The following is a 72,089-nucleotide window of genomic DNA, read 5'->3' on the forward strand; positions in this document are numbered from 1 at the left end:
TTACAAGGTTAAAAAAACACACATACATCGAAAGCCACTCAGCCCTGCCCATGGGGGAAAACAAACCAATTACTATTTACTCCAGAAACCTGGAGTGATTTGTGGATTTAGGAGGCAGAGGGATTATTTATGGTTTGGGGCAGGAGAAACTTTTCAGTTCCTAATTTGCCCTGGTAAGTAATGACTAGCCTCTGGGGTCAAAGGTGAGCTCTCTGTCCTGATGCACAAACTCCCTTCCACCCAAGGTACACAACACACACACACACACACATGCTCTTGAGAAAAATCTGCTTGTTGGGGTGGGGAAGAAAGAAAGGGAAGAGACGAAGAAGAAAAGGAAGAAAGCAGCCGCCCATCAGAGAACAGCTAGCAGCCGCGTCCATCCCCCGCTGCCTGGGCTTTGAAGTCTCAGAACTGGAAGGTATCATAAATTCGCCGAGGTGAGTTATGACGATCATAAATGCCGCTCTCAGCCAGGGTGTTTTTTCGGCTCAGGCAGCACCCATTAGCACCCAGGAGCTGCCTCCTGGCCCAGCTTTCTGCCCTGTCCTCCTCCAAGACACTCCTGTATTTCAAAAGAGAAATATCTTCCTTGCCACAATTGGCCGCTAGCCCAAAAGCATTTTAGAAAGCCGCCTTCCTCACCTCTCCTTGCCCCACGGCACCCTCCCTCTCTGGACCTACCTGTTAAGACACATTGGTTGGTGCATAGGGAAAGCCCTGGCCATCAATGCCAACTCTTCCTCAGCCTCTCCCCTATTAGATGTTTATCACAGAACCAAAGGACCAGAATAGTCATTGCAAAGGTCAAGTAGGCCTTTCTCTTCTCCATCCACTGATGGAGAGCTAAGGTCATATTCACAAGACAGAAAAGAATCTTCCCACATTTTCAATTTAGGTTGGTCCCCAAAAAAAGCCATTAAGAACCTACTATGGGGGCATCCAGGTGGTGCAGTGGATAAAACACCAGCCCTGCATTCAGGAGGACCTGAGTTCAAATCTGACCTCAGATACTTGACACTTACTAGCTGTGTGACCCTGGGTAAGTCACTTAACCCCCATTGCCAAGAAGAAGAAGAAGAATCTACTATGTGCAAAATTAAAAATCTAGTTAGAATCTCTCTGAGGGCAGCCAGTCCCATCCCCTTATTTTACAAATGAGGAAACTGAGGCCTGGGTGAGTTTGAGTAATTTGTCTAAGGTCGCACAGGTAGGTAAGAGACAGAGGCTGGATTTGAAATTAAGACCTATGGCTCCAGAGCCAGGATTGGACACTCCATCCTTGTCTCCAATTCTTAAAATCCCAAGTTTCCTTCAAAATATAGCTCAAGGAGAGGGCAGCTAGGTGGCACAGTAGATAAAGCACTGGCCCTGGATTCTGGAGGACCTGAGTTCAAATGTGGCCTCAGACACTTGACACTTACTAGCTGTGTGACCCTGGGCAAGTCACTTAACCCCCGTTGCCCCACAAAAACAAAACAAAACAAAACCCAGAAAATACAGGGTGAGCCAAGTTCCGAAAGGGGTCTGATGATTTTTTTTTCTTCTTCTTTTTTTTTTTTTTTTAAGTGAGGCAATTGGGGTTAAGTGACTTGCCCAGAGTCACACAGCTAGTAAGTCTTAAGTGTCTGAGGCTGGATTTGAACTCAGGTATTCCTGAATCCAGGGCCAGTGCTCTATCCACTGTGCCACCTAGCTGCCCCTGGGGTCTGATGATTTAATAACTTTTTAAAAATTATTTTTCTTTATTTTTCGCCATTTATGAGATTTGATTTTTCACACATAATGCAAATCCGTTTCCTATATATACTATATGTAATGCTATGGTATTATAAATTAAAAACAAAAATAAAGGAGGTATTAAATATTAATGACTTTGGGCCCACCCTGTATATGAAAAAGTACTTTGTAAACCTTAAGGTACCAAGTCAATGTTGGTTGGTTATTATTATACAAAGAGGGAAGCAATTCCTGCCCTCCTGTATTTCACTGGAGGATCCAATGTGAATAATAATGATATACTTCTAATATGGAATGGTTACAAAAAAGATTTAAATCTATTATCTCACAACAGCAGTGGGCGGTTGATCATGATTGAGGGTATGCTAGAGCCTAGCTTCTTAAATTTGGGGTCTCCCTCCCATATGGGGGTCACGTAACTGAATGTGGGGGTCACAAAAAAATTGACAAGGTTAGGTATACCTATTTTGTAAACCTATATACCTGAGGTCATGTAAAAATTTCTCAGGGTTGCAAGTAGAAAAAGTTTAAGAAGCCCTGTGCTAGAGCCTATTTGAGTGACTTAGCAAAAGCTGATTGTCAAATTATTAGTGTGAACATTTATATTTGAGAATTGGCAAAAGTTACAAATCAGAGCTGGGTTTATTATTTTGTTGAATTCTAGACTTTAAAAAAGGGATGGAGAAAATGTTAATAGTGCAAATTGAGCTTCAAAGTATTTCATGTGTCTTTTTTTTTGGGGGGGGGGGTTGTTAAATATTTACCACCATGCCCCTGTCATGGGCATGGGACTATCACTATTCTAAGAATCTTGTCTGTGTTGTATCCTATAGTCTTAGTAAAAAGTATTATTCTCCCCACTTTGTGACTGAAGAAACTGAGATATAGAGAAATGATGTGACATGTTTAGGGTCATATAGTGACCCAATCCATAGCAAGCGGAGATATTAACCTAGAACTTCTGATCCCAAGTCCAGTGCTCTTGACATTATAACATCTAGTCTCCTAAAGAAATAAAAACAATAATAATTACTGATATTTTATACTGTGTTAAAGTTTGAAAACAGCTTGCCATGAACTCTTTCAAATGGACCTCCCAGATACCCCATGAAACAGGTTTTACAGGTTTGTCATCTCCATTTCACAGATGAGAAAACTGAGGCTTATAGGGATTAAGTGACTCTCCAGAAACCACACAACTAGTAAGTAGCAGAGGTGAGATTTGAACCCAGGCCTTTTTTTGGTTCCAGCATCAGCATACATACTGCTAAGTCATAACCACGCCTTTCTTGAAACTTACTAAAGAAAAAAAATGAGATTGTTGTGGGGGAGGAAATTGAGAAAGCAGAGTACCGGTATGTAAAAGGTAGGTATTACTGGCTACATCCTGAGGGGAGAGCCTTAGGTAAATTGGATACTGAGGAGGGGGGGGGGGAAGAAACATTCATTGAGCCCTCCCACTGCCTCACCATATGCCAGGCACTGTGCTAAGCACTTTATACATATTATCTTTATTTAATCTTCACAACAACCCTGGGAAGTGGGAGCTATTTTTATCCTTATTTTCTACTTGAGGAAACTGAGGAAGACAGCAGTGAAGTGACTTGCTCACAGTCACACAGCTAGTAAATTCTGAGTCTGGATTTGAACTCAGGTCCTCCTGACTGCAGCTCCAGTGCTCTGTCCATTTCACCAACTAACTTCATGCAGCACACTGTGGTGGGCATGTTAATGGACTCCAGAAAGACCCGAATTTGAATCCTGTCTTCCACACCTATCACTAGTTGTATGACTGTATGACCAACTGAAAGGCTGAGCCTTAGTTTCCTCATCAGAAAAATGGGAATAAAAATATCTATAATAACTCCGTCCCAGGACTGATGTGAGGCCCAAGGGCATAAAACGCTTTGCAGACTTTAACAAGTCAAAATAAATTTCAGCTACTCCGGTTATGGAAGGGAGAGCATTGGATTAGAAATGAGAATCCCTAGGATCTTAGGCCAGGGCCTGACACAGAGTAAACAAGCACTTAGTAATGAATTCATTGAGAACAAAGGACAAACAACAACTCTCTACAGAGAATTTGGACAAATCTCTTCTCCTCTCTGGACCTCAGTTTCCTCTTCTGTAAAATGAAATTGACCTCGAGGATCTCAAAAATTCCCTTCTGCTTCTGCATCCCCAACTGCCGTCATCTGTTGTCTTTTCTTTGAAGCAAAAGATAAAACAAGGTCAACGTTGTCATGTCCGTAGGCTGAGTGCAGTGACCCTGGGGAGAAACTAGTGTGGGTGGAGAAAGGAAGAGACTTGTCATATCCACTGCTACCCTCCTGACCCATCAAACCCTGACCCTGCAGCCAAGATGAGGGAGTGTCCACAAACTCTGGTTTTGAATTTGAGAGTCAAAGAAAAAACTAGAAAGAGATGCCAGAACGCTGCTCTCCACCAAAGCTTCCCTTTCCTCAACTTTCCTTTGGGAAGGAGCTCGAGTACATGGTAACCATCCCCCAGGGATCCTCGCCTTGATTTCAAAGCTCACTAGCATCTCCGTACTGTGTTCATGGAGGAGAAGATATTCTTTGGGAAAACCGGCAACCTGATCTTGCCAGATCCACCAGGTTCTCAACACCCCTCTCCTGGACTATGGCAGAAGCATCCTACCTGGTCTCTCTGACTTTTGTGGTCCCCACCTCAGTTGTTATGGTCCTATCCCGTATTACTTTGCATTTTCTTTGTGTATGTTTTGCAGGGACTTTTCTGTGCACAAGTTATGTCCAACTCCAACCCATACATGCATTGAATGAATGAATGAATATGTGAGTGAATGAATGAATGAATGTGAGAGAGTAGATGTATGTATGGATGGATAGAAGGATGAACAAGTGTGTGAGTGAATGAATGAATGAATGAATGAATGAATGAATGAATGAACAAATGAACAAACCAGCAGGGAAGGAAGAGGAATGTTGGAAGGAGGCTGTAGTTTACCCACACGCTGCCTACAAATTCATCCACCAGACATGACAGGGAGTTGGAGGAATGTTGCTATAATAGGACTCACTTGGCGCTGGATATTGGTGCTAGAGATACATCAGGAGCCAAGCAGGAAGGCCAAATGCTGATCCAACCTTTCCCACAATCCCCTCCCTCCCCAGTAGCATGATCAGTGGATTGCTGGGATAGCTCAGACAAGGAAGGCACCTCACAGACATGGAGCCAGGCCTGATCCCACTGGTCCCATTGGCTCTTGTCACCACATCACGCCATCTCCCAAATGGCCTTTCTGCCTGCCCGCTGCTGCAGGACAAGAACAGTTTTAGTCACTTGTGGAGATGATAGGAAATTTTGTTTTGTTTTTGGTTTTGGGGGGTTTTTTGTAGGCAATGGGGGTTAAGTGACTTGCCCAGGGTCACACAGCTAGTAAGTGTCAAGTGTCTGAGGCCGGATTTGAACTCAGGTACTCCTGAATTCAGGGCCGGTGCTTTATCCACTGCGCCACCTAGCTGCCCCAGGAAATTTTTTTTTAACGGCTCTTGGAATCTGCTGGAAATTTCATTCTTAGAACTGTGGAACCTTGAGGCCAGAGGTTTGATTTCTCTGGATGGGGATTGTAGCTGAGGGTAAAACCTTGGGAGAAAATGGCTGAGATTCATCTGCAGCTCGGCCATACAGCGATTAGGACATTGGACGTGGAGTCAAGAAGATATGAGTTAAAATTCAGCCTTAGACACTTACTAGCTGTGTCACTTAACCTCTGTCTTCTCAGTTTCCACATCTGTGAAATGAGCTTAATAAAAGCACCTGCCTACCAGGATGGTTGTGAGGATCAAGTGACATACTATTGGGCAGCTAGGTGATGCAGTGAATAGAGCACCAGGTCTGAAGTGAGGAAGACTCATCTTCCTGTATTCAAATCTGGCCCTAGACAGACACTGACTAGCTGTGTGACCCTGGACAAGTCACTTAACCCTATTTGCACCAATTCCTCATCTGTGAAATGAGTTGGAGAAAGGAATGGCGAACCACCCCAGTATCTCTGCCAAGAAAACCACAGAGTCAGATATGACTTAATGACTAAGCAACAACAAATATAGATGCTATTGTTATTATTTTCATTGTTATTAATCTCGATACTGTATCTCATCTCCCCATCACTGTTGCTACTTTGCCAATCATGTTAGTTCTGTTGTTCGTGGTCATTCATACCTGACTCTTCATGACTCCGTGGAGTATCCACTTGGCAAAGATACTGGAGTGGTTTGCCATTTCCTTCTCCAGTGCACTAAGGCAAACAGAGGGTAAGTGACTTGCCCAGAGTCACACAGCTAGTAAGTGTCTTGAGGCCAGATTCGATTCAGGTCTTCCTGACCCCAAGTCCAGTTCTCTATCCACTGAGCCACCCAGCTGCCTCCTGGATATTATTCCCAATCAAGTCCATGAACATTCCCTCCTTTTTCCCAGGTCTCCTATCAAAACCACCCCTTATTCCTCATCTATAAAGTGAGAAGGCTGAATTATGAACTCTGAGGTCCTTACCAGCTCTAGGAAACTCTGGTATTAAAAGGCCAAGAGTCCTTTTCAGGAACAGAAGGATCTGCTCTTCTCTCTTTGGGCCCAAACACCACCCCCAGCCCCACCCCGCCATTTCCTAGGGTCACATCTATAGGGGTCCTTGACATTAGGAATTCCCAGCACCAAAAAGAGAAAAAGCATTTAACTTGTGCAAAGTGAATCCAGCCAATGGAGATGGGGGACCCTGCATCTTCCTTGAGGTAATGGGCTCCCTAGGCCCCCAAAAGGGGAAATGGGGACCAGAACCCATTGAGCTGGCTAAGAGTGAGGCCAGATATTGGAGACAGGGTGGTCCTGCCCCACCCCCACCTCCTCCTTCCCCCCTGTCCTGGTCGATTTGAATTGATCCCAGCTCTGCTGAGTGAGAGCAGTCTTTCAAAGTTTATTCTGGTGTCAATTTTTATAGTTTCCCCCACCGATCAATACAGTGCAGAAACATTAAGGGAAAGTTTGTGAAAGCTAATCCTTCCAAATGAGTTTTATGAATGGTTTACAGCCCCGACTCTAACCATTTGGATGTAAGTGGGTCCTTTAATCAGATGAGTGACAGGAGCCAGTCAATAAGGCCTGCTGAGATGGAGAACTGCTGTTTTAGTAGCCCATGGGCAGTGGGAAGGGGAGAAGGGCAGAAAATGTAGGGTGATCCCTCTCTCTCATGGTGACTGGGGCTCCCGCTTAGAAAAGAGCTTTCTAATTGACAAAGATCACCTCTCTTCATCGAATCCTCTGTAGTATGAACTGATTGATGCGGGGTGAAGTGAGCAGAGTCAGAAGAATTTAAACCAGTATAAGGACAAGATAAAGAGAAAACAATTTTGAAACTAATGAATACAAAGAAGCAAGCCTCCAGGAGACCTGGAAATACTTTAAACATGTTACCCTTTTTCAGACAGAAGGCGGGGGACACCAGATGGGAAAAGGAGTATTTTTAGATGTGGCCGTAGTGTGGATTAACCTCCACTTCCCCATTTGTGGAGGGAGAAAGGAAGGTTAATGGGAAGTTTTGTTAGTAATAATGTAATGCTAATAGTCTTAAGGAGTTATTTTGATATTTCAGATTCACTCAAGGGAAGATCAAATACATGACAAGCAGAACTTTTAAAATTAAATTATAGAATTATGTACTTAGAGCAGCTGGTATGCGATAGAATTCATCATTTCATATACAGTCCTATTTTTTGCATGTTTTGATTTATGTATGGAAATTCTCTGTGCTTTTTAAATGCAGCATTCAATGAAAAAACCCAAACAAGTTATAATTTAGCTCTTTTGGAAGACCTTTAGTGATTGGGAACCTACTGCTTTCCAAAGCATCCCATTTTGTCATGTTACTATAATTTATAAATTTTCTTTCCAACAGATGATGTGCTTTCCAAAATTTTGAACCATTGTCGCTAGTTCTGTACTGCAGCTTCCCACCTAATTTTTTTTTACTTTAAATAAAAATGTTTATTAAAAAACAAACAAACAAAAAACAAATGTCACCTCTTTTCCTCCTCCCATCAGGCCTCAGAACTAGAAGGCAAAGTAGGCATCTGTTCTAACAGGCTTATTTTACTGGGGAGCAAACAGAGACTCAGAGATAGAAAGGACTTACCCAAGGTCATACATGTTAACTCTGACACCACCTCTAGGTCTCTCTCATGCTGAAATGTAACCGATGATGATGGTCTTCAAGGTCCCTTCCAGCTCTGTCTCTATGCACTGTACTTCTGTTAAAATCGGGAATAATCAATTAGTAATAATGAGAGCCTACATTTAGAATGTTCAAGTTGGGGCAGACCAGGATGCCAGAGGTGAGGGGGGCACTTAGAACATAGACTGTCAGAGGTAAGTAGGGGTCTAAGACTATAGACTTTCAGATCTGGGAGGGGACGGCTTTAAAACAGTAGATCAGAGCTGGGAGTACTTTAAAGGATACAATGTCAGTGTTGGAAAGGAGCCTAGAATATTGACTGTCAGAGCTAAGAGGAACCTTAGAATTGACAATATCAGAACTGGGAGGAAACTCAGAACAATGAATGTTAGATCTGGGGAGTGGTCTTAGCAATTAAAATGTCAGAACTTGAAGGGACTTAGGATCTAGAATACCAGCACACAGAGGACCTTTAGAGCATACAACTAGAAGGGAGGGGCCTTAGAACAGGGGATGGCAGAGCTGGGAGGGGCCTTTGAACAGGGGATGGCAGAGCTGGGAGGAGCCTTTAGAACAGGGGATGGCAGAGGTAGATGAAAGTTTACAGCTCTTTTGGTCCAGACCCTCATGGTAGAGAAGAGAAAGCTGACGCCTATTGACAAGACTAGCCTAAGAAGACCTGCATTTATGTATCATGTATTTCAACAAGGTCATTTGACAGATGAGCAATATTAAGACTTGGAGAAATTGAATGACTTATCCACAGTTATGCAGGCCAGAAAAGGCTCATTTGCAGCCAAGTTCTGTCCCCAGATCCAGTTCTCTTTCCCTGACACCAGGCCACCCTCCCCCTCCTCTTCCTCCTCCTCCTCCTCTTTCTCCTGTTCCTCCTCCTCTTCCATTTTCCTCCTCCTCAGTAAAACTCCTTCTTCCTTGGGGATTCTAGGGAGCCTCCCCCTTCTGTTCCTCTGTTTCTGTAGCCTCCACAGAATACCCCAGGAACCCCTTAGCAAGCCCAGGATAGCTTGTACACTGTGTTCACATCCCCTTAGAAAGCATTCAAGCCCTTCCCCCTTCCTAGAATCCCTTCTTGGTTTTTCCCTGCCTCAAGTTGCTGAGCCCCCTTGTGCCCATTAATCTCCTCTCGCCTTTGCTTACCTTCTTCCTGGGGTTTTCTTTCTCATCTTAGCTGCTTCATTTCCTGAGACACTCACCCACAGGTTGTCAGTATGGTTTAAAAGCCCTATCAAGGGATCCTTCCTCACTTCCCCAATCTCCCCCCCCCTCCCCACCCCTTTTCTCCCACTTTCTTTCTCCTCTTGTGTCTGTAGTAAATATTTTAGTATTTGTTGAAATTGATGGAGGCATCATCAATAGGAAATAAGTGTGTAAATCATTGGGACTTCACATTCACCCCAGAAATCAATTTTCACACATTAGGACTATTAGCTTATTGAGAGCCCTTGATAGATGATGAGAAGGGCTGGGGCAACCACACCTGTGTTCTTTACCTTTCTATTCTTCCTGTATTGATCGGAGATGGGCCTTCTGGGTAGGGGGAGGGAGGGAAGAGGGTATAAGGAAGAGGGAAGATGCTGGAGGGAAGTAGGCAAGACTTGGGAATCAATAATTCCTAACCCTCACACTAGCTTCATCCTCAATATGTTGGCTGGAACCAATAGCCTGACGTTGAAGTTACCACTGCATGGCTACCTGTTCCTTCTCCCTGGGAAATTGGTTGAGGAGACCAGGAAACAAAGAGACTACACATCACCCTTCCTTCCAATGAATAAAATCAATGCAGCCCTTTGGGATCAAGTAGAGAAAAGCAATAAATGTAAGGAGCCTTGTGGAACACCTTGGCATTTCCTTACCTCCTGGGTGGGTGATGAGCTCATCAGCAAAGTCAAGGGCTGGATTTGCCCTCCCCTCCCCCCATCAGTCAGTAGAAACCAAGGATTCTCATATATAGTAAGGAGTCCCCAAGCTAGGTCATCCCCCAACCCTCAACATCTTTATGAGGTATGGAGGGAAGAAGGGGATAGATTGTTGGACCTGGAGAGGCAGGAGGACCTGGGTTCAGATCCCACCCTATTTATCTACTTATTAGCTGTGAGATTTTGAGAAGTCCCTTAATCTTTCCTAGACCCAGTTTCCTGATTTGCAAAATAAAAATGATGATGATGAGATTTCTATCCCCTCCAAGTCAATGTAAGCCCCCTGAGGGCAGGGACTGATTCATTCTTTGGATTTGTATTCCTGACACCTCATGTAGTATATATTTGGTCTATAACAGGTGCTTGATGGCAGCTAGGTGGCTGCATAGTGCACAGAGGGCCAAGCCTTGAGTCAGGAAGACTCATCTTCATGAGTTCAAATCCAGCCTCAGACACTTCTTAGCTGTGTAACCCCGGGCAAGTCACTTCACCCTGTCTGCCTCACTTTCCTCATCTGTCAAATGAGCTGGAGAAGGAAATGGCAAGGGGCAGCTAGATGGGGCAGTGGATAGAGCACCGGCCCTGGAGTCAGGAGTACCTGAGTTCAAATCTGGCCTCAGACACTTAACACTTACTAGCTGTGTGACCCTGGGCAAGTCACTTAACCCCAATTGCCTCACTAAAAAAAAAAAAAAAGAAAAAGAAAAAAAAAGGAGGAAATGGCAAACCACTCCAGGATCTCTGCCAAGAAAACCCCAAATGGGGTCACAGAGAAATGGACACAAGTGCTTAATAAATGCTGATTGATTGACTTGTAAATCCCAGAGGACTACATGACCACCTGATATGATTGTTAGCATTCTGAGGACATAGGTGGCAAGGAATTTGGAAAGAACATGGTTTCTAGAGTTGGAGGAGAAGGGATCAAACCACACCTTCCAAGCCTATGCAACCTTATAGAAGTCAGATAATTTCCTTAGGCCTCAGTTTTCTCATTAGAAAATGAAAGAGTTGGACTATATCTGAAATTATCTTTTATTTACTTAAATGTGAACCTTTTGTTTCCCCCAAGTGAATGTAAGCTCATTGAGGGCAAGCCTCATTTCATTTTTATTCTTTTAATTCCTGCACAGCCTGGCACAAGTAGGCGTTAAATAAATGTTTATTGGTTGATTGAATGATTATGATGTTATAGGAAGGACACACAGTAGGCACTTAATAAATGCTTGTCGACTGAATGACTTACAGACAACTCTAACTGTTGGAACATTAAGATCATTCTGACTTATGAAAAGGTCCTTCCTATCAGTGCTTCAGCCACTAAAGCTACTGGGGTAGGGTCCAATTTACTTACTAAATTGTGCTCTGTGTAAACTCAATCGAATATAAACTCCATGAGGGCAGGAATTTTTTTTTTCCAAACCTCTATAACCCCATAGGCCAGCACAAAGCCAGGTGCATAGAAAAATGCTTATTGGATCAAATTTTGAGGAATTTTCTAACAGTAAAGGGGAAGGGAATAGCAACCTTTCAGTCTTTTCTGGCTGTGGGTTCATGCAATCTAGAGCTAGGAGGGACCTTGGAAAGCCTAGGGATGAGGAGCAATGGATGGAGCTTACAGAAAAGCAGACCTGGTCTCCAAGTGGATGAAGAGAGATTCCTAACTATTTGAGAAATGGGCTGAATTTAGAGGGAGTAGGGCCTCTCTCCCTGGAGCTCTTTGAGCAAAGGCTAGAAGATGACTTAGGGACGTTGAAGAAGGGATTCTGAGATGTGTCCCTGTTATACTGAGGGGGCTTCTGGGATCTGCCCAACACTGAGATTCCCTGATTCTGTGATTCTCACCTGGTACAAGTCTTTCATTTTACAAATGAAGAAAATGGAGCCCAGAGCAGCCAAGTGATTTCCTGAGGGTCACACAATTCTTTTTCCATGCCCTAAAATCATAGAACATTGACCAACCACTAATTAACTAAAAAGCATTTATTAAAGGCCTGCTACGTGCCAGTTATTGTGTTAGATACTGGGAGAACAAAGGAAAAATGAGACAATTTCTGCCATCAATGAGCTAACATTTGTTAGGGAGGAGACGCCACATATATGTATTAGTCTATAGAAAAGAAATACAATGGGGCAACTAGGTGGTGTAGTGGATAAAGCACCAGCCCTGGATTCAGGAGGACCTGAGTTCAAATCTAGTCTCAGTCACTTGACACTTACTAGCTGTGTGACCCTGGAGAAGTCTTTTTTTTTTTTTTTTTTTTGGTGAGGCAATTGGGGTTAAGTGACTTGCCTAGGGTCACACAGCTAGTAAATGTTAAGTGTCTGAGGCTGGGTTTGAACTCAGGTATTCCTGACTCCAGGGCCGGTGCTCTATCCACTGAGCCACTTAGCTGCCACCTTGGAGAAGTCTCTTAACCTTCATTGCCCCACCACAAAAAAAGGAAAAGAAAGAAAAGAAATACAAAATAAAACCAATGTCACTTAGGGAACAGAACACCAACAGCTAGTGGGATGTAGGCTTAGGATAGGAGGTGGTGCTTGGGATGAGTTTTGAAGGCAATAAGGGATTCTTTGGAGAGGAGAGGAGGAGATAATGTGTTCCAGGCCTGGGAGTGAGCCAGAGCCAAATCATCGTGATGGGAGATGGAATGGCATATCGTGAGACTCACTGAGTCAGAGTCATAAGGGGTGTTAGCAATCGTCCGGTCCAAACAGTTTATTTTACAGATGGCTTTTGAACCCAGTGTTGCTGACTTCAATTCCTATGATCTCGTGCTAATCATAGTGTCCTAAGTAGCATTTTATAGCCCAGAGATTGGAGGCTTAGATAGATTAAGTGAGTCACTCAAAGTCACACAAGTCTTTTTTTTTTCCACCTGTATGATCAGAGGTCATACAGTTAGAGCAGACAAAGGTTTTAGAAGTTATCTAGTTCAACCCTTTCATTTTTATAAATGGGAAAACTGAGGCTCAGGTGGTTTAAGTCCCAAATCACACAGACTGTAAGTGGCTTTAGTGAGATTAGAGCTAGAACCTCTGACTCTAAATCTGGTCCTCTTCATCTAAATAAGGACTGGTATAAACAGCACTTATGACCCTAGATGAAGAGCCAGAAGGGACCTTAGTGGCCAATCCTCTTGTTTAACCAAACAGGAAACTGAAGCTCTGAAAGTGACTTTCTGAGGATAGCAAGTGGAAGAGTCAGGGGACCAGGAAGGGGACTGTGATCATCCCAGGGTCACAGAGTTAGAGCAGGGCGTACAAAGGGCTCCAGGCCTAGCCCCCTCTTTGACAAAAAAGGAAACTAAGCCTCAGAAGGCCAGTGACCAAGGTCACTTAAGGGACCAAGACTGGAATAATGATATTAACAGAAGGGACCTTAGAGACAGCCTAATCCAACTCCTTCATTTGACAGAGGAAGAAACTGAGGCTTATGTGGCCCAGGTTCTGTCAGAGGAGGGATGGCAAAGCTGGGAGTTCCCGACTCCCTGACCTCAGTGTGTTCTCCATGCTGAGAGAAAGACACAGGGAGCAAGACAGAGACAGAGAAATTGACAGACAGGAGAGAGACAGAGAGAAAGAAACTTCAGAAGGCGGGTGAGACAGAGAGGGAGACAGAGACACAGATAGAGAAAAGAAGGAAGAGACAGAGAGGGAGGGAGAGGGAAACAGAGAGGCAGACAAAGAGGAAGAGGCAGAGAGACATAGAGAAGGGGAGGGAGGGACAGAGAGACCGACAGAGAAAGGAAGAGAGGGAGAAGCAGGGACGGAGACAGAGATATCTGGAGATACAGAAAAAGAGACAAAGAGGAAGAGAAACAGAGAGAAAGGGAGAGACAGAGACAGAAAGAGATCGAAAGAGACAGAGATAGTGACACAGAGAAAAAGACAGAGACAGAGAGAACCAGGAAAACGGAGACAGAGAGACAGAGATAGGAGCAGAGAATCAGAGACAGAGATGAAAAGAGACAGAAATGGTGATACAGAGAAAAAGACAGAGACAGAGAGAACCAGGAAAATAGAAACAGAGAGACAGAGATAGGAGCAGAGAGTCAGAGACAGAGATGAAAAGAGACAGAAATAGTGATACAGAGAAAAAGACAGAGACAGAGAGACCGAGAGACAGAGATAGGAGCAGAGAGTCAGAGACAGAGACGAATTTGTGCACACCCACCCTCATCCACAAACCCACGCACCCAGTGTACCTATGTCCCTAATTACAAAAACAGCCCAATTCCATTAGGCTCCCAGAAGCACCTGTCACTTCTATCAGTGGAGAGGAAACACTTCAAGGTTCTGCCAGTTACTTTGTGTCCTTTTCCTTATGTCCCTGGGCAACATATGTAGGGCTCTAATTGTCCTGCTTGTATTACCAGGGAAGGAAGCGTCCAGCTGGGGGGAGGAAAGAGCTTTTCTAACCAGGGCTGGGGATGCCCCCAAAGCTGGCATGGCTTGAGTGAAATGGTACCAAGGGAGTCCCCCGTGGTGCCCTCCCTTGTACCCATTGCTGGAAACTCTTCTGAACCTTGCATGCCAGTCTTATGGGACTGGACAGCCCGTGGAACAGACCTGTGGGGATTTCTAGTTCTTCCTAGTTGGCTTCCCAGGCCTCAATGCCCACTGTTCCCTCAGTTAAGCCTCTGGCTCTGGCTGTTTTTTGGCATTAGTTCCCACTAGATAAAGCGCTGAAAAGCAGAGACAGCTGCAAAAAAAAAAAAAAAAACAGTGGAAAGAAACAGGTGGAAGAGGAAAAAAAAGAGTTTATACTTGCCTTTTATAGACCTCCAAAGAATCCTCAGAGAAGGCAGGGGGTCCCCAAGAAGTCCTTGTGTCTATCCCCCTGCCTTTAGGCAAGAACAACCTTCAATCAAGCCAGACAAAGAAATGGCACTTCCAGACAGCAGAGAAAGGCACTTTCCCCTCTCTTAGCAATGCATTTTTCTAGTCTCAACACCTGCAGTCAGTCAGTCAACAAACACTTATTAAGTGCTGACTATTCCATAGGTACTATACTGGGGAATCAAAGAAAGGTAAAATCATAGCCACTGTATTCAGGAAACTTATATTCCAGTGGAGAAGATGGCATAAAAATAATGATGAACAGACAACATAGACATCAGTGTAAATGGGAAATAGCCCCAGAGGGTAGAGCCATAGTTCAAAGGGTCCAAATGCGAGCTTTGCCCCTTATGAGCCATGTGATTTTGTCACTTCACTTCTCTGAGTCTCAGTTTCCTCATGTGTCAAATAGGGAGTTGGACCACAAGACCCCTTCCTAAATATATAATCTTAAGGAAAGGGTTCTTAAGCTTAGGGAAAAAAATACATGGATAACTACATTTCATGGCAGCTGGGTGGTGCAATGGATAGTGCCCAACCCAAAGTCAGGAAGACTCATCTTCCTGAGTTCAAATCTAACCTCAGACACTTCCTAGCTGTGTGACTTTGGGCAAGTCATTCCACCCAGTTTGCCTCAGTTTCCTGATCTGTACAATTGGGGTAATCATAGCACCTACCTCACAGAGTAGTAGGGCAGCTAGGTGGTACAGTAGAAAGAACGTCAGGGCTAGAGTCAGGGAGACTCGTTTTCCTGAGTTCAAATCTGGCCTCACACATTTCCTAGCTGTGTGACCCTAGGAAGGTCACTTATCCTTGTTTGCTTCAGTTTCCTGATCTGCAAAATGAGCTGAAATGGCAAATCACTCCTGTACCTTTGCCAAGAAAACCCTGAATGGGGTCATGAAGAGCTGGACACAACTGAAAAATGAGTGAACAAAGAGCTGTGTTTCAATACCACTGGTTTCTATTGTAAACCTCCGTATTTCATTTTATGCATTTAAAAATATTGGCGGGGAAGGGCTCCATATACTTCACCAGACTGTAAAGGAATCAATGAGCCACACAAGAAAGGCTAAGGACTCTTGTCCTAAAGTGTTTGCGACCACAGTACCTAGATTCAAATTCCAGGTCTCTTCCTTACTCCCTAAGGACCAAAGCCAAATTGCTTCACTTCTCCCTTGGTTTTCCCATGTCTAAAATGAGGCAATTGAACAAGAGACCTCTAAGATTCCTTCCGACTCTAGATTAAGACTCTATGACCTTGGGCAAGTTACTTGTCCAGCTCATGGACCGAAGGGTCCTCATCTGTAAAGCAGCTGGGTATTATGGCCTTTAAGGTCTGTTCCTGCTTAGATCTATGATTCTCTGATCTTGGAGAAGTTACACTCCTGGGCCTCAGTTTCCCAACCTGTAAAAAAGGAGGTTGGACTAGATGACCTCTAACACCCCTTCCAAATTGAAACCTGTGATACTTACACTTAATCCAAACCCTCCATAGTGAATTTGGGACCAAAGGATGGAGGTCCAAATCCTACCTCAGACACATACCAGTTATGTGACCTTGGACAAGTCACTTCTCTCTGTGCCTCAGTTTCCTCACCTGTAAAGGGGAGTGGGTTAAGATGGAGAGTCTCTTCTACCTCTGTATCTAAAATTCTACAATAGGTGGACAGAAGAGATAATCTGGTCCTGCCCCTTCATTTTAGAAATACTGTATCCCCTAAGGGCATCCCAGTAAAGATGTGAACAAGTGGATAAATGGATGAATGAATGGATGCATGGATGGGTGCATGGATGGATGCATGGATAGACAGACAAATGGATAGACAGATGGACAGGCAGATGGATGGATGGATGGATGGATGGAAAGCTGGAAAGCTGCTGCCCAAGAAATAAAATTCCTTTTCATATTTCTCCAACTCCCCTTTCTTCATTTTACCTTCTCTAAGTTGTTGACTCCACTCAAAGAGGACCACCTTCCTTGGCAAGATCAAGAGTGCACCGAGCTTCCTTATTTGCCAGCTAGAGAAGCCTCCCTGCAATTCTGCCACCAGCCCTTGAAACTGGGCAGGCTCTTGAGAAGGAGCAAAGAGTTCTGCCCGCAGGCAGGGTCTGAAATGCAGACCTCAAAGGGACTGTGATGGGATTAATTCCTCTCTCCCTTTTCTGGCATGTCAAAGAGACAGAGAACAGTCCCTCGCCTGGTCTGCATGCTGTCTGCGACCGACAGCCAGGGCCTTACCCAGAACATATCATATGCGCCATTCTTCCTGACAATATCCCTGGCAGGAAAAACAAACGTGAGCAAACCACAGCCCTGAGATTGGAATAAAAACTGGTGGAAAGTTTGGCATGACCATTCTCTGGTATTTGAAGTGATACTGGAGTTGAATCAGAGAACTGGGAGGTATCCCAGTAAGATCCTTAGATCTTCCAGAGACTTAGGGCTCATCAGATCCAACTCCATCATTTGACAGATGAAGAAACTGAGGCCCAGGGAATTTAAGTGACTTGCCCAAGGGCACACACTAATGTGGGTCAAGTATAAGGTTCTCAGATTTAGATTTCAGAAGGGATCTTAGAGGTCACCTTGTCCAATCCCCTTTTCTTACGGTATCTGAGGTTGATCCAGGTGAGACCCAGGATATCTTGATTCTACATCTGCCATCCTCTCCACTGGACTCTCCTCTGAGACCAATGAGTCCAACCTATATGTGACCAATTGTCATCTCTACAATGTTCCCAACAAGCAGCTCATTCAACCTCTACTTCAAGACTTCCAGCCCTAGTGTGGCATTTGGTTTTTCCATACACAGGCATATATAAGGATTCAGGGATGGGGATGTGTTTTGTTAGGGCTTTGTTGTTGGAAAAATAGGTCCTTATTTTCAACACCAAATTTACATCTGGTTTCTTTCTTTCTTTCTTTTTTTTTTAGTGAGGCAGCCGGGGTTAAGTGACTTGCCCAGGGTCACACAGCTAGTAAGTGTTAAGGGTCTGAGGCTGGATTTGAACTCAGGTACTCCTGACTCCAGGGCCAGTGCTCTATCCACTGCGTCATCTAGCTGCCCCATACATCTGGTTTCTTAACATCTCCCTCCCCCCTGCATTTTTATTTATGTATATATTTTTAAGAAGTTAGGCAGAGAGCACCTGAAATGTATTGTCATACATTTTCTGCAATTGACCATAAATAAAATTTACATATAAAAAAGACTTTGAGGGATGGGGGAGCCATTCATTCTAGAGCACTTTGGTATAATTCTGGTTCTTTAGGAGTTTTTCGTCACATCCAACCTAAATCTCAGTGGTTGGAGTAATATGCTAAAAGTCACACAGAACTGAGTTTCAAATCCAGCCTCAAACACTTACTGAACCCTAAGCAAGTCACTTAACCTCTTTTTGCCTCAGTTTCCTCATCTGTAAAATGGGGATATTAATAGCATCTACCCTCCCAGAGCTGTGGTGAGGATCAAATGAGATGCTAATTGTAAATGACTTAGAACAGTGCCTGTCACATAGTAAGCACCATATAAAGCAACACAAATACAAGCAGAGACAGTCTCTGCCTTCAAAGAAGGAAACACATATTTATTAAGTACCTACTAAGTGCTGGGTGGCACAGTGGATAGAGTGCCAGACCCAGAGTATGAAAGACTCATTTCCATTACTTCGATTCTGGCCTCAGACACTTACTGGCTGTGTGAACCAGGGCACTTTACTCTGTTTGCCTCAGTTCCTCTTCTGTAAAATGAGCTGATCCAGGCCTGAGACATCAGTCAAAAAATATAATTAATAAATGTTTATTGACTTATTTACTTTCACCTCTCCAAACTTCCTTTGGATGGAAGATTCTGGGCATAGAAGCATCCAGAAAAGAAAGGAGGCACCAGTCAGGGGGAGATGATATGTCTAGAGCAGAGACAGTCCATTCAAAGAAGACTAGCCCATCTCTCCCCTTCCCCCCAACCAGGTGGGGATTTAGTCCCACTTTTATATATTGAATTTCATTTCTGCATTGTTTTTTTGCAGGGCAATGAATGTTAAGTGACTTGCCCAAGGTCACACAGCTAGTAAGTGTCAAGTGTCTGAGGCCAGATTTGAACTCAGGTCATCCTGAATCCAGGGCCAGTGCTTTATCCACTGCACCACCTAGCTGTCCCACTTTCATATATAAATGAACCAAAGATTTAAAATGTGTAAAGGACCTTAGGGGCTATCTAGTACAATGTCACTTCCTTTTTATAAACAAGGCTTAAGAAGTAAGGTGATACGCCCAGAGTTACTCAAGTAATGATTGGAAAAATCGGGATTTGAACCCATGGACTCTGTCTCCAGATTCAGATTGACCCTTGCCTTAATTAAAAATTCACTGGGTCAAGGTTTATTGCTCTCAGCTTGGAGGGACCAGTATAATTCATCCAATAAGCTCCCTTTAAGTCCCGAAGTCATTCCAATGGATTAGAACAGGACCACATGCAAAGGGTATAGAAATAAGTACCAGCCATTCACTTTCTGTGCTCTGATCTTGCCCTTAGAAACTCCCAACGAAGATCTCAGTTTTTAACCTTTCTCTCTTTGAGGGTCCATGAAATGATCCCCCACCCCACCATACCCTGCAATCTGCTCAGCAGCAATGCCAAGGGAGAGAGCATTTCTCAGGTACCTATCAGCCTCCTTCAGGCAGAAAGCAAGGAAGTTTCTAGTGAGGGACCCCTGGGGGAGGGGAGTGAGTTTGTGCCCTCTGACCTGGGCTGTGGAGATGACCACCTTCACCAAGGGTACCTCAGGCTCTCAGGTCTTCCTTCTCGTCCTGCAGGCTCCTTGTCCATTCCCTTTGAAAGCTCACCACTACTCCATGCAGCTCCACTCCTCCCATTGATGAACTTCCCCCCCTGATAAATAGCATCGTTAACAGCCAGACTTACTTGGGCTGGGGGGCGGGGAGCAGAGCTGGTTTGCTGGGTTCCTTCTCCAACAGGCCTGGTCTCTCACCCTTGGCTAATTACTCTGATCCTTTCCACTTTGTAAAAATCCTTATGATACAAAACCAGTTCCCTCTGGCTTTAACCTTGCGACCTAGTTGGCCCTCGTAAAGGGTGGGGAGGGAGGGATGGAGAGCCAAGGGGTCTCTGTCTCTCTCTCTCTCTCTCTCTCTCTCTCTCTCTCTCTCTCTCTCTCTCTCTCTCTCTGTCTCTCTGTCTCTCTGTCTCTCTGTCTCTGTCTCTCTCTCTCTCTCTCTCTCTCACACACACACACACACACACACGCACACGCACACATGCACACGCACACACACCCTTAGACAAATCTGTGCAAACTGCCTAAAGCCTGTTCCTTTAATAGCTTCCTCCCAGGACTCTCACAAAAAAAGCAAATAAAACCCCTTTTACAAGATCTCAGGGCTTGGGGCAGGATCAACTTCATCGACAAGAAGTCCTTTCTTCAGTTCGTTTCTTTTGTAATGTTCTTTCCCCTCCAGATCTCCCTTCTATAACTTTGCTCTGGCCTCCTTCCTTCCCTCCCACTCCCCCCCCCATCCCTGTTCTCTCCCTCATTCCACCCCCTCTGCCACTCTCCAGCATGTGAACTTAATGGGGAAAACAAGTGAATCCAACCTTGAGGGGTAGGGAACAAGGATGCCAATTTGGGGAAATATCCTCTTGCCTAGATCTACATTCCAAGCCCCCACCCTCTTTGCTTGCATTGGCATGCACACGTAGTGGAGTTTAGCTCTCATAAGAAGCTGAGAATTATTCCTGTGGAGATCAGCAGCCCATAAGAGTTCACTGCATACATTCAGTCGGTCAATCAACAAACAAGTATTTATTAAACACCTACTATATGCCGGGCACTGTGCTTTGAACTGGGAATACAAAGATAAAGAATCAGTGAAGGTACGGTTCCATGCATACAGGACTGGACTTGGAGCCGGGACCCTGAGCAAGCCGGTTTCCTCATCTATAAAATGTGGATAATAATACCACCTGAGATCTCCCAGGGTTGTTGTGAGGATAAAATGAGGTAATATTTGTAAAGTACTTTGCAAACTTTAATATATTATATAATTGATCATGATGGTGGTGATGATTTACTTGAAGACCCCAAATTAGAAGGAAGACCCTCTTCTGTATGAGAGGGAAATACTTGAAGACAGCTATCATCATGTGCCCCCTGAGCCTCCCCATGGGTCCTGAGCTGAAGGCCTTTTCTATCCTGGCTCTTTTCTTTTGGCTATTTCTCAGCCTGTCAGTGTCCTTTCTATATTCTGTGGTGCCCCAACCTGAACCCTGTCAATGTCCTTTCTATACTGTAGTGCCCCAAACCTAACCTTATCAATATTCTTTCTATACTGTGGCGCCCCAAACTGAACCAGGTGTGGCCTGACCAGGGCAGAGGATGGCAGGACTGTCACATCTTCTTTCTGATCACTAAATCAGAGATTAAAGACAGGCCAAGGAGAAGATGAAGTGAAAGTATGAGTTTAGTATAGTCTCCGTGTTGCCTAATTTGTAAAGGCAAGAAGAAAAAACACGACATCTATGTAAGCATTCTCTGTCCTCTTCATGTCGTTTTGGAAGCAGAGATGGAATGAACTGACCAAAGTTTTACAGGGAACCCTTTCCAGAGTCTTAGACTTGAGAGATTAGAGCTCAGAGATCACTAGCCCAACTCTTTCTTTTTATAGATGGTGAAACTGAGGTCATGAGTGTTGAAGTTACTTTCCCCACTCAATCAATCAATAAGCATTAGTAAGCACCTATTATGTGCCGGGCACTGAGCTAAGCCTGGGGATACCCAAAAAAAAAAAAAAGGCAAAAGACAGTGCCTGCAGGGCAGCTAGGTGGCACAGTGGATAAAGCACCAGCCTTGGATTCAGGAAGACCTGAGTTCGAATCTGGCCTCAGACATTTGACACTTACTAGCGGTGTGACCCTGGGCAAGTCACTTAACCCTCATTGCCCCAGAAAAGAAAAAGAAAAAAAAAAGAAAGAAAAAAAAAGACAGTGCCTGCGCTCAAGGAGCTCACAATCTAATGGTGATAGACAACTTATAAGAAGAAATTAAAAATAATTGGGGCAAAGGAAGGGGGTAGGGATGGGAGGGGTGGGAAACAGAGGCTACCAGAGTACAAGATGATGTTCTGCAGCCAACTATCCCCTCCTTAAACAGAGGATGGGGGAGGATCCCATTGTTCACCATCTCAGTTGGAGGGAGGCAGGGTAATGCCCACAGAACAGTGGATACTGAGGAAATGGGAGCTTCAGAGTTTCTTTGATCCCTTAAGAAGATGAGTTTCTAGAGGCAATAGGTAAGTAGCCAATGGGAAGTGATAGTGGCCTTATTGATATTAAGTAGCAAAGGCAAGATTTGAACCCAGCTCCTTTGACACTTAAATCCTTCATTCTTTCCATTAGGCCCCATGCACGCCAAACACGAAGGGGACCAGATGGATCTGAACATTTACCGTTTTCCTCCTGGTCCTGCAGGCTCCCCCCTTGGGTAAGGATTAAGTGCCAAGCTTTCCTCTGTCTCATAACAGCTCAGATAAAGGGCTAAGAGGCAGCACGGTAGAGAGCTAACCACAAGACCAGTACGTCCTGGCTCCAAGCTCTGATGTGAGCAAGTCACTTAAACTCTCAATGTTCTAGGCAGCTATCTTAGACCCTAAGTAGCAGAGATGACTTTAACTGGGAGGAGTTCCTTGCTGTTCAGCCACTTCAGTCATGTCCAACTCCCCATGACCCCATTTGGGGGTTTTCTTGGCAAAGAGTGGTTTGCCATTGCCTTCTTCAGCTCATTTGACAGAAGAGAAAATGGCAAATGAGGTGAAGTGACTTAGCCAGGGTCCCATGGCTAGTAAGTGACTGAGGCCAGATTTGAACTCAGGTCTTCCTGACTTCAGATCTGACACCTTATACACTGCACCCCCTGTCCATCCTATAGGACCAAATTACAGGCCTACTCCTTATCCCTATCCACATAAAAAGCTGATGGGTCTATAGTGGTGACTGGTCTGTATCTAGCCCATAAATTATGTCTGAAGTTGATCAAAATATATCTGAACACGTGTCCCCATCATTAGGCTCTCCTACCTGTAACCCAATCTCATAGATGTGGCCATTTTAATCCATTTGTTTACATCTACACTTGGGGTTAAGTGACTTGCCCAGGGTCACACAGCTAGTCAAGTGTTAAGTGTCTGAGGATGGATTTGAACTCCAGTTAGGGAAATCCCAACAATTCCTCAGGCTGTTGCCATGACATCATGGATGACTACAGGTCAGATTTTCAAATTTTTATGAACATTCTTGCTTTCCCACAAGCAAATTTCTTTCAGGCCTCAGGGCATGTGTTAATTTTTCCTGTCTGCCATTCCCACAACCTTTTTAAGAGCGGTGACACCATCCATATTCACCGGCTAAGTCGAGTCAGACGTTGAGTGGGAAGACATCCTTTGCAAAACTCTGACGATGACCAACACGGGATGGGAAAATCACAGAGCGAGCTGTTCCCTTGCCCTGAAATATGTGCTAAGCCAATTTCCGGAGCGAAGGAGAGCAGTGCTACACATTGCCTTGAGATTCCGATCTAATGACTGAGATGAAATAAAATTTCCTGAGCTCTCCAGTCTCGTGGTCACAAGTTCAACTTAATTCAATTCAACTCAATAATATTTACTAAGGGTCCATTATATGTCTAGGCACTGGGAGTGTGAAGACAAAAATGGAAGCCCCTGTCCAGAAGGAGCTAACACGGATGGGGGCTGGCAATATGTAGAAATTGACACAGGAAGCACACAAAGGAAATTTGTGGGGAGGAGACCAGCTACCAGAGTAAGGATCAAGAAAGGTATTATGTAGGTTACCACTGGAGCTGAGCAGTAAGAACCCATCATCCTTTGCTGCATGCCGGGGTTCCAGTAAACTCCAGTTCACAGCATCCTTCGTCCCTAAGATATGACCCTGGAGAGATTTATTCATTCTTTCATTCACTCTATCCATTCATTCAGCCAACAAACCTTTCTCTTATTCTGTCCTGAGCTCTGTGGAAGATTCATCATTTAAATGAGGTTCAGTGTCTACCCTCGTGGAATTTATAGTTTGATAGAAGGTCAAGGAACGAACCCTAAACCTAAAACTTACAAATTCCCAATGTCTGTGCATTAGAAAAATGCAGCTCTGTGTGAAGACTAGTAGACCACGAGAAATGACAAAGAATATATGTTAAAAAAAAGAATATATGTGGAGACAAAGCATGAGATAATGTCAAGAAAACTGTGAACCTGATAGTTTGTCTTCCATGTTCCCTTTCTTTGTTCTTTGTTTCTTCCATTTTTTCTTTAGTGAGGCAACTGGGGTTAAGTGACTTGCCCAGGGTCGCACAGCTAGTTAAGTGTTAAGTGTCTGAGGATGGACTTGAACTCAGGTACTCCTGACTCCAGGGCTGGTGCTTTATCCGCTCTGCCACCTAGCTGCTCCTCCTTCCATTCTTCATGAGGGTAGAAATGGGATGCCAATGGCTATTCATACATGCAGAATATTCATTCATATCTACTTGAAATCTTCTTATATGTGGCCATGATGTTTCTCCCCATAGAGTGGAAGTTCTTTTACAGTAGGGATTGTTCCACTTTTGTCTTTGTACTTAGGGAAGGATCTTCCACATGGTAGTTCCTTAAGAATGTTTTCATTTTGGGGGCAGGTAGGTGGCATAGTGGATAAAGTCCTGGATTCAGGAGGACCTGAGTTCAAATTTGACCTCAGACACTTGACACTTACTAGCTGTGTGACCCTGGGCAAGTCACTTAACTCTCACTGCCCTACCCACAAAAGAAAGGAAGGATGGAAGAAAGACAGAAAGAAAGAGAGAGACAGAGAGAGAGAGAGAGAGAGAGAGAGAGAGAGAGAGAGAGAGAGAGAGAGAGAGAGAGAGAGAGAGAAAGAAGGAAAGAATGAAAGAAAGAGAGAGAGAGAAGGAAGGAAAAGAAAAAAGAAAGAAGGAAAAAGAAGAATGTTTTCATTTCATAGATTCATAAACTCAACCTTCTATGGGTCCCAAGTAGAAGACTGTCTTTTACTTTCCAAGAGGTTTGATCCTAGAATTCCTCTCCTTGTCCAGGACTCTCCACCCCTCTACCATTGTCTCTGTTTGCTGCCATCACGGGCGCCATGTGGCTCCCTTCATTCCTGGGTTGACGTGGTCCTTCTGCTGGCCTCAGACACTTGACACTGACTAGCTGTGTGACCCTGGGGAAGTCACTTAACCCTGCAAAAAAAAAAAAAAAAAAAAAAAGAAGAATTCTTTCTCCCCCTTGGGAGGGGTTGGGAAAGAAGGAAAGAGAAGGCCTGGTCAGAAGGGATTGTGATCAGCACATTGGAAGGTCTGAAGAAAGATCTGGAGTTAGGAGTGGGAGGATGAGGAAAGGGATGGATCTCCCCTCCTTCCCCAAAAAATAAAGGTTCCAAGTGAGAACTTAATGATTATGCCCTGCCCTATTTCTCCTCAGTTCACTTTAGCCAACTGCTCACTCTTTGGCCTTGGTCAGGAGGCAGAAAAGCTGGGTACTGCCCTACTCCCTTGCTGCATATTAGCTGTGGCTGCACTTCTGAAGGGGAATGATATTCACATGCAAAATTTGAAAAACCCTCTGGAATTCCATCAAGGAATCATACAATTAGAGGTGAAAGGGGCCTTAGATATCAAGTCCAACCACCTTCATGACCCCATTTGGGGTTTTCTTGGCAAAGAAACTAGAGTTTGTTGCCATTTCTTTCTCCAGCTTATTTTTCAGATGAGGGAACCAAGGCAAACAGGATTAAATTACTTGTCCAGGGTCACACAGCTAGTGTGTCTGAGCCTGGATTTGAACTTAGGTCTTCCTGACTCCATGCCCCATACTCTATCCACTATGCCACCTAGCTGCCTCATCTTACAGATAGGGAAACTGAGGTACAGAAAGGTTTGGCCTTATATTACACAGGGAGCAATCCTCAGGGCTAGGATTTGAACCCAGGTCCTCATTGATTAGTTTCCAAAGTCACACACTACCTACTTCCCTATCAGGTTCCTCACCTGAAGCAAAAGAGTTAGCTTCAACATTCAGAGAAACAGGATTAGCCCACAGTCTTGGAGTTTGAAATCAGGCTAGATCAAATAGAAATCTGGCTGGGGGTGGGGAGGGGCACAACTAGGTGGTGCAGTGGATAAAGCACTGGCTCTGGATTCAGGAGGACCTGAGTTCAAATCCGATCTCAGACACTTGACGCTTACTAGCTGTATGACCATGGGCAAGTCACTTAACCTTCATTGCCCCACAAAAAAAAGAAAGAAATCTGGCTGTGGGCAAATAGGTCCAAACTAAAAATAAATGTCCCATCTTCTACTCCTCCAAGTTATAGGTGGACTTTTGATAGCAAAGAGAGGCAAAGGGGATACAGCGGAAACCCTGGTTTAGAAGTGATAAGATTTTCATTCCAGAAGCTGACCCATCCCTGACTTGGCCCTGTGGTCTTAGAGTCATAATATTTAGAGGTTAAAGGGACCTTAGAGGTCAAATCATCCAACTTCTTCATTTTATATATGGGGAAAGTTAAATGACTTGCCCAAGGTCATACAACTGGTGAGGACCAGATCTGGGTGAGGCATTTCTCATCCCTGGGTCTCAGTTTCCCCATTTGTAAAATAATGACATTGGATTTAATTATTGAGGGGGGTTGCCAAACTTTATGATTTTCTGAAAATATTTTTTTCACATGATGGGGGGATGGGGGTGAGCAGAATGGGACAAAGGCCCAGCTACCGGACAAGAGGGAGACAGTAGTGACTTTGTCCTGAATCTCTCTGCTCGACCTATCCATTGCATCATAGAATCATTTAGTTCCAGCCTTTCACTTGACCATTAAAGAAAGTGAAGCCTAGAAAAGGGAAATGACTTGTCCAAAGTCATACGTGGTCAGAGGCAGGATGTGAACCAGGGCTCAGAGAGTCAGCCAGCTAATAAGCATTTATTAAGCACTTACTATATGCTGCTGGCTGTGCTGAGCTCTGGGATACAAGGAAAGACAGAGGAGTCTTTCTCTCCTGAGATCACCTCTATGGTTTGACTCTGTCTCCTCCAGGACTATCCCAAAGCCAAAGGACTTCCTGCTTTCTCAGCTCAATACCCTTGGAAACAAAGGCCAGACACTGAGAGACCAACTCCTTGGGCCCTTCCCCCTCATCCTCCATCAGCAGCCCCACTCAACAGAATAGGCCCCAGGTGCCTGCTGGCAGGGATTCCTGGTCAAGGCCCTGGCCACGGGCCTTGTCCCTCTAGAGTTCAATGCCCCCCTTGCAGGCCTCTCCAGCTCTTAGCGTGCATTTGAACTTGTGTTAGAATTTCGGGAGCCCCTCGAAAACTCTGCAGGAACAAAGCACATGGGTAGTCGAAAGAGGCAATTAAACCTATAAAAGCAGGGTTTACAGGGGAATTTATAGTGTCAGGGGCTTTTTATAGCTTTTTTAGATTAGTTTAAATAATAAAAAAAAACCAGGGGAGAGAGGGGGGAGGGATCTGAAATCTGAGCAGACTTAAAAGTTCAGAAAAGAGGCTTTTAGGAAGCACACAGAGGTAATAATTAGAGGCACATTTTTTCCATCTCACTGTCTCTTGAAAATTGGGGAAATGCACACACACACACACACACACACACACACACACACACACACACACACTCAAGAAGTCTCTCAGAGTCTGCCTCCATCCCCCACCCCCTTCTTACCCCGACTTCCCTTTCTCCTTGTTCTGAAATTTCCAAAGGGGAGTGATGGTAGAAAGCAAGCCATGGGCAAGGGGCAGGAGAAATAATGAAGACTCTTTGAGAAGACCTGCCCTTCCCTTTGTCACAGGAACCAACCATGTGTTTGAAGGAAATAGGCAAAGAGAAATGAGAGACAGAGAGATAAGAGAGATAGAGACAGAGGAGAGAGATAGGAACAGATAAACAAAGACAGAGAGAGAAAGAGAGCGAGAGCGAGAGCGAGAGCGAGAGCGAGAGCGAGAGCGAGAGCGAGAGCGAGAGCGAGAGAGAGAGAGAGAGAGAGAGAGAGAGAGAGAGAAAGGAAAAGGAGGGAGGGAAGGAGAGAGGAAAAGAGATGGAGACAGAAACAGAGAGGGAGAAGAGGGGGAGAGAGGGAGAAAGAAGGGGAAGGGGAGAGACAGAGACAGGCAGAGAGAGGAGGAGGAGGAGGAGGAGGAAGAGACAGAGACAGAGAAACAGAAGCAGGATAGCCAACAAAGCACTGGAGCCCAAAAGACAGTGTCCCAAAATGGCCTTTAAGACATGTCACTGTCCTCTCTCTCTCCCACGCTTCATAATCTGAGACTAGTAGACTGAAGCACTGCAGTAGTATAAAAAGAGCCTTAGCACTAGAGTCAAAAGATCCAGGTTCAAATTTCACCTGGGATGTTTATAGCCTGTGTGGTCTTGGGAACATCACTTCCCTTTCATCATCAGTTTCCTTCTCCATATAAAGAAGGAGCTGGATTTGATGACTTTGGGGCTCTCTTCCAGGTCTAGAGCTATGAGCTCTTGGCCTGGAGCTGCCTTGCTGTTGGCAGGTGGGAGGCACCCCTAGGTAGAAGGGCTGGATGATGAGCATCGCCTTCTTCTGAGGATGGATGTGGCACAGTGGAAGGAGCTCTGGACCTGAAGCCAGCAAGATGAGTTCAAATTCAGGCTAAGCCGCTAACTATCCATGTGACCCTTACTATCTATGACACTTAACCTGTCTGCCTCAGTTTCCTCAACAGTAAAATGAGAATACTCATAGCCCTACCTCCTAGGAATATTGGGAGATTCAAATGAGAAAATATTCATAAAGCACTTTGTAAACTTTAAAGTGGCATATAAATAAAGTATATCTATGACATTTATTTATATATGTCAAACAATATAGAAACAAACACTAAAGTGCTATATACTTGCTAGCTACTATTATTAGTTACATCTCCTGATTCTGAGCCTCTCTCTTCTTTCCTACTTTCCCACGCTGAGGCCCTCTCATCTAGATAACCCCCTATAGGCCTTCCTCACTTCAGTCTTTCCTTTCTCTTACAGATCCCCTAAAATATCTTTCTATGGCAAAGCTTTGACTGTTACCCTTTTTCTTGAAAAAAAAAATCAGCAGTGGCTCCCTAGTACTCCAATAAAATTTAAATGTATTAGCCTGGCTTGAAGACAGCTGGGTGGTATAATCAATCCATAGACATTTATTAAGGGGCTACTATGTGTCAAGCACTGTGCTCAGCACTAGGGATACAAAAAAAGAGGTAAATGACAGTGCCTGCCCTCAAGATACTTACAGTCTAATGGGAGGGACAACAAATAAGTATATCCGAACAAGCTTTGCATCAGGATAAAAAGGAAATAATTAAGAGGGAAAGCAGGGAAAAATGAAGAGAGCTTAGGGAAAGTCTCCTTCAGGGGGTAGGATTTTAGCTGGGACTTGAAACCAGGGAGGTGGGTAGTAGGAGTAGAGGAAGGAGAGAAGTCTAGGCATGGGGGACAGCCAGAGAGAATGCCGGAGGTGAGGGGTGGGATATTTTGTTCACAGGACAGCCAAGAGGCCGGTGTCCCTGGCTCAAAGATGACGTGTTGGAGAGTAAGGAGTAATAAGACTGAACAAGTAGGAGGGGACCGCATTCTGAAGAGCATTTGGAGGTGATAGGGAGCCATTGGAGGTTACTGAATATTAGGAAAGGGTAATATGATCAGACTTGCTTTTTTAGGAAAATCACTTTAGTGCCTGTATGGGGATGGACTGCAGTGGGGAGAGACTGAGGCTGGCAGAACCCCCCCTCTCCCACCCCCACCCCCTGCAGCTATTTCATTAGTCCAGGTGTGAACTGATGAGGGTCTGCACCAGGAGGCTTGCAAAGGTGAAATTGACAGGCTGTGGAAACAGATTGGATACAGGGGGTGAGAGAGAGTGAGGAATCCAGGATGACTTCTGGGTTGTGATCCTGAGAGACTGGAAGGATGGTGGTACCCTCTAGAGTAATAGGGCAATAGGGGGATAGGGTTGAGTTAGGAGAAAAGATAATGAGTTCCATTTTGGACCTGTTGACTTTAAGGTCCGAAAGGCTTATGGAGATGCAAGACTGGAGGTCAGCAGAGGTTGAGAAAAGAGAAACATTGTCATAGAGATGATCATTAAATCCTCTGGAGCTGATGGATAGAGTGATAGGCTTAGAGCCGTGAAGACCTGAGTTCAAATCCAGTCGTGGACATTTATTAGCTGGGTGATCTCAGTCAAGTCCCTTTAACTTTCCGGACCTAAAATGAGGTGGGGGGGGGTGTTGGATTAGGTGACTTCCAAATTCCTTTACAGTTCTAGATCTGTTGTCCTGTGACCTCTCTGGGCCTTGGTTCCCTCACCTGTAAAATGAGGAATCTTGACCAATTTACCTCGAAAGTCCCATCCAGATAGATTTATGATCCACACGTTTTGCAGGAGTGTTTTCTTTGGATAGCTCTCCACTGCTACAATTATATACTTACTACCTTGTAATATTTTTTATCTGTGGACCTGTTGTATACCCTATCTCCCCCTCACACACACCCGCACACACACACACACTCCTAAACAAACAAAAAAAAAGTGATGTTTTTAGGACGCAGAAGCTTTGTACTTTGGTGCGTGTCTTGGGTCACACAGAACATGAAAGAGACAAGGCTTAAAAGCCAGTCTTCCCATCCCTAAACTCAACTCTATCCATTATACCAAGATGCTTCTGAAGAACTTAACATGTTCTTGTAAACCAAAGCTAGGTCTCCCTATGCCCAAGCCCCTTCTACTCAACCATGGGAGGAAATACAACACAAAGACCACTGGCTGTCTTCTGAAAGGACTATGTTTTTGTTTGTGTGTTTGTTTGTTTTGCAGGGCAATGAGGGTTAAGTGACTTGCCCAGGGTCACACAGCTAGTAAATGGCAAGTGTCTGAGGCTGGGTTTGAACTCAGGTCCTTCTGAATCCAGGGCCGGTGCTTTATCCACTACACCATCTAGCTGCCCAAGGACTATGTTTTGAAGCCTTTCTCTGTTACTTGCTACCCGTGTGACCTTGGAAAAGTCCTTTCTTTTCTCTGGAATTCAGAAGAATGGAGAGAAGGGAAAGGAAGCCAATTGGATGGGCCTCTCAATTTCCTCTCAGCTTTGTCATATGAGCCTGTGATCCTTCCACAGGGTTTGGCTGTTGGTGTGGATGGGGAGAGAGAGAATCGAGTGGCCGGGGCTGAGTTCTCCCTGAGCTTTCCAGAGCGATTCCTCTCTTTGAGACCTCCTCCCTCCCCCCATGTTGCTGTCTCAGTCACGCACATCACGAGACTAGTGCCTTCTCTTGATTACCCCTATTTTCCCTTCATCCTAGCCCCATTTACACTGGGCACGTAACCAGAAGGGACAGCAGAGGGGAAGAGAATTCCATCCTCACCTCCCCTCTCCAGGCTGGAAGTAGGCTAATTCAATAAGGCTGAGCTTGGAATCCCATGCCATCTGACAGGAGAAAAGGCAATCATGAATAACCAAGCTGGTCTGTATTCCCTGCTTCTTCTTCCTCTTCTTCTTTTTCTACCCCCTCCCTTCTCCCCCCGCCCCTTGTAAGTCAAATCTAACGGAAGTAAAATCAATCCACAAAAAATCAATTTCAGGCTTATTTTCACTTTTTTTTGGATACAAAACACAGAACTCCCCAAACCAAGTTAAGCGAATCCCAGATGTGAGCTAGTTCCAAATGAAAAACACACCCCAGCATCTCAGGCAGAACCTCCACTCCTAAGAAACCGCTGATTGCCCCAACAGGGGAGTCGAAACAGAGAATTTTCTCCAGGGGCACAGTTACCAAAGAGATTTTCCTAGGCTGTGGTGGAGGGGCATGGGGTGGGGTGCTGGGGGAGGGGAGGGGGGCTCCTGGAAGATGAAGGCTTTGGCCAATTTTCCCCTAGGGAGGAAAGGGATGGAATTTAGGTTAATTAAGGCTCCAGGGTCACTGTCGAAAGGAGTTGGGGCAAGAGGAAGGAAGGAGTCTCTGAATCAATCGGTAGAAGGAAGGATGCCAAGCAGCGCAGGGTATCTATAGGATTGGAGTCTAATGAACAAGTGCCTTATCCAAATTATAGACCCTGAAGAGAGAATATGGGAGTGGGAGGGGGGGGAGGGAGAGAAATCCATCCAAAGGAGGCAGTGATCCTCATGCTTGCGGGCATTTGGGGGAATTTCCTTTCAAAGGCAAAATTGTAGATGGCAGTTGAATTTCGGGAAAGTGACATGATGTGGAAATTAATATGTGGGTATGTGTGTGTATGTATGTATTTTCCCCCCAAAAGAAAATCCAGAAAGGAAAGGAAAGAATGGCTCTTTGACCACATTTAGTTCAGACATTCATTTTCCGAATTCAGACAAGATATTGACATGCCACTTGGACTCTTCCGACATTGGGCCAAGAAGAGCACATTGAGCCGCAGAACCAAAGCCACCTCCTGGTGAAAGATCCCATTCTCATCAATGTCAGGCCACACATGGGCTTCACAAACAGCCACTTGACGATCTGCTCTGTGTGTGTGTGTGTGTGTGTGTGTGTGTGTGTGTGCATGTGTGCACGTGTGTGTGTTTTGCATAAAATAAAAACACCATTTTCACGTTTTGGTTCAGCCATCTGTTTTGCTGAAGGGAAATGTGGAAGCATTTGGAGTTTCTTTCCCTTTCCATGCTGAGTTGGGGTACTCTCCTTCCAGCATGACAGGCATGAATCTTAATGGTTCCTGCTCGTATGGAGAGCAGCCCCCTTCCCATAATCAGCAGGGTAGAAGAAGGAATCTCATTAACTCTTGCAGAGCACAAACATGCAATTAGAGCAGAGGTGAGTGTCAATTCAGAAGTGACCTGGGCACAAGGAATGGTGAACATCATTGGTCTCTGCAGTGCCCTGCCCAGCTTAAGGCCCTCTCGAATTAAAGAGCCCTGGGGATGGAGGCTGGCTGTATGACTTCCCCTTCCAGAGTATCCTGGAGGTCCTGCTGCACCTGCTTTAACCCTTTATGGTTGAGGTGGGACTATAAACTGGCAAGATGCTTCCCTTTGTGAGCTGAAGGGCTCCCCAGGGTTTGGCTCCTGGTGAATATGGTCAGGATCATCTTACCCCCATCTGAGAAAATGATCTGCAAAATGGGAAGCTTTGGGAAAGTCCCCAAAAGAAAGTACACATGGCAGAGGAAGGGCAGTGTGGTGAGGAGGGCAGATGGCTAGAACCCAGACCTGGACTCTGGAGGCTCCAGGCAAGGCCTTTGGCCTTCTTTTGTAAGGGTCCTGCTAGCATAGTACTGGTCCCAAAAGTGTTTGGCCTAGCTGGTCTGGCCTTCAAGTCCTTCTGGGACCAAAGGAAAATTATCTGGCCTCTCCAGACTTCAGTTTCCTCTATATAATGTGGGAATGACGGGCAGCTAGGTGGCGCAGTGGATAGAGCACTGGCCCTGGATTCAGGAGTACCTGAGTTCAAATCCAGCCTCAGACACTTAACACTTACTAGCTGTGTGACCCTGGGCAAGTCACTTAACCCTAATTGCCTCACCAAAAAAAAAAAAAAAATGTGGGAATGGACTAGAGAGGACAAGCCCTGAACTTGCCTGTTCTAAGGCCCCTCCCAGTCCTGACATCCCCTGTTCTAAGATCCCTCCCAGCCCTGACATCCCCTGTTCTAAGATCCCTCCCAGTCCTGACATCCCCTGTTCTAAGACCCCTCCCAGCCCTGACATTCCCTTTTCTAAGGCCCCTCGCAGCCCTGACATCCCCTGTTCTGAGTCCCCTCCCAGCTCTGACATTTCTACAATGAGGACCTTAGCTAAGAGGGTCTGCACTTTTGTCATTCAATCAGATTTTATTGATCTGAGTAATGAAAATCAAAATAAAAACTCCTAATTCTAATGCTGCCTCACATCAATATGACTAAACTATGATTATATTTATATATGATATATAGTTTAGTTTATGAACTATAATTTTTGAGCTAAACTATATAGAGAGAATTTCTTTAGTCCTACCTATATGTCTATGTGTATACATATATACACACACAATGCATATCCTATACATTTATATAATATACATACATTTGCATGAAGCTCCTATTTAGACAACATGCATACATATATGTTTATATTGGCCATACATACACATATTCATATAAATATGTATATTGTATAAATATATCATCTAAACACATTATACATACACACTTATATTTGCATATAAATGTATGTGTATTGAATAAATATATAGCCAAAATATACATGTGTGTACATGTACATTATGTCATATAAAAACATTCTATATAGGCATCACATCGATATATAACATAGACTATATAATATGTGTACATGACAGTGTACATGCACATGTCATAGACACATACATATTCTATATACATGTGTATTGTATAGACATGTATGTGTTGTATATACATGCATATTGTATAGGGCCACATACACATATAATATATACCTATACATATATATCTATACAACATATATATTGTGTATATTATATAAATATATACATATTTCCATCTGAGGCACTGATTGTTGTACAGAAGATAAGCAGGGTTATCATAGAGTGATGTATAAGCTATGTAAAATGAGTATGCGCCCAAAGAGACAATGTCCAGACCCCCGCCTACGTCTGTCCTTCTGGACTTTGATCAAGGGGCAGGCCCGGCACCTAGCACACAGCGCATTACAAATAATGGCTGCTTAATAAATGTTTGTTGAACTGAATTGCGGAAGGCCGCTCCAAATCCCTCCACTAAGAGGCTAATAGCATCTCTCGGAGAGGGATTTATTCCCCCTTCGGCCCAGGCCCAATAATAATAGCGATTAATCGCTGGGAGCTGAATGCTAGCCCCCTGATTCCAAGTCTCCAGGCTTAACCGCTAATCCACAGGCTTGAATGCACACCCCCAGTGGCACCAACTTCTTTAGGCTTTAAAGTTTGTTCCAGAAATGCCCGGACATGAATTCTGCCTGTTGTGTCTCACCTCTTCTTCCCTGGCCACTCCCAGCCCAGCCAGACAAAGCGGCCAACACAAAGAGGTGGAAGGCAATGGCCGAGTGTCACCCATCCATTCATTCCACCTGAACTGATGTCTCCAATCTTGTCTTTCTGTCCAGAGGCCACCACACTTAGATCCTCCCCCAGGGGCCAGGAGCCAGACACATGCATGCTCTTTTGGTCCCTGTTGGGAAACTACTCATTCTTTTCCCCAATAAACAGACAACATCCAGGAGAAAGAGTAGCCCTACCCTATAAGGTACTGGACTCTGGCTTGGGCCAGGCCCAGAAGTACTGACTATGGTGTTGGATGAGAAACAAGCAAGAGGAAATAGCGAAGGGATTCTGGGGTCTTTCCCAGTTCTGACATTTTTACAATTCTATGAATCAAGGCTTGGTCTCTGTCTGACACTGATCTTACCAGACCAGGGCCCTCCAGATTCCCAGGGGACTCAGCCCCCAAGCTCTCCTCCAACCCCCACTCCCACCCTCACCCTAAACTTTTAAACTCAAAAGTAGTTTCAGGGGAAATTTGATCCATATGTGGCATATTTACTTTTAAACTCATAAAGAGTGTGTGTGTATGCACGTGTGTGTGTGTGTGTGTGTGTGTGATGCCCAGGTAACAGCAAGACGCTCACTTGAGCTCCTGACTGCTCCTAAACCCAATAAGTCACAACATCTTTGGAATTGGTGGAGAAACTTTATGGAGCAAAGATTGGTAAACGGGAGGCAGAGGAACTGAGTTCAAATCTTGGGTCTCCTACCTGTGAGGGATGTTGGGCAATTTATGAAATCTCTCCCGGTCTCAGTTTCTTCATTTATGAAATGGGGAAGTAAAGGGGTTGGATGAGAAGGTTTCGAAGGGTCCGTTAAGCTTTAAACCTATGGTCCTTTGACAAAGCTCACCCATCTGTGCTCCCTGGTCCTCATAGAGGAATCTCTCTCTCCCTGTTCCCCTTTGGGAAGGGTGCCTGTGGAGACTGGGAGCTTACAAAACATGACAAGGTCCCCATTGTTTCCACTGGAGGTAGGAACATGTGTTTCTTTGGAAATTGCTTACCTTTTAAACACTTAGCCGTTGAGTTTTTGCTCGTCAGGCTTTTCCGTTTCTGGATAGCGGGAGGTGGGTCGGGTTTGGTAACCTGATCCCCCCAACCCCCAAAAAGCAAAGCCCTCTAATTTATAGAGGGTCTCCATTCTAATCATGTTGTTGCTCAGGCTTTGCCGGGTCTATAAATCATTTTTAATGGCAGCCGGAGAAGAAAGAAGTCGAAAAGCAAATTTTACATGACGTTCTCATCACCAGCAGTCTTTAATATCCTAAATCAAATGCTTTATGGCATTGCATGATGGGAGTTATGCAAACGAAGGAGATCTCTTTTTATTTGGCCGTCCTGTCTTCTTTGTCTCCCCCCACACACACACACTAAGTTCATCAAGCTTCTTCCTCCCTGAGATAGAATGCCTGTTCTTTATGGTCTGGGGGCTCTTTGGCGAGGGTCCAAGGGTCATCAACATATCCTGATTATTGGTACAACAATGTGCCCCTGAGGCAGTCTCCAGAGGCCAGCAGGAGAGGGGATTCATTAAAGAAATATAAGCCAGCCAGGCCTGCCCTTCCTCCAGTTCACCTGAGTGCTCCATCCACCAAAGAGTATTAAAATAGAAAAAAAAAAAAGAGCAGAAACAAGCTCTTGTATAGGGCAGATCCAAAATGCAATTGGTCTCTAAACAACAATGTTGGGTGATAATATGTTAAGACACCATAACCTGAGGCAGCTAGGTGGCAAAGTGGATAAAGCACCAGCCCTGGATTCAGGAGGACCTGAGTTCAAATCTGGTCTCAAACACTTGACACTTACTAGCTGTGTGACCCTGGGTAAGTCACTTAACCCTCATTGCCCTGCAAAAAAAAAAAAAAAAGACACCATAACCTGACACCCTGTGCTATGACACAACATTGGACTGGTGACCAATTTATGACATTTATAGTATCATTGCTATTGAAATCACTCACCCCTCTGTTTACGTACCTCTGCGTGCCCACGTTGTATATCTGAGGAGTCACTGAACAAGTACTTTTGTCATTGAGTTATTTGGGATTTTCTTGGCAGACATACTAGAGAGGTTTTACCATTTCCTTCTTGATTTCATTTTACAGACAAGGAAATTGAGGCAAACAGGGTTAAGTGACTTGCCCAGGAGCATAAGCTAGGTGGTGCAGTGGATAGAGCACTGGCCCTGGAGTCAGGAGGACCTGAGTTCAAATCCAGTCTCAAACACCACTTACAAGTTGTGTGACCCTAGGCAAGTCACTTAACCCAAATTGCCTCACCAAAAAAGAAACAAAACAAAACAAAACAAATGGGACACTTAGCCACTAACACCCTAGTTTTAACACTGCTTCTCTCCCAGGCAGGAAGAACTCTGGGGCTAAGAAGATGACTTAGTGAGGGGGTTATCACCTAAAATCTAGATAGAAAGACAGAGAAAAGTGAGGAACCATATCCTGCAGTCCCCACCTTTCCAGGGAACTAGAAAGAAGAAATTGTTTCCTTTTTGGCTTCAAATCTCCAGCACTTAAGCCGAGTGACTGGTATATAGTAGGTGCTTAATAAATTCATGTTGAGTGATAGATTGCTATTTGAGTAATTTGTAGCCCCAGAAGCTTGGCATTTACCCAGGACAGTGACTCGTAAACATGTCCACAGGGTATTCCATTAGCTGCCCATCATTCAAGGCCCCCAAATAAAATTCTATTTCTTCTCTAAAGACCTGTCTAACTAGTCCATCTCCCTTAGAGTTCTTATAATTTGCAAGCGTCCCATTATCTACAGTAAAATGTGAGACTATTCCATTCCCTAACTTTAAAAACATCATATGACAGATGCAGCAGGAAGCATTTGAATAAACTTGTGTTGAATGAAGGGGAATCCTTCACTAGGTAGGTAAAACAGTAAGATAGCAAATTTTTTTTTAAAAATATAGTAAAATGGTGGATGATGGGTGATGTCCTGCCTTGCTCGTGAATTTGATTTAAGTGAGGCAGGGTTGCTCAAAGTCATCAGCCTCACTCTCTCTTCCAGAGTCACTGAAATGCAGTGGCAAGGAAAAAGTCAGGCCAGGCTAGCCATGGCTCATCATGCAACAGATGACCCGGGCCTCTTCCATGTCTGACCAAGCTCTAAGCATCCCCCAGTACCTACTTCATCCACCTTCATGACGGCTGGAACAAATTGTTCTCATCTGCCTGTTCCATCAGGGGAAGGAAGTCTTCACATGCTTGGGGGAGGCACCCCGCTAACTCACTGAAGGGTTTGAGTCCTATCAGTTACCCTTACCACCATGTAGCCCATCTGCCAAACTGGTTCTCCTAGGGTGTGGCTGCTTCACATCCTACAGCTTTTTGGAGCTACGGGTGAGAGTTGGGTGACAGGTGGACACCCAAGGTGGATGAGCAGCCCTGAAAAGGGCACCAGAGGTGCTACTCCCCCTGAACGCTCCAGATGCCCCAAACCATTCACTAATTAGTTAGCTAAGGCAGTTCATATGGTGGGAAGAACAATGGTCTTGGATTGGAGTCTACCACTTTTGACCCTGGGTGATCTCAGAAAAACTCCATATCATAACTCTGTGCTTTACTTGGCAGAGCCCTTGTAATATGTTTAGGGAATAGGGTTCCCCAAACAAAATTAAGCAGGAATCACAAGACCTTCCTAACCTTATCAGATAGAAGCTTGGCTTAAGGCTTTACCTGGAGGTGGCAGCTTATAGCCACTGCTATGACTAAAGAACTGTCAAGGCCTTCTGTCTCTGCCCCCTCCACCCCCTCCTCCATTTTCAGGGAGAGGGTTTCTAGCCACTACACTGAAGTTGAGAGAAACCAGCCAGAAAGTCACTTAAAGAAATGTAGACTAAAGACCAATAGCAGAGGGAAGCTTGGCAACTAAAAGACCAATGGAGACACATGAACGTGAGACCAGTGGAGCTCAGTGTGTATACGTGTGTGTGTGTGTGTGTGTGTGTGTGTGTGTATAGACAGACAGACAGATAGATAGAGACATGTATGTATTCAGTTGTGTGTACATATGTGTGTGTATATATATAATATACCTGTGTGTATGCACACCTACCCTTCCATATTCTTATCAGGTGATTAATAAACATATCTTAATTGTCCTATATATATATATTCTGGTGCAGTTTTGTATATGTATATATATATGTATGTGTGTGTATATATATGTGTGTATGTATATGTATATATGTGTATATATAGATATATGTGTATTCAATTTCAAATTATTATTTCTATGTATGTGTATATACATACCCACCCTTCCATATACTTTTCATGTGATTAGTAAACATGTCCTAATTGTCCTATGTATGTGTGTGTATATATATTCCAGTGTGGTTTTGTATGTGTATATATGTATATATGCATGTGTATGTATGTATGTATGTATATACATATGTATATTCAATTTCAAATTGATATTTATATGTATATGTATATACACACCCACCCTTCCACATACTTGTCAGGTGATTAATAAACATGTCCTAATTGTTATGTGAATTAATATTTTAAAACAGGAATTATAAGCAAAAGCATTGTCTTGCCCCCGTGTGGATATACTACTTTCTCCAAGTTTTTGTGAATTGCTCTCTCCTAACTATCCAAGCATAGCTATTCAGTCTCCTTTTTCTTTCTGTTTTTGTTTTTGTTTTTCTCAGGGCAGTGAGGGTTAAGTGACTTGTCCAGGGTCACACAGCTAGTACGTGTCAAGTGTCTGAGGCCGGATTTGAGATCAGGTTGTTGTGAATCCAGGGCTGGTGCTCTATCTACAGTACCACCTAGCTGCTTCCTATTCATTCTCCTTTGCTGAATCTTTATCCATCTCATTCCCACTAACTGTGCTGATTCTCCAAATCTCTATCCTGGGAAAATATTTCTAGGTGGTGTAGTAGATAGAGCACCAGGACTAGAGTCAGGAAGACATAAGTCCAAATTCAGCCTCATACACTTACTAGCTGGGTGACTTTGGACAAGTCACTTAACCTCTGTTTGCCTGTTTGCTTCAGTTTCACCCTTTGTAAAAGGGGGATAATCGAACCTATCTCCCAGGGTTGTTGTGAAGATCAAATGTGATAATAGTTGAAAAGCACTTTGCACAGTGCCTGGCACAAATGTTAGGGGCAGCAGGGTGGCAAAGAGGATAGAGCACTGGCACTGGAGTCAATAAGACTCAACTTCCTGATCTCAAATCTGGCCTCAGACACTTACTAGCTGTGTGACCCTGGGCAAGTCATTTAACCCTGCTTGCCTCAGTTTCCCCATCTGTAAAATGAGCTGAAGAAGGCCATGGCAAACCACTCCAATATCTTTGCCAAGAAAACCACAAATGGGGTCACAAATAGCTGGGCACAACTCAACAACAACAACCAACAACCAAATATATGTTTGCTATTGTTATTGTCATAATTCTTGTGCATTCTCTCTGTCGATTCTCTCCAGACTATTTGGTTTGTATTTTGTTCATACATAGTCATTTTCCTGTTACCTCCCTCATTAGACTTTGAGCTTCTTAGCAGCAGGCACTGTTTTTTGTCTTTTTGTTTTGTACCCTCACTTCTTAGCACAGTGCCTGCTGTCTAGTAAGAACTTGATAAATGCCAATTGACTAATTGATTGGTACCCCTTTGCCACTCTCAGATAAACTTTCCATTTCCCATTTCTTTTCTTTCTTTCCCTCCCCTAGAAAGAGCAAATCCTTCCGAATTGAGGAGATGGCAAATTTAGATTCAAATCTAAACTCTATTGACTGTGTGACCTAGGGCAAAGTACTTCCCTTCTCTGGACTGAAATTTCCTCATGTGTAAAATGAGAAGGTTGAATTAGCTTGATCCCTAATGTAGCTAAATCCTATGATCTTTGATTTTCCTCCAGGAGGCAGGAAGATTTTTCTTTTTTCCTTGGGCAGCCTCAGAAATGAGGGTCATCACCTTGTATTTGAAATTCAGGGGGAGGTGATTAGCCATATTAGCCCCGGAGGCACTTGCTGGAGATTTTGGGATTGTAACCTTCCCTGAGATGCAATCAGAGCCATTTCCTCAGTCTACTTTTTGCCCTGGTAAATCATTGATGATGACTGCCTGTTAACCTTGTGGGCCACAGCCTCTTGGCCTTGGTGGAACAGCCGAAGGGGGAAAGGTTCTTCCTGTCTTTGATAGAGTCTGAGAGGCCCGGAGGCAGACAGATCTCTGAGTCCTCGCAGACTAAACAGTACCCAAGCTTGAATCCACTCTAGGACACCCCTACAAGAGGCTACCTGGCCTTGATTTGAAGGTCTCTGGTCAAGAGGGTCTCACCTTCCTTATTTTCTTGTTCTGGGACTTAGAGCTAGCCTGGAGCCCATCCAGATAATTGGAAACAACTTTAAGAGGTGGAAAGAACTTTCCGATTCTTCATCAGCATTATAGGGCTAGCGCAATGTCTCCAACAACAGGCTTGTTGTGAGGATAAATCGAGATATTTATGAAGTGATTTCAAACAGTAAAATGTGACATGAATGCCAACTACTGTTGTTATTGTAAGTTGTCATTGTCACCCCATGGGGCTCTGAGAAGTCATAAGAATCGTAGTGTGATAAAACCTAGAGCTCAGGACATGTTTCAGAGAGTCAAGTTTTCCAAACAGATGAATGGAAGGAAGGAAGGAAGAGGAGGAAGAGGAGCAGGAGGAGGAAGAGAAGGAGAGAACAATTTTTTTTTGCAACTTCTGTGTTGTAAGCACTTTTACTGTTAGTAATTTCAGTCGTATCTGACTCTTCACACCCCCATTTTGGGGTTTTTCATGGCCAAGATACTGAAGTGGTTTATCATTTCCTTCTCTAGCTCCTTTAACAAATGAGGAAACTGAAGCAAATAGGGTTAAGTGACTTCCCCAGGGTCACACAGTTAGTAAGTGTTTGATGCTGGATTTGAACTTGGATCCTTGTGACTTCAGGCCTGGCACTCTATCCATTGCACTACCTAGTTGTACCACAGTGCCCTCAGTGACCCTAGAAAATTCTGAAAACCTCTATCAGGACTATAAATTTAAGAAAACCTACCTTAGTGTAAAAATTTTGCACACTAGGAAAACAGAATGTTGGCTGGACCCCAGTTCTAAACTTATAAGATGACTTGGCCATGAGTTACATAGGATGGGCAGGCAAGAATTATTTTTGCTTATACATAGAGGAATAGAGCATGCATGGACTAATACAAGCAAAACAATGCATATATACACACATTTAATCTATATGGCTAGACAGATGGATGGATAAATAGACAGATGATAGATGATAGATGGACAAATGATAAATAGAGACAGACAGATGGATGGATAGGTAGATAGATGATGGATGGATGAATAGATAGATGGATAGATAGATTACACACACAGACGTACAGATATCACAGATAACTAGAGCCATAACTAGGGTGAAACCACTAGGGCTTTGTTCCACGGTGTTGAAATTGAAAGGGTACTGAGAGTGACTAAGAAATGAAGGATAATGTAAAGTTAAACTTGAAAGGGCCCTTAGAGAACATCTAGTGTGACTACCCTCCTCCATTTTATTTATTTCATATTTTGTATCAAGAACTTAATACTCACCAATAAGCATGAGTTTGCTTGTCTCTCCTTTGGGGTGTATTCTATTTGCTTCTGTAATCTAATATTAAAATGTTCAGGGCTCTCTCTGCTATAGGAAGTTGCCTCTCACCAAATAATGGGGAATCCCTAGACCAGGATCCAAGGCCCCTGCACCAGCTGCCTTCTCACCTCTCCAGGCCGGGGCTGTCACTGCGTCTGGCCAGAGTCGTCAACCCCTGCTGAATGGTGACAACAATTCCTCCAGCCGGCAGAACGAAGATTAATGCCTTGTGAAAAGCTGACAGAGTGGCCTATGTCACTGCTCCATTCGCTGCAGCTCTCGGGCCCAGAGTGCAAGTCAGGCTGAGGTGGCAGACACTCTGTCCCCCAAAGCTATGTCTTCTCCCTTAATGAGGCCACCGTTGTGACAAAGCCGAGTAACACAGCCGGTACGTGGGAAATTGGAATTAATTTTCACCTCGAAAGGTCAAGTATGCTAATGAACTCTTGGCTCCTTGTTTCTCCCCTTCTCTCCCATCTTCCCATAAGCCCTTATTAATATATTATAGAAGGAAAATAGACAAGAATAGGGCAAGGGAGGACGTCTCTTTCCTTGACTTGTCTTCTTCCCCTTTATCCTGCTTCTTATTGAGGGCAGCCCTTGGGGCAGCACCATCTGGCACTTTATATATAGGTTGAACTAGCCTCTGAAGGGCATATAGCTAGTATGGCCAACCACAGCCTGCCTATGATAGTGGGTCATAGATAGAGAGCTGGAAGAGGCATTAAAGGTGGTCTGTGGGCAGCTAGGTGGCACAGTGGATAAAGCACCGTCCCTGCATTCAGGAGAACCTGAGTTCAAATCCTCCCTCAGACACTTGACACTTACTAGCTGTGTGACCCTGGGCAAGTCACTTAACCCTCATTGCCCCACATAAAATAAATGAATGAATGAATGGATGGCTAGATAATAGATAGATAGATAGATAGATAGATAGATAGATAGATAGATAGATAGATAGATAGATAGATAGATAGATAGATAGAGTAAAGGTGTTCTGGCCTAACCTTAGCATTCTACTGAGGAAGGCCCAGAGACATTAGATAATTCTCTCGAAGTCATCTAGCCAATGAGTGTTCATAAACTCACAGATTAATAGTTTGAAGGGACTTCAAAGTCTATTTAGTCTAACCTTATCATTTTAGAGATTAGGCAACTGAGTCCCTGGAAAGCAAAGTGAGTTCCCTGATATCCCACACAGAAAGTTAGAAACAGAACATTTATCGAGGCTGTGATTCCCAATTCAGGGTTTGGATAGAGCTTGGATAACTCAGTGAGTTATGAGGCACTTTTAAAGTGCTTACTTCATTCTAGGCACTCTGGTAAACACTCAGTATACAAATAAAAATAGTTAAAAAGATGGTTCCTGCCTTCAGATAGCTTATATTCACAGGTTCCTCACACGGGATCCCTGGAAACTTTCTTGCAGCTCGACTTCCATCATAGAATCAGATTCTTAGAAGTGGATTTTATAACTTGAAAAAACATTTTACAGATGAAAAAACTAAAACCCAGAAAAGTGATGTCAATTGCCCAAGGTTACCTCAGTAGTAAGATACTGAGCTGGGGCTCAAATCCAAATCTCTGCTTCCAAATCCTTTCTTCTTTCAAATCCATCATATTTCTTCAGCTGCTCTACTTCCTCTTTCCTCCCATGTAATGAAGGTCTCAGCTAAGAGGCAACCCTGCCTTTGAACAGAATGAGCTCAATCCTCCCTCCCTCATTCATTCATTCATTCATTCATCCATTTTAACATCCATCCATCCATCCATCCATCCATCCATCCATCCATCCATCCATCCATCCATCCATCCATTCATTCATCATTTACTGAGTGCCTATTATTTCCAACATATTATGAAACATGCTGAAGAAGCTACAAAGAGGTATGGTCCCTGCACTAGTGGAGTTTCTAGTCTTATAGGAGGATAGAATACAAACAATCCATAATAGTTTAGAATAACTATACAGCAGGGGATCATAGGTAAGAGAGCAGAAAGATACCTTAATGGGGAGTGTTGGCTCAGAAAAGGGATACTGTTTTCTCAAAGTCATGCCATGAGACCTGAGACAGTTAGGTTGTGCAATGGATAGAGCATTGGACCTGGAGAAGGGAAGACCTGAGTTCAAATCCAACCTCGGACACTAACTGTGTGATCCTGAATTGTCAGTTAATAAACATTTATTATGTTTAATGCTATTACATATATATATATATATATATATATATATATAACCTATATCAGATTGCCTGCTGTCTAGGGGAGGGGGGAGGGAGGGGAGGGAGGGAGAAAAATCTGAAATTGGAAAGCTTGTATAAACAAAAGTTGAGAACTATCTTTACGTGTAATGGGAAAAAAATAAAATACTTTATTACAAATAAAAAAATAAACATTTCTTTAACTCTTACTATGTACCAGGCACTAAGGAAAGTCCTGGGGATATGCAGAAAGGTAAAAGACAGGTCCTAATCCCAAGGGTCTCACAGTCTAACGGAGAAGACAACATCTAAATAACTATGTACATACGGGATATTTACAGAATAAATTGGAGGTAATACACAAAGAGAAGGCACTAGGTAGAGATTAAGGGAGATCAGGAAAGGCTTCCTGTAGAAGGTAGGATTTTAGTTGGGATTTGAAAGAGGCCAGGGAAGCCAGGAGGAAGAGGTGAGGAAAAAGAGTATTCCCTAAATGGGAAATAACCTGGGAAAAATGCCTGGAGTAGGGAGATGTCTTGTTTTAGGAACAGCAAGGAGGCAGCTAGATGGCTCAGTGGATAGAGCACCAGGCCTGGAATCTGGAATGCCTGAGTCCAGATTTGGCCTCAGACACTTTACTAGCAGTGTGACCCTGGGCAAGTCACTTAACCTTTTTTTGCCTTAATCTACTACAAAAGAAAATGATTGGGGCAGCTAGGTGGTGCAGTGGATAGAGCACTGGCCCTAGATTCAGGAGGACCTGAGTTCAAATGCAGCCTCAGACACTTAACAATTACTAGCTGTGTGACCTTAGGCAAGTCACTCAACCCCAATTGCCTCACTAAAAAAAAAAAAAAAGAAAGGAAAAAAAAAAGAAAATTATAAACCACCCCATGGCCAGTATTGGCATGTTATGGTCTGTGGGTCATGAAGAGTCAGACACTGACTAGCAGTATAACCCTGGGAAAGTCACTTAGCCCTGTCTTCCTCAGTTTCCTCAACTGTAAAAGAGCTGGAAAAGGAATGGCAAAGTACTCCAGTATCTTGACCAGGGAAACCCCATGGAAAGTATGGTCCATGGAGGTTATGAAAACTCACACAAGACTATACAGCAACAAGGAAGCCAGTGTCACTAGACTGAAGAGTTCATGGGGTGTGTAAGGTTTAAGATAAGGGTGCAGAGGGGGCAGCCAGGTGGCGAAGCGGATAAAGCACTGGCCCTGGATTCAGTGAGACCTGAGTTCAAATCCATTCTCAGACACTTGACACTAGCTATGTGACCCTGGGCAAGTCACTTAACCCTCATTGCCCCGCAACAACAAAAAAAAATATAAGGGTACAAGTGGGAGCAGATGATTAAGGGCTTCTAACGCCAAAAAGAAAATTTTATATTTGATGTATATTTGATCCTGGTAGTGATAGGGAGCCACTGGAATTTATTGACATAATCAGACCTGAAAAAAAAGTCACTTAAAATAACCTGTAACAACCTCCATCTGCCTCAGTTTCCTTAAATGCAAAATACAGAAAATAATAATACTCCAAATCTCCCAAGGTTGTTGTGAGGGTAAAATGAGATATTATTCGTGAAGTGCTTTACAGATCTTAAGATACTATATAAATACCATTTCTAGTTCATTTGTTTTTCAGCCATGTCTGATTCTTCATCACCACTTTTTGGTGTTTCCTTGGCAGAAATACTGGCGTGGTTTGCCATTTCCTTCTCCAGTTCATTTGACACATAAAGAACTTGAGGCAAATAGGGTAAAGTGACTTGCCCAAGATCACACAACTAATGAGTGTCTGAGGTCAGATTTGAACGAAGAAGGATGAGTCTTACTCCAGGCCCAGTACTCTATGCACTATGGTGGTAGCTGCTCTAATACCAGCTATTATTATTACTTCGATGAGGACAGGGTGGGGCTCCTGTCTCTTCTGTTTCCTAACTTAGTCCACATTCCACTAAATTGGGTAACTTTATTCTCTTAGACCACATGACCTGTTTGGTGATTATGTAAAATGATATTGAGAAAACCTGTATAGCTGTTGAGTGAGATAAAATGAGATAAAAGATATGAAAAATTTTAGGGGGAAAAAAAGCAAATGATAGCTGGGATTCAATCAACCAATCAACAAACATATTTATGTGCCTGCTCTGGGGCAGGCACTATTTTAGGCTTTGCATGTTGTCTTCCCTGTAAAATCATTGGTGGTGGTGGTGATGGTGGTAGTCCTTCATTTTTGAAGAGGACATACATGCTTGGCATACATAGCAAGTAGGTGCTCAGTAAATGTTCACTGACTTGGGAATACCAAAAAAAAAAAAAAAGAAAGAAAGAAAGAAAAGAAAGCAAGGGAAGGAGGGAGGAAGGAAAAGAAAGAAAGAGAGAGAAAGAGAGAGAGGGAGGGAGGGATTAAGGGAGGAAGGAATGAAGGAAGGAAAGAAAGAAAGAAAAAGAAAGAGAGAGAGAGAGAGAGGGAGGGAGGGAGGGATTAGGGGAGGAAGGAAGGAAAGAAAGAAAGAAAGAGAGAGAGAGAGAGAGAGGGAGGGAGGGATTAGGGGAGGAAGGAAGGAAAGAAAGAAAAAAGAGCCAGATCCTGTCTTTAAGGAGTTTCTATATCACTAGAACCTGTATGTTGACCAATTAACCACCAGTTGTCCTTTGTTATGTATTAATTAAGCATTTGTTCATTGCCTTCCATGCCTTGATGTCTTGATATCAAAATGACCTCATGAAACTTCTCCGTAACAGCACCTCGTGATACACATGTGACCCTGGGTTATCCAAGGTTCAGCCAGCACTGTATGAGCCCTGGAGGTTCTTCCCAACCCAGAAAGGTCTCACAAGCCAGTCAGGTTTGATTGAGTAATCTGTCTATACTCTGAAGAGTGGGAGGACTAACTTCAGAGGGTCTCATCAATGGTGTGCTGGCCCCTGCAAGATAGATTCCTTTGTTTTGGTTGGAGCAACCACCTAGTAAGATGTGGACATGAGTAAAATCACCAGTCCTTGGAGTACAGAAGTAGCAATTATATAATATCCATAAAAGTGATTAAGATTGGGGCAGCTAGGCAGCACAGTGCATAGAGTACCGGCCCTGGATTCAGAAGGACCTAAAATTCAAATCCGACCTCAGACACTTGACACTTACTAGTTGTGTGACCCTGGGCAAGTCACTTAACCCCAATTTCCTCACCAAAAAAAAAAAAGTGATTAAGATCACAAAGATTGCATGAATAACAATTTAATATGCATGGAAAAGTAGAGGGAGGAGGGGCTAGTTGGGAGCTGGGGAGGGGGCTCTTCCAAAAGGTGTGGACTACTAAAGATGGCTCTTAGAGACCATTTAAAGTTTAGCTTCTTAAACAGTGGGGCACCACTCCAAATCTGGCAACAGTAAAAGGATATGTGTACCTATTTTATATACCTGTATACTTGCATAAAAATTTCTCAGCCAAAAAAGGCATCGTGAGTGGGAAAAGTTGAAGAAGCCCTAGGATAGAGCTGCTTTAATCAGACAAAAACCAAACAAAACCAAACAAAAAACTTCACATTCATTAGATACTTACTCTATGTCAGGTCCTGAGACAGCAATTGGAGATAAAACTGTCCTTCCTTTCAAGGGGGCATATTCTCTCTCTCTCTCTTCTCTGTCTCTCTCTGTCTCTCTCTCTGTCTCTCTGTCTCTCTCTGTCTCTCTCTCCCTCTCTTTTTGCAGAGCAATGCGGGTTAAGTGACATGCCCAGGGTCACACAGCTAGAAAGTGTCAAGTGTCTGAGGCTGGATTTGAACTCAGGTCCTCCTGAATCCAGAGTCAGTACTTTATCCACAGTACCACCTAGCTGCCCAAGGGGGCATATTCTCCCAAGGTGGTTCTCTCATTTAATGGGGTATCTGCTAAATACATGAGTCATCTGGATTTAAGTAGACTATATCCTCAGCACTCAGAAAAAGCCTAAATCCATATAAATTTCTACTAGCAAGCAACCTGACTTTTAGAACAGAGAATGTCAGAGGTGGCAGGGGCCTTAGAACAAACAATGTCAGGGCTGGGAGGGACCTTAGAACAGGGAATGTCAGAGCTGGGGGGGGGGGGGTCTTTCAGAGCATCTCCTGTGCCTTTCCAGCTCTAGCATTCTCTGTTCTAAGAACCAACCCCTCCCAGTGCATGTTCTAATCTTTCTATAATTCTGTCCTTGCCTGAGTGAGCCAGCCCCTAAGCCACACTTCCGCCTGGTTGGGGTGGGGAAAAGGTCTCCTTGTGGAAGAGGAAGAAGAGGAGAAAGGCAGGAGTTGGGGCTAGATCTAGAAGGCTCAGTGGAAATAGGAGAGAAGATGTGAAGAGAGACAAGTAAATGAAACAGAATGGAGTCACTGAGAAATGTAAAGAATTAATTGTTATTTGAGGTTTTTATGCCTCGGCAAGCACTGGACTGGGGATCCGCAAACCGCAAGGTGCTCCACCCACTGGTTGTAGCCATTGCCATGGTGCTGGCACCTCACATCATCACCACTCGCTGCCCGTGTACATGGGCCTGGCAAAATTATAATGATTGGAAGCCTAGTGAGGGCAGCCATGTGACTGTCAGAGTGGCCATCCCATTGGCTGGGGCTGGTGTGGAGTTTTTCTGGGATTGGGGGAGGAGAATTGGGCATTCTAGCTGGACGCTGGAAGGACAGGAGGTCTGCTCCGTATTCTCAGCTGATTCCTGGGCGGTGGTATCTTTTCAGGTTGTATAATTTCCCTTTCCCCATTTCATTTCCTTTCCCTTGATCCTACTGATCCTGTTTGTGTGTGTGTGGTTTTTTTTTTTTTTAAGTTCGTTCTTGTTAAAATAAATCCTGTTCTGTTTTGAGGGAGGCTGTCAGTCTCCTTCCTTGCCCCAATATTGCGGTGAGCCGCTTAGCTAACACTCCCCAATTAAAAATTGGTCCCCACAGAAACCAAGCATGAAAGAAGATGGGTGGTGGCTCTGACTGAATTTTTTTCTCCCAAGCCACACCAGAAAGTCACACCAAATCAGGAAGGGGGCCTGAGAGGAAAATAAAGCACCTATTTACCTTGGGTGCAGACCTACACATCTGACCAACTTCTGCTTTGACCAGATGTTGTAAAATCCATGCCCCCACCTTTTAAATTAATTATTTTTTCCTCAATTGCATATTTTGAGTTCCAAATGTTTCTCCCCCCCTCCCTTCCCTCCCCCTTCCTGAAGCCAGTAAGCAGTCTGACATGCCAGAGCCTGTAACAAACTCTGAAAAAGAAAACCGTGATTTCTGCCTAATCACGTCAAACTGAGTCAGATGGACTTGGGGGTCAGATGTCAGTTTGTCACTCCAATGACTCCTCTAGGGACCAGAGTGGGTCCCAGCATTTGCTCACGCCCCATCCTCTCCCTCCAGTTCATTCAGCTGGGCCCATCTCCCCAAGAGGATACTAGTTGACTCCCAAGCTCCACCATCTGGTCCTGGGTCCAGTCGGATGTCCATCAGGCCTAATCCCAACCCCTCCTGATTCATCCTCTTGGAGCAGGACTTCTGAATGCTTTAGTATTTGGCGAGGTCCCCTTTGGCAGTCAGGCCAAGTCTATGGGCCTCTTCTCAGAATAAGGTTTTTAAATGTATAACATAAAACACATAGGATTATAAAGGAAATGAATTGTGTTAATTATAGTGATCTAGATATTAGTTATTTTTAAAGTTCATGAATCCCTGATAAAGAACCTCTGTCCTGGGGGGCAGCTAGGTGGCACAGTGGATAGAGCACCGACCCTGGAGTCAGGAGTACCTGAGTTCAAATCCGGCCTCAGACACTTAACACTTACTAGCTGTGTGACCCTGGGCAAGTCACTTAACCTGAATTGCCTCACTAAAAACAAACAAACAAACAAAAAGAACCTCTGTCCTAGAAGCTTGTGGAGAATTGAGCTTCCCAGATTCTGTGAATGATTTTTGGTCCTTTCCAGCCCTTTTTTAGGCATGAGGGTTAAGTGACTTCCCCAGGGTCACACAGCTAGTGTCTGAGGCCAGATTTTAACTCATAAAGTTGAGTCTTCTTGATATCAGGTCCAGCACTGTATCTACTACACCACCATAGTTTTTTTGTTGTTGTTTTTTTTTGGGGGGGGGGAGCAATGAGTGTTAAGTGACTTGCCCAGGGTCATACAGCTAGTAAGTGTCAAGTGTCTGAGGCTGGATTTGAACTCAGGTACTCCTGAATCCAGGGCCAGTGCTTTATCCACTGTGCCACCTAGCTGCCCCCACCACCATGGCTTTTTTTGTAATCAATGCTTGTCTTTCTACAGGAGGCCCTTCCTGATTCTCCCCAGACATTTGTGTCTCACCCCCTAAAATCACCTTGTATTTACTGCTCTATTCCCACCCCTAGTAGAAGGTCAACTCCTTGAGATTAGGGACTTGTTGTTGTTGTTGTCCTTCCTTTGATTTTTGTATCTCCTGCACCTAGCACAATGCCTTGTACATGAAAGATATTCAATAAATACTTTAAAAATTAGAATCAAACTCCTATGACATCATATGCTCTATTTCTTTGTCATATTTTTGCTCAGGCATATTTCATTGGAGTGAAGAGCTCCCAGTGAGGAAATCCCCTTACCAATATAGACTGTTCTAGAAGTCTCAAAGTAAACAGAGGAAAGGCAGAGATGAGGAGGTAAAGCCATCTAGGCATGAGGCACTACTAGTACAAAGGCAGGGAGGTGGGAAATGGAATGTTGTGAGTCAACTCAATGGGCTACAGGGCTTCCTCCAGATCTCTTGACAGATTGTATAGACTTTAGTGGAACTGATACACAGTTTACATGTTATCCTATACTCTCCATCTACAACTGACCCAACTGTCATATGTCTTTAACATTTTTCTCTGTCACTTCTTCCTTTCACTCCCAGTTCTGACCTCTGGAGTCAAAGAGAACAAATACAAGACACATGTTTTCTTCATCACAGGCTTTGAAATATTATTGTTGTTGTTCAGTCATTTTTAGTCATGTCTGTGACCCCATTTGGGGTTTTCTTGGCAGAGATACCGGAGTGGTTTGTCATTTCCTTCTATAGCTCATTTTGTAGACAAGGAAACTGAGGCAAACAAGGTTAAGTGATTTATCCAGGGTCACATAGCTAAGCTGGATTAGAAGTTGGATCTTCCTGACTCCAGGCAGACACTCTATCCACTGCTTCACATAGATGCTCCTTTGAAATATCGGAGGACAATTATTGTTTCTTTCTTTCCCCTAGTCTTCTCTTGGTTCATGGTCCCTGTTTCCCTGAACTCTCAAAGTTCAGTTCAAAGGAAACCTTCTGTATAAAGCCTTACCTGTTCCTCACATCCCGAGGTCCCATTGCCTTCCTCCCCAAATTATCTTGTATTCACTGTGTATATACATGTCTATATGTATGTATATACACACATAATACACATATACATACATGTCTATATGCTATGTGTACATGTTGTCCCTTCTAATAAAATGTGAGTTCCTTGAGGACAGTGGCTTTTTTTCCCTTCCATAGTTGCCTTTATTTTCCCAGTACTGAGCATATTGATTGACAGCAAATGTTGATCAATGTTTGTTGATGGACTGATTGATTGAATGTGGAGGTGGGGGACCCAGCTACTACGCCCTAACTACAACTTCCCGTATATCAACTTCAGGCCATTTGGCAGAAGCTATTTGGAATGGGAATGAAAGGTTGTTTTTTTTTTTTAATAGGGTCAGGAATTTAATATCCCAGCCCATCAGGAAAACAACAATGCGGCTGCTCCAGTCCCTTCCTCAAGGTAACCCTTCTCCCGGTTAAAGATTGCCACTTCCTTAGCTCACACCTGGCTGCTTGTTGCCAGATATTTGAAAAAGAAAGGAAATGAGAAACACTTTCTATGTCAGCCCCAGGGTAGAATGGTTCAAGAACGGAGATGTTCAGGTTTGCCTTAAGGGCCACGGGAAATGGAGAGTTTGCTAGAGTGGGCTGATCTAGAAGGAGAGGGCATTGGTGGAGAAAAGAGGGTGGGGGGTGTATTTTTTATTTTTGGACAAACCACCCTTAGTAAGAAGAGGTGAGACTTCTGAGAGAGAGGGAGGAAAGGAGGGAGTTAGGAGAGTCATGGTTAAAAGACATTCCTGCAGATTAAAGTCAGTCAATAAATTGACACACCCTACCTCCATCTCTCATCAGGATGGAGGGAGGACGGTGTGAGAAATAGCACCTCTTCCCCATCTCTTGGACCTGAAGGGGGCTAAAGAAGGTGTGATAACTCCTTTTGAAGCATCATGGTGTTCTGTCAGCACACTAGGATTTCCCAGGTATCACTGGGGATTTCTTTTTCACACATCTGTGACTGATGAGCAGGGAATATAAACACTTCATTAATGTTATAGTTCACTGCTTGGAACTGAGACCTGAGGAGGGGAAGGAAAAGGAAGAAGAGAGAGAGGAGAAGGAGAAAGAGAAGTAGGAGGAGAAAGAGGTGGAAGAGGAAGAAGAGGAGAAGGATGTAGGAGGGTGAAGAGGAGGAGAAGAAGGTAGAGAAGGAGGAATATGAGGAGGAGGAGAAAGAAGAGGAAGAAGAGGAGGAAGAAAAAGGAGGAGAAAGAAGAGAAGGAGAAAGAAGGAAGAGACAGGAGGAAGAGAAGGAAGAAGAAAAGAAGGAAGAAGAGAAGAAGAAGGAAGAAAAGGAGAAGCAGGAGGAAAAGAAGGAAGAAGAAAAGGAGGAAGGGAAAGAGGAAGAGAAGGAAGAGGAGAAAGAGAAGGAAGAGGAACAAGGAAGATGTGATAATCATGATCATGGTGAAGATGATGATGGAGAAGGAAGAGGAGGAGATGATAACAAGGTAGGAGCTCTCTCCATTCCCCATACCTAGTACGCACTCTCTCCTCACTGCTCTTCCTCCAACACATCCCTCAAGTGTGGAGCATTTTCTGATGCCTCCTCACAAATGCTAGTGCTTCCACTCCCTAACTCTTATGTTTCATTACTTCGTATTTATTTTCTTTATATTTATTCCATATTTACTTGCATATATTATTTTCTTCCCCATTAGAGGTAAGTGACTTGAATGTAAAAATGATTTCATTCTTTGTATCCCCAGGGGCCAGCACATAGTAGGTGCTTAATAAATGCATGGTGATTAATTGATCATTAAATTCACAACTTTAAAGTTAGGATTAAATGTAGAGGTTCTTGTGGCAGCTAGGTGGCACAGTGGATAAAGCACCAGCCCTGGATTCAGGAGAACCTGAATTCAAATCCGGCCTCAGACACTGGACACTTACTAGCTGTGTGACCCTGGGCAAGTCACTTAACCCCCATTGCCCCACCAAAAAAAATAAAATCATTGTAGAGGTTCTCTAGTCCAACCTCCTCATGCTTTTGATGTGGAATCTTAGGCTCAGGTATTTAAATGACTCACTAGTAAGCTAGTAAGCTGTGGAGAAGGATTTGGTCTGTAGACATCTAACTCCAAGTCCATTACTCTTTCTCAAGTGCCATGTTGCTTCTGAGTACAAGGGAAGTGCTCGAGGAGGAGGAGGAGGAGGAGGAGGAGGAGGAGGAGGAGGAGGAGTGGTAAGAGTAGTGGTAGTAGTGGTAGTGGTAGTGGTAGTAGTAGTAGTAGTAGTAGTAGTAGTAGTAGTAGTAGTAGTAGTAGTAGTAGTATATAGCAGCAACAGTACATATACTACTGTATGGTAGTAATAATTGTAGTAATAACAATTACTAACATTTATATAATATTGTAAAGTTTGCAAAGTACTTTACAAATATTCTCTCATTTTAACCTAGGTCTTCCTCATGCTAGGTCTAATGGTCTGTTTATTGTACTGTCTACAGAACCATGGCAGCTAGGTGGTATATCAAATGTTGGGCCTGGAGTCAGGAAGACTTGAGTTCAAATCCAGCCTCAGACACTTACTAGCTGTATGCCCTTGGAAAAGTCGCTCAATCTGTCTACCTCAATTTCCTCAACTTTATGATGATAATAGCCTCTATTTGCTGGGATTGTGTGAGGCTCAGATGAGATAACATTTATAAAGCAGTTATCATAGTGCTGGGCACATAGTCAGCACTTTAATAAACCTTTGTTCCTTCTCCTTTCCTTCTACAATAATGCTAGTCATAGCAATTATAGTGTAGAAGCTGTCATTAGGGGAATCCCTAATGGGCTGGACTGGGGCACCTCCCATGGGGCAAGACATATGTTTTGCCCCTTGCTGAGAGATGAGTTCCTGACCAGGCACTGCCTCAATGATTATTGATGACTTAGCACACGGCTGGCTCCAGTCTAGCAAATCAGCTTTTTCTGACCTTCCTTCCCCACCTCCCTCCTCCCACCCCTGCTTGCTACAATCTAATGAGGAGAAACAGGAAGAAGAGAAGGAAGAGGAAGAGGAAGGGGAGAATGATGAAACTAGCTAGAGGATGAGCAGAACAGCTGCCCAAAGCATTTCCAAAGGTGATTTGACCCTCCGGAAAACTTTAATTGCTGATAATAGCCAACCTTCTGGGTGGTATTTTATTAAAGCTAATGGATTTTTATGAGACATTTCTCACATTGTGCTCCTCCAGCCTCAGAGAAAACATTAAATATTAAAAGGAAAGCTTGGGGTTGCTGTTTCAAGGATGCCTTGCTGATAGATTCAGTTTCCCGCAAGTTAGAGCCCCTGGGCCAACACCCTAGCAGCTTAGTGGGAGTCTGTGCAGTCTGATCAGGGAGAAGTGAGGGGGATTGCAGCCTTGGGGGTGGCCTGAGCCCAGGACTGCCAGAAGTTTGGCAGCCCAGCAGGATGCTTCCCCGTGCTTCATTTGTATTTGTTTTCTTTTTCTTCTTTCTTTCTCTTCTTTCTTTCTCTTCCTTCTTTCCCTTCCTTCTCATTCTTCCTTTCCTTTCTTGCTCTTTTCTTCCCTTCCCTTGTCTTTCCTTTTTTCCTTCCTTCTTTCCTTCCTTTCATTCTCTCCTTCTTCCTTCCTTCCTTCCCTCCTTCTCTCTTCCTTCTTTCTTTCTTCCTTCCTGCCTCTCTTTCTTTAGTGTCTCAAATAGATGCAACACATATATAATTTAGCAAATATATTTGGAAATTTGTCTGAGAGTGGGCATGGTGCTATATACCTTTAATCCCAGATATCGAGGAGGCCAAAGCTGGTTCACTTGAACTCAGGAGTTCCCAGCTTCTGTGGGCTATGCTAATTAGTTGTCCACACTAAGGTATCACCAACCCAGGTCAAAAACAGAGTAGTTCAAAGATCAACTCCTGAGGAGCCCCTGTACTTCCAAGGCTAGACTAGATGAGGAAAGAAGGAAGGAAGGGAGGGAGGGAGGAAGAAAATAAAAATAAGAAAATTTGCCAGAGACTGAGTGGTTAGATGACCTGCCCGTGATTCTGAAGTTAGGATCAGAGGTGGGATCTAAACCCATATCTTCTCCCCCCAAGTCCAACCTTTGATAGGCTACCACAGAGGCTACCTTCTTACCTTGCATATACTAAATATTTACTGTTTGTAGAATTGAATGAAATTGCTCCAACAGAAGAGGACTCACTATGGTGGGGAAAAGCCCAGTGGGTCCCATTTCTGATAGGGACAATCAGAGTAGCCAGCATTTGTCTAGTTCTTTGAGGTTTTCCAAGCACCTTGCATGGACCGATGTATTTTGATTCTCATCAATAACTTCTCCTATAAGGATAAGAGGAACAAAGATTTAGAGTCAGAAGGGATTTGAAAGGTCTTCAAGTCCAACACTCCCATTTCACAGATAAGGAAAAGGAGAGGGACCAAAAAAAAAAAAACCAAGCATCTCATTAAATGGCTAGATAGCATTAGATTAGAAAAATAGAAAATAATTAAAAGAAGGAAAACATTGGAATTAAGAAGGGTTAGGGAAGGCTTCCTATAGAAGGTGGGATTTTAGATGGGGTTTCCTTACTGGGAAATTCACTAGACCAATAGAATCAGAAATCCAGTCCCTATATCTTTGTAAATGAGAAAACTGAGATTCGTAGAAATTAAATGGCTTTCCTAGAATCTGGGTGGTCCTGATGAGGGCAAAATTCAAACCCAGGTCTTCTGAAATATAACCACACACCGTACACTAGGACACCCTCCATGGAAAGTGCCTAGAAAACCACAAAAAGCTCTAGAAATTTGGGCTGATGTTATTACAAAAATTCCCACCACCTCAGCAAACATTAGAGTTGGCTTCTGAGTCTTTACCAACATGTCAGCCTTTTCCCCAACACTCTATCAAGACACAACACTTGTGTTTACCAGTAGGGGGCACTGTATTCATGTCTGTCCAAGGAAGTGGGAAGCAGGAAGATGGAGCCCAGAGGTTGTAGTTTGTGGTTGTTGCATTATTGTTTCTGGTTATCATAAAGTATTCTTAATTTCATTTTACAAAATTATCAAACTGGGGTACAGTCATTATTTAACTCTTCTTCCATCTCCTCCCCTTATTCCTCTTCTTCCTCTTTCTTCTCCTCATCCTTCCCTTCCCTCTTCTCTTCCTCCTCTCCTTCCTCCCTTTCTTTCTCCACTTCTTCCATTGACATACCAGACAACAAGCATTAGGCACTTCCTAAACATCAGGCATTTTGCTAAGCACGGGGAATACAGAGAAAGGCAAAAACATAGTCCTTTCCCTCAAGGACCTCACATTCTAATGGAAGATGACAAAGGTAAATAAACTATGCTTAATCTCAAAAGGACCAACAGTTGGGAAGGAGGGAAACTTCATGCAGAGGAAGGAAAGGTCTCAAGAAGAAGGGTAGAATTTGTGCTGAGTCTTGAGGGAAGCAAGAAAGATGGAGGGGAAGGAGGGATTGCATCATAGAGTACAGTGGAAAGAAAACAGAGTCAGGAGTTGGAGGCTCCCATATATGAGGAACATATATGTTTCTGGCTTAGAGAGTACCTGGAAAGGAGTAGAATATAAGACTGGGAAGGTAGGAAGGGGGCCTGGTTGTGAAGAGCCATATGAGCCAAACAGAAGATCTTATATTTATCCCTGGAGGGATTTGATCTTAAGAGGTAGCCACTGAGTAGGGGAGCGATGTGGGCAGCCCTGAATGAACTTTAGGAAGATCACTTTGTCAGCTGTAGTATGCACCAGAATAGAGAGAAACTTGAGGCAAGATGACCAATTAAGAGGCTAATTCAACAGTCCAAGGATGAGATCATTTGGACCTATGCCAGAACTGCAGCTGTGTGATTAGGGGGACCTATAGGAAAGGGGTTGTGGAAGTAGAAATGACTTGACAAAAATTGGGTTTCCTGATCCTCTTCAATGCTACTGCCTTTCCTCTATTGTTTGTACATAGTAATTTGTATGCTGTCTCCCCCATTGGACTGTGAGCTCCTTGAGAGCAAGGACTGTCTTTTGACTCTCTTTGTATTCCTAGCATTTAGCACACTGACTGACATACAGTGCCTAATAAATATTTGTTGACTTGGTCACTTGAATTTCAGTGTGGAGTTGATAATGATGACATCCTCCTCTTCTTCCTCATCTTCTTTTTCTTCCTCTTCTTCCTTATCCTCCTTCTTTTCTTTCTTTTCTTCATCTTCTCCTTCCTTATCCTTTTTCTCCTCTTACTATTCCTTTCTTGTCCTTCCCTCCCCCTTTCTTCTTGTCTTTCTACTCTTCCTTCTTTTATTTCTTCTCTTTCTTATCCTCCCCTCCCCTTTCCTTTCCCTTCTATTCTTTCTTCTTATTCCTTCTCTTCTGGTCCTTTCCTCCCCCCTCTTTTCTTCCTTCTTCTCTTTCTTCTCTTCATATCCATTCGCTTTCTTTCATATCTCTTCTCCTTTTCCTTTCTCTCTCTTCCTTGTCTTTCTCCTCCTTCATCTTTTCTTTCTTCACATCCCTTCTCTTCCTTGTCCCTCCCTTCCCCTCTCTCTCCCTTGTCCTTCTCTTCCTCTTTCTTTTTTCTATTCTTCCCCTATTTTCCCATCAAGCAGCAATACATTGGGTCAGATCTTTGGAGATATCCAGGGCCAATCCAATCTTGATGAGCCCCAGGAGGGGAACCGTTCAAGGAGGATATGATCACCTTTCATCTGTGGCTCCTCTAGCCATTAGACCCCCATGATTACGTCTCCCTCTAGCCTCCAGGACAATGGAGACAAAGTCAGTGTAACAGATCCCTTCCAAGGGATCACTGTGCTTTTTGAATGGAAACATGGTGGGGGGTTAGAGGGGAGCTATTATCTGTCAACTACAGGGGACTTATAGAGCAAGCAGGCCTGCAAAATAGGACTCGGATGTCTCCTAGGACCCAGTGCAATCTTTTCAAGGGAACTATGAAAAAACTTATTAGAGAGAGGGTGTCTTCTGTAAGCTCCTGATAACAGCCCGCAAATGGATTTGACCAGAGACAACTGGGAGGAGCCACAAGGAAGATTTTTGCACTCTGGGGGCCTGGGTGGCCTGGAGGCTGGAGGGGAGACTTGTTGATAAAACACACACAAACACGTAGAGCTGTGGGCTATGTTAATAGAAAGCTCTTTATCTGACAGATCTCCAAGAGCTTTATTACAGGTAAATATGCCTGTCTCCAGATGCTAATGGGAAAAGGCCAGGCCCCTGGCAAGGAGATTAAAGGGAGAATGTCTCAGGAAGGTCACAGCCTAGTCAATGACAAAGTGGAGACTGGCCCAGTTGTCTGTAATGGAATTTGTCTGCTTGCCTTTTGTGCGATGGCTCCAGGGGTGTGCTGGTAAATGATTAACAACTGGCTCTCTGGGGGAAATAACGTATGCTCTATGCATTTCTAAGTATAATCTGTGTTCTTAACATTCTCTCTGTCACTTTCTTAAGTCTGAACAGTCAATAAAACGAGGAATTAAACCCTGTTTTGTAGTGTTTGCCAATTTCCTGGGTGTAAATGCTCATCATAAAAATTTAACAATCAGCTCTTACTCCAGGATGAGCTGGTTCTAGGAAACACCTGAGTGGATCTCAGCCTTGACTGGTGCTTGAGGCCTAAGCCACCCGACATGGAATGATTCTCCTCCCCTCTCTCTCCCTCTATTTCTATTTACGGGGATTAGTCTATAAATAACTGGAGTTGGGGTTCAAAGATGTGAGTTTGAAACCTGCTACAGATACTTTGTATTATAGGTGGATAACCCTGGAATAAGTCACTTAACCTTGTTTGAATCAGTTTCCTCAACTGTAAAGTGGGGATAATAATTGCACCTACCTTATGGCATCGTTGTCAGAATCCAGTGAGATAATATTTGTAAAATATCTGGCAGTGATTATTATTGGTATGTCAGATAGGGCAAAGCCTATACCTGAAATCTGGGTTAGATATAAAAGGCGAAATGCATTGAAATTATTTTGAGAAGGAGGCTTGTCTTTTCAGGTAAAAAGGGTCACTGACTGAGTGCTTCAGAAGGGATGCTAGAGATCAGCCCATCACAAAATCATAGCTCTCCTGCTAAAAGGGACCTGAGAGTTCATTTGGTTCGCTTTACAGATGAAGAAACTGAGGTCTGGGGGAGTTAAATGATTCAGGATTGTAAAATCATGGATTTAAAGCTCAGAGAGATCTCAGAGACCATCTAGTCTCTGAGGGAGTCCAACTCCCTCATTTTATAAATGAGGAAACTGAGTCACAAAGAGATTGTGACTCGCCCAAGGTCATAAAAGAGTAATAAACAAAGGAAGGATTTGTATACAAGTCCCTGCAACCCCCAAAGTCAGTTTTCTTTCCATGGTCCCACTCTATGCACTGAAAATTATGGTGCTCAAAAGATTCTTACTCTTTAAAGGTGTGGTTAAGGCTGAGTATTACAACTTTCAGGTTCACTGGAGCAAAGATTTACAGATAATAGCATCTCTAAGCAGGTAAATGGTGTGATAATGCATAGAGCGCTGGACTTGGAATTAGGAAGACTCCTCTTTGTAAGTTCAAATCCAGCCAAAGACACTTTCTAGGTGCATGATCCTGGGCAAGTCATTTCACCCTATTTGCCTCAGTTTCCTCATCCAGAAAATGAGCTGGAGAAGGAAATGGCTAACCACTCCAGTATCTCTTCCAAGAAAACCCAAATGTGGTAATGAAGAGTTGGACATGACTGAACAACAAAGGACTCAAAAGATCTTCTGGATCAGTGTTTTTCTTTTACAGTTGAAGAAACCAAGGCCCAGGGAAATGAATGACTTACCCATGGTCACATGGGGAAAAATTGCTGAGGAAAGATCTGAACATAGAGCCTTTGATCCCAAATTCAGTGTTCTTTCCTTGAGTTTAGAACCTATAGAATGTTCAAGCTGACTCCTTACTCTTCCTCCTTCCTCACCTTTCCATTTTTCTTACCTATTACTCCCTTCCATCCAATGGATCAATGGAGGCCAATGGCACTGGCCTCCTGTGGTATTCTTTGCACATGATGAGATTCTATCTCCCATGTATGCATTTTCCCATGCCTGGAATTCCCTCTTACCTTACCCCCACCTCCTACTTCCTTCCAATCTTGGCCAAAATCTCCTTCTGCAAGAAGCTTTTCCTAGTTCCTATTCATGTCCTAGTTCCTTTTCACTGTTGTTTATCTCCAATTTATCCATGTATATCTTCTTTGTCCATAATCTGCATGCTATCTCTCCTAGAATGTGAGTTCCTGGAGAGGAGTGGTCTGTTTTTGCTTTTCTTTGCATCCCCAGGACCCACCAGTACATAGTAAGTGCTTAATAAAAACTTGTTGACTTGATTTGAGAGAGAAAAAAAAAATTAAAAAGAGAAAATAAAAGTGAGCTGTCCAAGGTGTTAAAGAAGTTAATGAAGGATCTAAGACCCAAGTCTCTGGGTTCTCATCCCAGTCAACTTTCCACTTTCCCCCACCCATCAAGTCCTGAAAACAAATTTCAGATCTTAGAATTTTGAATGAACAGATCATCTGATAATCATTCTGACCTCACTAATTTCACAGTTGAGGAAAGTGAGGCCCATGGAGGGGAAGTGACTTGTCCAAAGTCACAGAATAACAGAACTCAGTCACAGCCAAGGCTCCTTCCAATTCAACAGGCTTTCAGTTGCCAAACTAATTTGCTTCCCAAACTAACTCATTGATCAAAGCAACAAAATGTATGTTGATTAGAACACCAGAAAGAAAACCAGTTTGCAGACATTAAGCTGCAAAGGGAGAGCTGACTAGTACAGTTCTTGTGGATGGCATTCTGGAAATCAGGAAAGCTGAGCTCCAGTTTGGGGTTTTGTGTTGAGCATGAGTTGACCTCTTTCTGACTTAATGTATCAACCTATAAAATGGGAATAACAACAACAACCATCATCATCCTCATCCTCTTTCCCCTCCATCTCTCACCTTCTCCAACCTCAATTCCAGGAATATAGCACGTGATTAGGAGTCAAGAGATCAGGCTTTCAATCCTCGATAGTCGCTGATGAGCTGTGTCCTTCGGCAAGGGACTTAACTCTTCATGGGGATTAAACTGGCTTTGTTGGCCTTACAGAATTGTGAGACCTCTGAAGTCCTAGGCAGCTCTTTAGATGTTAGGACATTTGCAGATCTCTATTGAAAATCTATATATGAAATCACAGGTGCAGAACAGAAATAAATCAGAATTGAAGAGATATGGTTAGTCTAATACTCTCATCATCATTGTGGCTATATAGTTCAATTGAAGAAAGAACTACTACTCTACTACTACTGCTACTACTACTGCTACTACTACTGCTACTACTACTGCTACTGCTACTGCTACTGCTACTACTACTACTGCTACTACTACTGCTACTACTACTGCTACTACTACTGCTACTGCTACTGCTACTGCTACTACTACTACTGCTACTACTACTGCTACTACTACTGCTACTACTACTGCTACTACCACCACCACCACCAACACTACCACTACCATCACTGCCACTACTATTACCCACCACTTCCACCACTAATAATAACAATAATGATAACTAGCAATTACACAGCAGTTTAATGTTTGTGAAGTGCTTTACAATTATCCTCAAAACAACTCTAGGAGTCAGGTCATATAATTATATCTCCATTTTATGGATGAGGAAACTGGGCAGCTAGGTGGTACAGGGGATCGAGTGCCAGGTCTAAAGTCAGGAACACTCATCTTCCTGAGTTCAAATATGACATCAGATACTTATCAGTTGTATGATCCTGGGCAAGTCACTTAACTCTGTTTATCTCAGTCTCCTCATCTGTAAATTGAGCTAGAGAAAGCAAACCACTCCAGTATCTTTGCCAAGAACACCCCAAATGGGGTCACAAAGAGTTAGATATGACTGAAATACAACAACAAAAATACCTGAGGCACACCAACGTTCAATGACTAGGGTCACTCAACTATTTTGTCAAACACTAAATTTGAGCTCAGGTCTTCCTGACTACAAATCCAAAGCTCTATGCACTTAATAATAATGGCCAACATAGCTATGTGGTTTTTTTTTTTGTTTTTTTTTTTAGTAAGGCAATTGGGGTTAAGTGACTTGCCCAGGGTCACACAGCTAGTAAGTGTTAAGTGTCTGAGGCCGGATTTGAACTCAGGTACTCCTGAATCCAGGGCTGGTGCTTTATCCACTGCGCCATCTAGCTGCCCCATAGCTATGTGTTTTAAAGTTGGAAAAGTTTGTTTTATTTGTTAACTCATTAATCCTCATGACATTCAGTCCACAGAGTTGGACTTGACAGAAAAACCTCTCTGCTAGCTATAGTTTAGAAAAAAAAGCAGACCCTTTGCTGGATAGAAATATCTCCTTCTCACTTCTCCTTCCTCTTCCTCTGCTTCCCTCTCTCTCGTTGATGTTGCTTTTTGTCCTTCCCCCCATCCTACCCCCATTGGCCCCTGAGGGTTTCACGAAACCTTTTTACTTAAACATATATTGACCTGAGTCTTACAGGCCAGAGTGAATTATGTCCCAGTTGCCCAATCTCCAAATCATAAATTAGTCCTGGAACCAGGGGAACTGGCCACTGATGATGCCTTTTATCGATGGGGAAGGACTTGGGCTCTGCAAATTCCAATAAGTTGAACAGTATCTTTTTTATTCCTTCCTCCACATATCACTCTGTTGGCCAGGTTCCTTTCAAGGCTTCTCCCTCCACCCCTGTCTCCATTGTAAAAGGTCCATGGTATAGTACAGCACATAAAGAAAGCAGGCCATAATGTACTGACTGGAGCACTGGATTTGACATCAGGAGACCCAGACCCAATTCCTGACTCTGTTCCCTGCTCCCTGTATGACTGTGACTAAGCCATTTCCCCTCTCTAATCCTTAATCAGAGGGATGGATGGATGGATGGATGGATGGATGGATGGATGGATGGATGGATGGATGGATGGATGAATAAATGGATGGATGGATGGATGGAAGGAAGGAAGGAAGGAAGGAAGGAAGGAAGGAAGGAAGGAAGGAAGGAAGGAAAGAAGGAAGGAGGGAAGGAAGGAAGGAAGGAAGGATGGATAGATAGATGATAGACATGCAGATAGAAAGGCAGATAGAAAGATGGATGAATGGAGGGATGGATGGATGGATGGATAGATAGATAGATAGATAGATAGATAGATAGATAGATGAGTAGATAAATAAATGTGTGGATTGAGTGAGTGAGCATTTATTAAATACTTTCTGAATTCTGGGCACTATGCTAAGCTCAGGGGATACAAATAAAAGAAAGTATTATGGTCCCCCTACCCTCAAGGAGCTTACATGCAAATAGGAGAAGACTAAACATAAAAGGGGTTGGGGGGGCGCTTCTATGAGGGTTTAAGGCAGCTGACCAGGAGAAGGAAAAGTCCAGAGGGTCAAGTCTCTTGATCATCAAGCATTCATAAAGTAACTGCTTTGTGCTAGTGAAATAATCCTGGTCTTTCAGTGGGCACAGTGGGACATACCTGCCGAGCTGGCTGCTTTTGGGCCTTAGGCTGGTAGATCACTTGAGCTCAGGAGTTTGGGATTGCAGTATTGACTGGGCATGTACTCTAAGTCTGACAGCAACACTGTGAGACCCCTGGGAGCAGAGAGCCACCAGACTGCCTAAGGAGGCATAAACTAGCCTAGGTAAGAAAAAGCCAGTCAAAGCTTCCAAGGCAGAGAAGCAGTACAGTAAGGCTGGTGAGTTGTCATTGAACTTGCATTTTGGGCAAGGTAGGGAACCTGAGAAAGACAGAGAGAGAGAGGGAAGGAGGAGAGAGAGAAAGAAGGAAGGGAGGGAAGGAAGGAAGGAAGGAAGGAAGGAAGGAAGGAAGGAAGGAAGGAAGGAAGGAAGGAAGGAAGGAAGGAAGGAAGGAAGGAAGGAAGGAAGGAAGAAAGAAAGAAAGAAAGAAAGAAAGAAAGAAAGAAAGAAAGAAAGAAAGAAAGAAAGAAAGAAAGAAAGAAAGAAAGAAAGAAAGAAAGAAAGAAAGAAAGAGGAAAAGCTTCATGTAGAAGATGGCACTGGGGCTGAACCACAAAGGAATGCCACTATTCTAAGAGGTGAAAAGGAAGAAGTAGTTTCCTCATCCTCCAAAGGAAGGGACCATCAATGGACCACATGGTCTTGTTGAAAGATCATCGGATCCACAATTGGATAATTGGGGTTTGAATCTTGGCTCTGACACTTAGGTGGTACAGCGGATAGGGCGCTGACCCTGGAGTCAAGAGGACCTGAGTTCAAATTGCACCTCAGAACTTACTAGCTGTGTGACCTTGGGCAAGTCACTTAATGCCAACTGCCTTAAACATCTGGGGCTATCTCTAGTCATCCTGATGTATATCTTGCCACTGGACCCAGATGACTCTGGAGGAAAAAGTGAGGCTGGACAGCCCTTCCTCATTTAAAATCAATTCACTGCAAGTCATGACATCCCCCCTCCATGCCATCGTCCTCTTTGAGAACGAAGGACAAACAACAACAGTAGCAATGTAATCTTGAACAAGTCTGCCTTGTTGCAATGGTTTCCTCACTGGCCTACCAGAGTATAGAAGGAACTTCAAACATCATTGCCTAGATTTTCTCTTCTTATAGCTGAGAAAACTCAGATCTATTGACATTAAATGATTTACCCAAGTTTGGCAGAGTGGTTAGCTCTCTGGTACTAGAATCAGGAAGACCTGAGTTCAAAAAGCACCTCAGACATTTATTAGCTATGTGACCCTGGGCAAGTCACTTAACCTCTCTTTGCCTCAGTTTCCTCAACTATAAAATGAAGATCATAATAGCACCTCCCTGCCAGGGTTGTTGTGAGGAGCAAATGAGATTTAAAAAAAAAAAAAACAGTAATCAGGGCAGCTAGGTGGCACAGTGGATAAAGCACTGTCCCTGGATTCAGGAGGACCTGAATTCAAATCCAGCCTCAGACACTTGACACTTACTAGCTGTGTAACCCTGGACAAGTCACTTAATTCCAATTGCCTCACACACACACAAACAAAAAGACAGTAAGCACAATGCCTGGTAGAGAGTAGGTGCTACATAAAAATTAATCCCCTTTCCTTTCCCTTCCCTAAGGTCACATAGGGAGTTAAGTAGTTGATTTGAACCCAACTCTTCCCACTTCAAATCGGGTGTTCTTTCTACTATAACACTTTAAGTCTCTCCCTTTGTCAATATACCGAAATGATGTCCTCAAAGCACATATGCGACTTTAAAAAAAGTAAGCCTGCAATGTGCCAGACACTGCGCTAAGCAGCGTGCAACTATTATCTCACTTGATTCTCACCAAAAACCTGAGAAGTAGGTGCTTTTATTATTCCATTTTACAGATCACCGAGGCAAGTGGAGCTTAAGTAACTTGCTCAGGATCACTCAGCTAAGATATGTCTGAGGCCAGATTTGAACTGAGGCCTTACCTGACTCCAGGCCAGGGCTCTATCTACTGCACCATCAGCTACCTCAACTAGTTGAGTCCCCTGCTCGGCAGTCGCCAGGAACTCCCTACTATTTTTGGTTCCCTCTTCTTCTTAGGCCTCAGTTTTCTCCTCTATAAAATGGATGATTAGAACTGGATATTTGCTAAAGCCCCTATCATCTCTTGAATTCTATGGTTCTTGATCTCCAGCCAAAGGAACCTTCAGGGGAACAGATAACTAGCCTAGGACAGCTGGACTGGTTGTTGCTTGACTTCCCTGAGGACTCCCTCTTTCTCACCACCTCCTAGGAGCTTTTGGATCTCCCATCCAGTCCGGGCCAGGGACACTTGGCCACTGTTTGTTAGTCTATTCGTTAGACATCTCTCAACTTCCCGCTGTGATTCATCACCATCTGTAAAGGCTCTTAGTTCTAGCGTCTTGCCCAGAAATTAAAGGAAGCCTAGGCTTGCTTGTTGTCGGGTAGGGAGGCTATAAATAATCAGGAATGCTTTGAGATGGCTAGTCCAGCCATAAACGAATCAGATATTACAACCCAGCATTATTGATCTCAAAAGCAAACTGCCTCACTCTGAGTCGAGGCCAGGCCACCGCTCCGAAATCATCAGGACAGCACTGGAAGTGTGCTTTGACCTTCCTCGTTTGGGCTACTCTGTCCCCCCATCCCTGTACCTTTGGGCTGGCTGCCTCACCACCTGCAACACCCTCTTACCTCCACCTCATTGAACCCCCTCTTCCTTTTAAGCATTGCCTTCTGGACAAGGCTTTCCTGATTTCCTCAAATGCTAATAGCCTCCCTCTCCAAACTACCTTGCTTCTTACTTCTCCATATACATTTGTTTTCATTCATCTTATACTGGGAGCAGCTAGGCAGCACAGTGCATAGAGCACCAGTCTGGGATTCAGCAGGAACTGAATTCAAATCCAGCCTCAGACACTTTACACTTAGTAGCTGTGTGACCCTGGGCAAGTCACTTAACCCCAATTGCCTCATCAAAAAAAAAAATCTTATAATTATACTGTGTGGGGCAGCTAGATGGCACAGTGGATAGAGCACCGGCCCTGGAGTCAGGAGTACCTGAGTTCAAATCCGGCCTCAGACACTTAACACTTACTAGCTGTGTGACCCTAGGCAAGTCACTTAACCCCAATTGCCTCACTAAAAAAAAAATAATAATTATACTGTGTTATTTTATATGTATATGTATATATTTTATTTTATATGCATATATATATTTATCTTTCCTGTTAGAACATAAGCTCATATAGAGTAATAATTGTTTTACTCTTTGTGCTTTTTTCTCCCTGGAGCCTAGCACATAGTAGGCGCTTAATAAGTATTTATAATAATTATGAGATGAGATATGAGATATGATAGTAAATACAATAGAAGTTACTTATAATACTAATTCTAATAAATACCCTCCAGGTACAAGAATCTTAGAGGGGAAGAGAAGATATTCATTTTCCTGAAAGAAGGAAGGAAGGAAATTGAACAACAAGAGAGTATGTTACCCATTAGTTTATAATTTAGGGGCAGCTATGTGACACAGTAGATAGAGTACCAGGCATAGAGTCAAAAGGATCTGAGTTCAAATAAGAATTCAGATGTGTACTAGCTGTGTAACCCTGGGCAAGTTGCTTACTCCTGTTTGCCTCAGTTTCCTCAGCTGTAAAATGAGTTGGAGATGGAAATGGCAAACCCCTCCAGTATCTTTGCCAAAAAAAGCCCAAATGGGGTCACGAAGAGTCAGATATGACTGAACAACAACCATATGTAATTTAATTATCAGAATCAGAGACTCATAGGAAAGGAGTTAGGTTACCAGCTCTAGGGTTTGGTGCTACAAGACTTTGAAAATCATTCTTTTTTATAGATAAAGAGGTTGAGGCCCAGAGAACGGGGGTGACTTGCACATAGTCACACAGCTAGTAGATGTAGTAATGAGTCCAATAAGTTGTATCAAGACAGTAGGCCCACAATTCAAACTCAGGTTATGAAACAATGCAGTCACAGCCTTAGAAAAAGAAGGGACCCAAGTAGTCATCATTTAGCCTCCTTTTTTCATTTCATTCGAGCAAAGTGAGACACAGAGAAATTGAGGTCTTACCCAGTGGCAGTAAGTGGCAGAACTGTTTTTTTGAGCCTGGGTCCTCTGACTTCATAACTATTGTTCTTTCAACTAGATCATACGTCGTTGTCACTGTCGATTGTCCTTCATTTTCAAAGAGGACCAATGGCATCATGGGTGACGTCTTGACTTGCTCATGAACTGGACTAAGGTGAGGTGGAGATGCACAAAGTCATCAGCCTCGCTCCCTCTTCCAGAGTCACTGAAGTCCAGAGGCAAAACAACAGTCAGGATGACTGGTGATGGCTCAGGATACACTGGCTGACCTTGGCGGCTTGGATGTCTGACCAAGCTCTAAGTGCCCCTCAGTACTTGCTTTAGCTGCCTTCGTGGCCACTGGAACAGATTGTTCTCATCCACCCATTCCTCCAGGGAAAACCTTCACATGCTTAGGGGGTAAACATCTCTGTAACTCACCTATGGATCTGAGAACCATGGGTAACCCTCAAGCTGGTTTAGCCTATTTACCAAGATGGTTTTCCTGAGGTATGGCTACTGCACATGCTACTGCTTCTTGGAGCCACAGGTGAGAGTTGAGGGCCAGGTAGATACCAAAAGTGCATCAGCAGCCCTGAAAAAATCTTCACAAGCCCTCACACCAGAGGTGCTAGTCCTTCCTGTATACATCCTACATACACCCCAACTAGACCATATAGAAAAATAGTGGCCTGCTCATTTTAAGCCTGAGGCTATGGAAGCCAAGAGAGGTAGAAGTGATATGTCATTCAGCTAACAGGTAGTCTCAGTCAACTAGATGGAACTTATTAAGTGCCTGCTATGCTCCAGAGCAGTAACAAATGGTCACTGAATTAAAATTTAAGTAATAGGACTTAAACCTGGGTCACGGGATGATAGAATGACAAATGTAAAGCCAAAAAAAGGACCTTAGCATCCATCAAATTCAATCCCTTAATTTTACAGATGGGGAAACTGAGGCACAGAGAGATATATTTTTTTTAACTATCTTGTCCAAAGAAAGATATTTACTTATTTATTCACTGTGGGGAGTATGAGATGGGTCCTCTGGCTTCAAAAGCAGTGCTCTGTCCATTAGGCCATGAAAGATAATACTGACACACAAAGGGTCCCCACAATACTGCTGTTAGCAGAGCCTGGACTCTAGACCCAGTTGTCACAATCCCATGACAATGTCCTTTCCATTCGCTTTGTTAGAAACTGACATCTTTTTCTATTGGGGGGATGTGAGCAGGGAAGGGCAGGAGAGAAGGTATTGTTGGCAAAGGGGGCCCAGCCCAGGCGCCATCCATCCAACTGACAGACATTTTGACCAACTTTTGGAACCCACAGCCCAAGGCACTGGTGTTGATCCCTGCCCATAACCTGAGCACTTAAAGGGAGAGATTTGAGGCTATAAATATTGAGTGAGCTGGTCCCCTCAGTATGAGAGCTTTGGAGAAGCCCAGCATTCCTGAGGTCAGGCAGGGCTGGCGTTCCTGCCCCCAGATCAAAGGGCCCACAGCGAGCCCTTCACTAAGACCTTTCCAAATCAGCCCAGTCAAAGATAGGGAGATGTCAAAGGGAGAAAGGACCCTTTGAAGTGTCAAGATAAGAACCCATCTTCACCTCCCTCTGGTGTGAAAATCATTCTTCTCTGGGCCCTGGAAGCCTGTTAGTCATATCTGGGCCTCCCACCCTGGGCCAGAAGAATCAGCCTCCTGGGAAGCAACTTTGTGGCTGGAATGTTGGCCTGCTAGCCCAGTGCTGTGTCTGCCCCCATCAAAGGCTTTGGAAAATATCTTTTTTTTTAATTTTTATTTTGGTCTAGGTTTGTGACTTTAATGGTCTATAAACCTCCTAGCAAGGGCAGTTCCTCCACCAAAGGCAGGACAGAAACGGCTGTGAAACTGAGAATCTTAGGCAGGTTCCTGGTCAAAGATCCAAGATGGGTCAGAGACGGGACTCAGATCCAGGTCCGACTGACTCCAAGGCTGCTCTTGAGTCTGTAGCACAACACTTCCTCATTAATGTGTGTATGCGTATATGTATGTGTATGTGTATGTGTATGTTTATGCATTTGTGTATGTGTGTGTAAGTGTTTGTGTAGGTATATACATATGTGTATGTGTATGCATATGCATTTGTGTATGTGTATATGTATAGGTGTTTGCTTAGGTGTATATGTATGTGTATGTGTGTGCTTACGCATGTGTGCATATGTTATGTGTATGTCTAGATGCATATGTATCTGTAGACATATACATAATGTATGTATTAAATGCATATGGATATATTTGAATACATGTATATAGATATAGATATGAATGGATTCATTAAAAAGCATTAAGTAAGACTTACTGTGGGTCAGGCACTGTGCTAAGTGCTAGGGATACAAAGAAAGACAAAAGACAATCCCTGTTCTCCAGGAGCTCACAGTCCATCAGAGGAGACACTATGCAAACAACTTTGTGCAAATAAGATGCAGGCAGAAAAACTGGAAGTCATGACCCTCAGTGCGTGTCTAGGCTGTTGTAATGGCCTCCGAATTGCTTCCCCAGCCTCCAGTCTCTCCCCTTTCCATCCACCCTCCCCAGAACTGACAAAGTGATACCTCTACAGTAATTTCTGCATCTCTCCACTGTTCAAAGGAAGGTTCCCCTTCTTTGTGGCATGAGGGGGCAGGACTAGATGAAGCTGAAGGTCCCTGCCAGCTCCAGATCGAGGATTGGTCATCAGGACTTGAACCAAGAATTTGGAGTCCATGACCTGTTCTCTGTCTGCAGTGCTTGATTTCATCTCCTCTTATGTGTGTATACATCTCACAGGTGATGTCCAACACTCACCCCTGGACTATCATAATAGCCTTCTGGATGGTGTCCCTGCATTGCCTCTCCCCACTCTAGTCCATCCTCTGTTCAGCTGTGGTCTTCCTAAAGACTAGGTCCAACCATGTCACTCCCCCCCTTTCAACAAAATGCCGTGGCTCCCTATTGTCTCCAGAATTGATATAAAATTCTCTGCTTGATGTCTAGAGTCCTTCGTACATTCCTTCCTACCTGCCCAGGCTTCTTATATCTTACCCCTCTTTGCACACTCTACAGTCAAGTCACACTGGCTTCCTGGCTGCTCCTTCCACAAGACTGGGCATCTCCCGTCTGTGTCTATTAGCTCTGGCTGCACCCCACGCCTGGGGTGCTCTCCCTCTTTATCTCTGCCTCCTGGACTCCCTGGCTTCCTTTAAAACTTGGTTCATACCCCACCTCCTACAAGAAGCTTTTGCTGATCCCCCTTAATTCTAGTGCCTTCCCTCTGAGATTCGGGCAGGTGGGGCTCATTAGCCTTGGCAGGCAACCTGCCTAGGAGAAAGAACCCTGATTTTAAACCTCCACTGCCTTGCAGCTATACCCATATATGGGAAA

The sequence above is a fragment of the Dromiciops gliroides genome, chromosome 1 (genome assembly GCF_019393635.1).
Source record: "Dromiciops gliroides isolate mDroGli1 chromosome 1, mDroGli1.pri, whole genome shotgun sequence".
Taxonomy (NCBI): domain Eukaryota; kingdom Metazoa; phylum Chordata; class Mammalia; order Microbiotheria; family Microbiotheriidae; genus Dromiciops; species Dromiciops gliroides.